This window comes from Elaeis guineensis, chromosome 2 (assembly GCF_000442705.2).
Source record: "Elaeis guineensis isolate ETL-2024a chromosome 2, EG11, whole genome shotgun sequence".
In the NCBI taxonomy this organism is placed as follows: domain Eukaryota; kingdom Viridiplantae; phylum Streptophyta; class Magnoliopsida; order Arecales; family Arecaceae; genus Elaeis; species Elaeis guineensis.
In genome coordinates this window covers 80,883,257-80,955,345 of record NC_025994.2, presented here as the reverse complement: position 1 = coordinate 80,955,345, position 72,089 = coordinate 80,883,257, and the positions used below count along the sequence as shown (strand labels likewise).

Here is a 72,089-nt window from a genome sequence, read left to right as displayed (position 1 = left end):
AGATCAAATTGAATGATCAAAGTACATGAGAGCTTAAATTGAGAAAATCACAAAGTAATTGATTTAAAAATTTAAGATCAAAATTCAATTTCTTTTCACACAAATTATTTTGAATTAACAAACATCTCTCCCCTTTTTAAATCCAACTTGAATTTAACTTTTCAAATTTAGATTTTGAGGTCTTAAGAATATTTAAGATAAGATAAGAGCCTTCATTAAGAAGGACTCTTCACCTTTCCACATTAATTAAGAGTGGGCAGCATTATTATTTGGCGTGAAACCTGATGAGCGCAAAGGACTCCTTCCACACTTGAAACTGTTTCAAGTTGGATAGGAAGCCAATTAAATTGGATCCAATCCTATTGGTCAAAGATAACTGGTCTAGTTTAGCTCAAACATTTTGAACTGAACCAATTTAAGAACTTGGGTTAATACAATATACTAGCATATCAAATTAACCCTTAAAATGTATAATAATTTTAATTAAATCAGATCAAGATCAAATTCTAAAGTGTGTGACCTATTGAGTTCCAAATCTAGCCAACAGTGGATCTATACTCTCGATGTAACTCTAATTCGATCAGATTAGGTCAGCTCAAGAGTCCCAATCAACTAAGACTCTTCTTAATTAATTCTTGAATTAAATTCTTTTAATTCTGATGAGTCTACAAGTCAAGATTGATGCCTAGCAACGTGTCATGACTATCTGAAAGATTTAAAATTTGATAAAAAAATTAAAATATCTTTTAATGATAAGTTATCGTGTAATTCAATCATTCAGTCAAACAACATCCCAGATGAGCTGTGGGTATGAAAACATGTCAAACTCAATTACTTATTTATATGTATCTCGATCAGAAGTGATAATTCAGTTGATGATACATTAAAAAAATTTTCTAATTATCATTCTCTTTGACCAAAGACTTTCAGAATCATCGACCTATGAGATCACATAGGATATTCGCTCTTCTTATTAGGAGTGACTAATCCCTTATTGATCACTCACAACCTCCATGCACACTTCACCACATCCAGAACACCCCATACAAGGATCAGAGAATCAAATTACAAAGTGAACCAAAATATAAATTTCTGTACACAAGATACCATGGTGATCTTAGGTCAAAGGATCACTTACACAACTCCCACTAGAGAATCATCAGCTGATATGTAAATAAGACTCTATCAGATATTCTCTCACAGGTTTATTCGGTGAACTCATTCTCTAATGAGCATCCATATACTTGTATTAGTGACACCACACAAGTAGTTGTGAGATCAACCATCCTCATCTCTGAGCATACATAGGACATGTCAGTTTTATCAGTATCATTGATCTCTGACTTAATGAACCAATGACTGAAAATATTTTAGATCATGACTATCAAGATTTTAGGTCTCACTGATGTGATCTCATCACAGCCCTAAAACTATTGTCTAGACCTATAGAGTTTATTATAATCTTAAATAATAAAAAATAATATATAATAAATTAAAAATATATATTTTATTAAATAATATTAATATCAATTACATGAGTCTGAAAGATAAAATACAGAAAACACTCCATCGCATCCCGTATGCGATTGGCTTGTAGGGCATTATTCTTTCATACACGCTATAAGAGCACCTCATTAAATGGGAGGAAAGGGTCATGTAACCCTACTTTTCCTATGACCGGACGGTCCGATGATTATCCAATCCAAGTATTTTGCTACTCAGATCATCTAATCTAACATGTCTAAGACTAATCAAATATTAGATCTAAAATTAAAACTTATTTAAATCTAATCTAAATAACATATAATCAGATCTAAAGACATAAAAAATCATATCATAAAGAACAAGGCTCTGATACCAATTGAAAAAAAAGTAGGATAGTACTATGCATATAATTTTAAAATTTTCACAGTGGATCATCTGAGATTAAACACTTTAATCTAATTTACAAGCATAAGATCTAATATAGACTACCATACCAAGATCTATGATATGATTTAATATGATATAAAGATCTGAAAATAAAATTCAGCATCGATCATATCAATGCTCTACATCAAATCTAACCCTTAGATCTAATGAAAACTGATCTAACAAGTTCAGAAACCATTATCGAATTGTAATCAGCTGATCTCTACTGTTCAACACATGGATAGGTGCTCCTTCAAGCTGCTCGTAGCCACACAAATGTTGCCCAGCTATGCAACCCAAGAGGGGGGGTGAATTGGGTTTTAAAAATTTCAAGCTTAACTAATTACTTATGAAAAGTATTTGTCAAAAGCTTGATGAATGAGGAGAAAGACTTTAGTTCAAGATTAATTACCTAAAGCAAGAATGCAAGGATATAATGAAGAATTAAAGAGAAACAATAAAGCACACCCACAAACACAAGATTTATAGTGGTTCGGTGCCAACCTTGCACCTACATCCACTCCCCAAGCTTCTACTTGGGAATTCCAATCCACTATACTTTGTATTCAATCCGAATACAAACGTCGGAAACTCCGACACTAGCTATCCCAAGCTAGTCCACTTGTTTCCCGGATACAGCCAACCCAATACACTCCGATTTCAGGTTCGGATCAACCTTACCTTTTTTGAAACCCTCCAAAACAAAAACAATTACTCCAAAAGAGTAAAACAGTTTAGAGCAAAATAAGTACAAGAATAGCTCCTTAAATGAGCGATATAACATTAAATACACTTTACTCAATGAAGAAGCCCCCTTTTGAATTTCCTCAAAGTGGATGAAGAGTTGAATGAATGCTTGAGGAGTTGGTGAGCTTTGATGAAGGCTTCTTGAAGGCTTTAAATGAGCTCTTGATTAAGGTTGAAAAGTTGGCTTGAGAAATCCCTCTCTTTTGAATTGCTCTTGAATGCCCTCTTGAATGCTCTTCTTTCTTTTCTTTAATATCTTGCTTTTCTCTTTCAAATCTCTTGTATATGTCTTCCTTGTTTTCCACCTTTTGAAACCTTTTATAGCTTTAAGAAACAAAGAAAAACATTCTAGGCAGAAAAAGAGCCGTTAGAGCACTTTGAATGAGCATTAAAAGCAACTAAAATGGGTTAAAAACTAGCCGTTGCGGATAATTTCCGTCGCAGGGGTCGACTCATGAGTCGACTCATGCTTCAGGGGTCGACTCATGAGTCGACCTCTGTTGCAACAGCCAGAAAATGAGGTTTTGAAAATTTTGGCCCACACTAGCAGAGGTCGACTCATGAGTCGACTCATGCCTTGTGGGTCGACTCATGAGTCGACTCACAAGTCGTGCCAAGCCAAAAAAGTAGCGTGCCAACAGAAATTTTAGCGTGCCAAGCAGCTCATTGTGCCATGAGTTGACTCATGAGTCGACTCATGCACTTCAAACATTCATAACTTCAAAAATATAAGTCCAAAAATAATAAAATTTTCACCAATAGATCACAAATCATTTGTTCTATCAAATGATACTATCAAATCAGGGTTTTGGGTAAATTATATTTTTGCCCCTGAAGAGCATAAAGACTTTTTCAAATAAAAATATTTGTATCCCTTCAATCTGCTTTGTTAATCATCAAAATCAATCTAGGAGCAACATTCTCTCTCTTTTTGATGATGACAAAATACTTGAACAAAAGCATTTATGCAAATCATGAATTTCAAAAGAATGCATTATAGGTGCATATGCTTGAAAAGAGTATGATTCTTTTGGCATGTGATACAAATGGTCATATGCATAAATAGTTTGTCCATTTGCTTAAAGATTTGAAGATATGCTCATTGGATTATGTGATTTTGATGTTAGAGCAGAAAATTTATTTTTGTTATCAGAGCAAGCTGTATTTTGAAAATTTGCTCATTCTCATTTGATTTTAGTTTTAGTATCAGAGCAAAAATGATTATGTGTGCCAAAGCATGTTTAAGAGTTGATTTGGAAAGTGTATTAGAGCATTTAAGTTTAAGATGTATCAGAGCAAGAGAAAAAAAAATTTTACAATGTATCAGAGCAAGAAAAATAATTTTACAATGTATCAGAAAAAAATTTTACAATGTATCAAGCAAGTTAAGAATTTAAGAATGTATCAGAGCAAGTTAAATTTCTTAAGATGTATCAAGGCAAATTAAAATTTCAAAAGATGTATCAGAGCAAGTTGGAATTTTAAAGTATATCAGAGCATATTTAAATTTTTAAAGCAAATTAGAGCATATGTAAAGAAGTAATTTAAAAGTTACTTATTTGCATTGTACTTAGTATTTACTTTTGATATTGTTCTTTAAATTCTCCAATTCATTCATTAATTTCTCATAATTTGAAGTTTTGCTTTTGATGGGTTGCTTTTTCTTTAATTGCTCATAATTTATGGTTTTGCTTTTGATGGATTTCTTTTTGTTAAATTTCTCTCCCTTTTTGACATCATCAAACATGGTTAACTCCCCTTCTTTTTCTGAAATATTCTTTAATTTCTCCCCCTTTAGAATTTATCATTGATGTTTGCTCCCCCTTAATACAGCAATCAATATTACCAACATCAACAAAGAGAAGACAATATTTCAACAAGGAGAATATATATAACCAAAATATGATTGACATCATTACAAAAGGTAGAAAATAAGTAAAAGATGATACCATAAAACCATAATTGTTTCAATACATAGTTCATAATATAAAAGTCAACCAGCTAATGTCAATACATGGCCCCAAAATACAGATCCTAGAACAAGACACTAACACCTAGGATCTAGTAATGATCATGACAAGTCATGGATCGGAGTCATCAGATATGGGATGAGGAGCTGATGGATCTCGATCAGAAGTGCGCCCTCTACCCCGTCTGCCTCTGGCACGAGCAGGAGAGCGAGATGAACTGGGAGGGTGAGAACGCTGAGAGGCTAAGGACTGAACAGACAGGGTGAGTCTGATGGAATCAAGTACGTTCAGTGCTCTGGAAACAGACTGAAGTAGAGCAGTGAACTGAGTGGATGCATGCTCACTCGATCCTCGGATCTCTCTCCTCAGTAACTCATATCCACCCTCCAGTGCACCTCTGAGCCTGCCAGCCTCTGCAGTGAGGTCTGTGACCTCAATAATGGACTCCTGTGGCTGAGGATGGGCCAAAGCTAAGACTTGCCCCTGCAAGTCAAGAACTCTGCCAGTCAGTCTCCAGACGGTGTCCTCAAGCTGCTGAATCCGGATGGACTGATCTGATAACATCTGAAACACAGTGGAGATGTGGGGAGTCAAAGTCTGATCAGAAGAAGTGGCCCCTGGTGCAAATGTAGTACTGCTCCACTGACTAGATAGCAAAGAAGCCACACGCTGTGATATCTGCTCGATCTGATCGTCAGCCAGTCTGAACTCTGATGGAGGTGCTCTGGTCTCTGGCTGATACACTGGTGTGGGCATCCTAGTGAACTCTGAAGGGCCAACCTCTGTATCAGGAATGAACTAGATATCTGGTGATGCTGCCCTGAAGTCATGGATAGGAGATGATGGACCTTCTTCTTCTGCTCTGTCTTCAGCTCTGTCTTTCTTCAGAGCCCTTGATCCAACCACCATCAGTCTTTGTAAATCCCATTCGGTGCAGGGTGTGTTGGTTGAAAGTGTCCACATGAGAGAGCTTAGTAGATGCCTCCCCCTCACAGCAAACTCCAAACCTCCTAAAAACTCAAGTAAGGGCCATACCAAAAGGCAAGTGTGCCTTGGATCTGTTCAAAGTCTCTCTCATGGCCTCTATCATCAGTGCAGGGAGGTTCAGGGGGGTCTGAGTGATGACATGAAACATGATACAAACATCTCTGCTGGAAAGTAAATCATGCCTACCACTCCTAGGAAAGAAGAGCTTCGTTACCATCTGATGTAGGATCCTCATCTCAATAGACAAAATCTTTACTTCCAATTTATTTAAACTCCCTGAGTAAGTTCCCTCAAGAATAACACTGATCCCCTCTTCTTTTACTGGGAGTTCCATATAAGAGTAACCCTCACTAGACAAATGTAGTATTTCTCCCAATATACTAGGATCCAAACAAATATCAATACCCTTGACTGTTGAAGTCACTGACCCACTCCCATAATGCAAATTCTGATAAAATTCTCTGACTAGGTCAACATAGGTGACTTCCTTAAGGGAGCAGTAGAAACCCCATCCTTGATTTTTAATCTTAGTTGCAAATGTAAAACCCTCTTTTTCAAAGAATCGAAAATCTATATTCTTCCCAGTTTCAACTTTTCTATCAGATAGAGGATTCTTACTGGGGCTAAGGGAGGATTGAGAAGGACCTTGAGCAGACACTGAAGCTGGAGTGGGAGCAGTAGAGGACTGAGCAGCTTGCCTTTTCTTTCGGATATTTTCTTCTAGCTCACGGACTGACTTTCTTCTTTGGGGAAACTTCATCTTCGGAGCCATATTCACTACAGTAGCAGGCAAGGAGACTTGGAGGAACAAGTGGATGAGTGGAAAATGGACTACAAGAGAGTGGAGAGGGATTTTGATGAAGAGAGGAGGTGGATTTAAGAAGAATGGTGGAGTGCTAGGGCACGCTCCAACCGTGTCAAACAATGGAAGAAAGCACGAAAATCCTTTCCCAAGGTGGCGATTTATGGAGGAGAGGAGGAGGAAGAAGTGCCTCGAGCTAGATCCTTGGATTTGGAGCAAATGGAAATGGGGAAGTCGGTTTTTGGAAGGAGGAAGATGAAGGGATGGGTCGGCTCACGAATAGGATCCCAAATAAAAACAAGGAGCCCGTGGGAAGTTGGAAGAATTTACAAGTTTGCCATTGAGTCGACTCATGGGGGTCGACTCATGAAGTTCTGAAATTCAGAAAAAATATGAATAAATTCCAGAAAAATTTAAAATTTTGGGAGAAGGAGTTTTGCTCAAAGATAAGTTTTTAGAATGATAAACTTGAGCTTTTGGGACCAAGATAGATGTTGGAAATTGAGCTCTAAGAATTTTTGACATCAATTCTTTGGAAATTGAGAAATATTTAGGCATATGGATCAAGAATTCTTAGATTTCTCCTAATCTCACAGAATCTATCCTCACTAAGGGCCTTTGTAAAGATATCAGCTAATTGATTTTCAGTGCAAACATATTCAAGAATTATATTTTTGTTTTGAACATGTTCTCTTATAAAATGATGTCTTATTTCAATATGTTTGGATCTTGAGTGTTGAATTGGATTTTTAGATAGATTTATGGCACTTGTGTTGTCACATCTTATTTGTGTTTCATTAAGTTTAATTCCAAAGTCTTCGAGTTGTTGCTTAATCCATAAGATTTGAGCACAACAACTTTCGGCTGCAATGTATTCGGCCTCAGCCGTAGACAGTGCCACCGAATTTTGTTTCTTGCTAAACCATGAGATTAGGTTAACTCCAAGAAATTGGCAAGTTCCACTTGTGCTTTTTCTATCTACTTTACATCCAGCAAAATCAGCATCTGAATATCCTAACAAATCAATTTGTGAGTCCTTAGAGTATCATAACCCTAGAGTTTGAGTACCATTTAAGTATCTAAGGATTCTTTTAACAGCATTCAAATGAGATTCTTTAGGATTAGATTGATATCTAGCACATAAACAAACACTGAACATGATATCAGGCCTACTTGTAGTTAAATATAATAATGAGCCAATCATACCTCTATAGTATTTTAAGTCTATACATTTACCTTCATCATCCTTATCAAGCTTACATGAGGGACTCATTGGTGTGCCAATTGGTTTGGAGTTCTCCATTCTAAATCTTTTGAGTAGTTTCTTGGTGTACTTGCTTTGGATGATGGAGATTCCCTCTTTTGTTTGTTTGATTTGGAGTCCGAGGAAGAAGGTAAGTTCTCCCATCATGCTCATCTCGAACTCCCCCTGCATAAGCTTAGCAAAGTCTTGACAGAGAGATTCATTAGTAGACCCAAAAATTATGTCATCAACATAAATTTGTATAACTAGCATATCATTTTGATTTCTTTTAATAAAGAGGGTTGTATCTACATTACCTCTTGAAAAATCATTATTTAGTAAAAATTTGCTTAGCCTATCATACCATGCTCTAGGTGCTTGTTTTAATCCATATAAAGCTTTATTTAATTTAAAGACATGATTAGGAAAAGCATGATTTTCAAAACCAGGGGTTGTTCCACATATACTTCTTCAGCAATATATCCATTTAAAAATATACTTTTAACATTCATTTGAAATAATTTGAATTTTATAAAGCAAGCATATGCAAGTAGAAGTCTAATAGCTTCTAATCTAGCAACAGGTGCAAAGGTTTCATCAAAATCAATTCCTTCTTCTTGATTATATCCCTTAGCAACCAGTCTTGCTTTATTTCTAATTACATTACCATGCTCATCTAATTTGTTTCTAAAGACCCATTTTGTGCCAATTATTGAGTAATTTTTAGGTCTTGATACTAAGGTCCAAACATTATTTCTTTCAAATTGATTAAGTTCCTCTTGCATTGCATTAATCCAATTATGATCATTTTCAGCTTCTTCAAAAGTTTTAGGTTCAAGATGAGATACAAAAGCACAATGATTAAATACATCTCTAAGTGAAGAACGAGTTTTTATCCCATGCATAGGATCACCAATAATTAACTCCTTAGGGTGGTTGTGAACATACCTCCATTCCTTGGGTAGGTCATTTGTACCTTGAGGTTGTTCTTGAATTTCTTCACCTCTCTCATCTTGTTTGTCTTCTTGATCCTCGTTCTCTGGAGTTGCTGAATCTTTCAGAGTGATCTCCTTCATACCTTCTATTAGAGGATCTGCATCATCAACACCCTCATTCTTCCTTGAAGGAAGATCGTTAGATTCATCAAAAATAACATGTATGGACTCCTCAACTACTAAAATTCTTTTGTTAAAAACTCTAAATGCTTTACTAGTGGAGGAGTAACCTAGAAAGATTGCTTCATCTGATTTTGTATCAAATTTACCAAGTCTTTCTTTGCCATTATTTAATACAAAATATCGGCAACCAAAAATATGAAAATATGCAATATTTGATTTTCTTCCTTTCCAAAGTTCATAAGGGGTTTTCTTTAAAAATTATCTAATCAAAGCACGATTTAAAATGTAACATGCTGTGTTAATTGCTTCCGTCCAAAAATATCTTGGAAGGTTGCTTTCACAAAGTATGGTACGGGCCATTTCTTCTAAGGTTCTATTTTTCCTTTCAACTACCCCATTTTGTTGGGGTGTCCTAGGAGCAGAGAAGTTATGGCCAATTTCATTTTCATCACAAAAATTTTCAAAGTCTTGATTTTCAAATTCAGTTCCATGATCACTTCTAATATTTTGAATTGAAAATCTTTTTTCATTAGTGACTTTTCGATGAAATTTAGTGAAAATATGAAAAGTTTCATCTTTGTGTGCCAAAAAGAAAACCCAAGTAAAACGAGAGTAATCATCTATAATTACAAAATCATATCATTTTTCTCCTAGACTTGTGGTTCTAGTTGGTCCAAATAAGTCCATATGCAAAAGCTCTAAAGGTCTAGAAGTTGAAACAATACTTTTAGATTTAAATGAAACTCTAGTTTGTTTACCTAATTGGCATGCATCACAAATTCTATCTTTTTCAAAATTTAGTTTTGGCAAACCAAGAACTAATTCTTTCTTAATTAATTTTGAAAGAGAATGCATGCTAATGTGTGCAAGTCTACGATGCCAAAGCCAACTAGTCTCATTAACTTTAGCATTCAAGGATACTAGGCATTGCATGTCTAATTTGGCTAAATCATTCAAATCTACCATATAAATATTGCCATGCCTATATCCTATAAATTTAATGCCATCGTTAATAGGACTAGTCACAATGCAAACAGATGATTCAAAAATAACTTTATACCCTTTATCACAAAATTGACTAATGCTAAGTAAGTTATGCTTTAAACCTTTAACTAACAAAACATTTTCAATGTATTTGGAGGGAGTGATACCAATGTTACCTATCCCGATGATCTTTCCTTTGCCATTATCTCCAAAGGTGACCATCCCTCCATCCTTAGCATCAAGCGTGATGAATTGTGATTCATCACCAGTCATGTGTCTCGAGCATCCACTGTCAAGATACCATTTCCTGTTTCCTTCTTGGGATGCTAGACACACCTGCAAGCAAAAGTCAAGTTTTTGTTTTAGGTACCCAAGCTTTCTTGGGTCCTTTTTGGTTAGTCAAAATGGTTCCTTTTGGAACCCATATTTTCTTTATAGTTGTGTTTGCAGATTTGTTAAAAAGGCATGTGTATGATTTATGTCCTATTCTACCACATTTGAAACAAGTAATATTTGTAGACTTGTTACTTGAATAATTTACATAAATATTTTTCAGAAATTTTTGTTTCTTCAAGGGGTTATAGCCAAGTCCAGCCTTATCATATACGGCTTTTTGATTATCAAGAATCATGTTTAGTTTGTTTGAACTTAAGGTGAACTTATCTACTATAGGTTTCAGCTTATTAATTTCATTCTTTAAGCTTTGATTTTCTTGAAGCAAGGTGGATTTTTCAATTGAAAGGCTTTCAGCTTGTTTCACTAAGGACTGATTTTTCAATTTCAGTTCTTTGTTTTTCATCTCTAGTTTCTTTAATTCATCAATTAAATCATAGAATGCTTCATGCAATTCTTCAAAAGTAAATTCACTAGGAGATTCATAAATTACCTCATTTTCGTGTGCCATAAGGCACAGGTTGGCTTGTTCGGTTGAGGTTTCCTCATCGGAGCTTGAGTCATCACTCGCACTCCAAGTCGCCATCATTGCTTTCTTTTTGAACTTTTTGGGACCTTTCTTCAGTTGTGGACATTCGGATTTGAAATGTCCTGGCTTCTTGCACTCGTAGCATATAAGGGGTTGATCTTTCTCTTTCTCTTTGCTTTGTTTCCCTTTTGTGAATGGCCTCTTTCTCATCTCCTGTTTCTTTTTTCTTAGAAATTTCTTAAATCTCCGGGTGATGAGTGCCATCTCTTCATCCTGTTCTTCATCTTCAGTGTCATCCGTTTCATCATCAGGAGGAGCTGTAGATTTGAGAGCAATGGTTCTTTTCTTTTTGACTTCATCCTCTTGATGTTGCTTCATGCTAAGCTCATGAGTCATCAAGGATCCAAGAAGCTCTTCTAGAGGTAGAGTGTTCAAGTCCTTTGCTTCTTGGATGGCAGTCACCTTGGCTTCCCAAGTTCTTGGCAATGACCTGAGAATCTTCCTTACAAGCTCACTGTTAGTATAAGATTTGCCAAGACTCTTCAAACCATTAATTATATCAGTAAAACGAGTAAACATAGCAGTTATGGACTCATCATGCTCCATTTTAAACAATTCATATTTATGCACAAGCATGTTTATTTTAGACTCTTTTACTTGATTTGTTCCCTCATGGGTTACTTCTAACCTATCCCATATTTCTTTAGCAGATGCACAAGTAGAAATGCGATTAAATTCATTTGCATCAAGTGCACAATAAAGAACATTCATAGCTTTAGCATTTAATTATGCCAATTTCTTATCAACCTCATCCCATTCTTTCTCGGGTTTGGTTGACTCCTCACCATCTATAATCTTGGTGGGTGTGTGAGGACCGTTCACTATGATACTCCACATATCATAGTCGAGTGCTTGTATAAAAATCTTCATCCGAGCTTTCCAATAGGTGTAATTAGACCCATTGAAAAGTGGAGGTCGGTTGGTGGATTGCCCCTCGGCTAGAGAAGTACCGACATGGGTTGCCATAGATCTTTGGCTCTTTGATTATTTAGATCAAAGAAGGGCTAGAGCACCGGGCTCTGATACCACTTGTTGCCCAGCGATGCAACCCAAGAGGGGGGGGTGAATTGGGTTTTTAAAAATTTTAAGCTTAACTAATTACTTATGAAAAGTATTTGTCAAAAGCTTGATGAATGAGGAGAAAGACTTTAGTTCAAGATTAATTACCTAAAGCAAGAATGCAAGGATATAATGAAGAATTAAAGAGAAACAATAAAGCACACCACAAACACAAGGATTTATAGTGGTTCGGTGCCAACCTTGCACCTACATCCACTCCCCAAGCTCCTACTTGGAAATTCCAATCCACTATACTTGTATTCAACCCGAATACAAACGTCGGAAACTCTGGCACTAGCTATCCCAAGCTAGTCCACTTGTTTTTCAGGTACAAGCCAACCCAATACACTCCGATTTCAGGTTCGGATCAACCTTTCCTTGTTTTGGAAACCCTCCAAAATAAAAACAATTACTCATAAAGAGTAACACAGTTTAGAGCACAAATAAGTACAAGAATAGCTCCTTAAATGAGCGAATATAACATTAAATACACTTTACTCAAATGAAGAAGCCCCTTTTGAATTTTCTCAAAGTGGATGAAGAGTTGAATGAACGCTTGAGGAGTTGGTGAGCTTTGATTGAAGGCTTCTTGAAGGCTTTAAATGAGCTCTTGATTAAGGTTGAAAAGTTGGCTTGAGAAACCCTCTCTTTTGAATGCTCTTGAATGCCCTCTTGAATGCTCTTCTTTCTTTTCTTAATATCTTGCTTTTCTCTTTCAAATCTCTTGTATATGTCTTGTTTTCCACCTTTTGAAACCTTTTATAGCTTTAAGAAACAAAGAAAAATATTCTAGGCAGAAAAAGAGCCGTTAGAGCACTTTGAATGAGCATTAAAAGCAACTAAAATGGGTTAAAAACTAGCCGTTGCGGACAATTTCCGTCGCAGGGGTCGACTCATGAGTCGACTCATGCTTCAGGGGTCGACTCATGAGTCGACCTCTGTTGCAACAGCCAGAAAATAAAGTTTCTAGAAATTTTGGCCCACACTAGCAGAGGTCGACTCATGAGTCGACTCATGCCTTGTGGGTCGACTCATGAGTCGACTCACAAGTCATGCCAAGCCAAAAAAGTAGCGTGCCAACAGAAATTTTAGCGTGCCAAGCAGCTCATTGTGCCATGAGTTGACTCATGAGTCGACTCGTGCACTTCAAACATTCATAACTTCAAAAATATAAGTCCAAAAATAATGAAATTTTCACCAATAGATCACAAATCATTTGTTCTACCAAATAATACTATCAAATCAGGGTTTTGGTAAAATTATATTTTTGCCCCTGAAGAGCATAAAGACTTTTTCAAATAAAAAATATTTGTATCCCTTCAATCTGCTTTGTAATCATCAAAATCAATCTAGGAGCAACATTCTCCCCCTTTTTGATGATGACAAAACACTTGAACAAAAGCATTTATGCAAATCATGAATTTCAAAAGAATGCATTATAGGTGCATATGCTTGAAAAGAGTATGATTCTTTTGGCATGTGATACAAATGGTCATATGCATAAATAGTTTGTCCATTTGCTTAAAGATTTGAAGATATGCTCATTGGATTATGTGATTTTGGTGTTAGAGCAGAAAATTTATTTTTGTTATCAGAGCAAGCTGTATTTTGAAAATTTGCTCATTCTCATTTGATTTTAGTTTTAGTATCAGAGCAAAAATGATTATGTGTGCCAAAGCATGTTTAAGAGTTGATTTGGAAAGTGTATTAGAGCATTTTAAGTTTAAGATGTATCAGAGCAAGAGAAAAAAAAAATTTTACAATGTATCAGAAAAAAAATTTTACAATGTATCAGAGCAAGTTAAGAATTTTAAGATGTATCAGAGCATGTTAAATTTCTTAAGATGTATCACACTTGATGCAAAAGATGGAGGGATGGTCACCTTTGGAGATAATAGTAAAGAAAAGATCATCGATATTGGTAACATTGATATCACTCCTTCTAAGTATATTAAAAATATTTTATTAGTAGATAGTTTGAAACATAATCTATTAAGCATTAGTCAATTCTATGACAAAGGGTACAAAATTATTTTTGAATCTTTATTATGCATAGTAACTAGTCCCAATGATGAAGGTATTAAATTTATTAGGCATAGACATGGTAATATTTATATGATAGATTTGAATGATCTTTTCAAGATAAACATACAATGCCTAGTAGCCTTGAATGCCAAAATTAATGAAACTAATTGACTTTGGCATCGTAAGCTTGCACATATTAGCATGCATTCATTTTCAAAATTTATTAAAAAAGAATTGGTTACCGATTTACCTAAATTAAATTTTAAAAAGGATAGAATTTGTGATACATGCCAACTAGATAAACAAACAAAAGTCTCATTCAAATTTAAAAATATTATTTCAATTTTTAGGCCATAGAATTATTGTACATAGATTTATTTGGACCCACTAGAACTACTAGTTTAGGTAAAAAATGATATGACTTTGTAATTATTGATGATTTTTCTCATTTTACATGGGTTTTCTTTTTGGCACATAAGGATGAAATTTTTCATGTGTTCTCAAAATTTTATCATAAAGTTACTAATGAAAAAAAAAATTTAATTTAAAATATTCGAAGTGATCATGGAACCAAATTTGAAAATCAAGATTTCGAAGTGACCACAATTTTTCAACACCTAGGACACCCAGCAAAATGAGATAGTAGAAAGAAAAAATAGAATCTTTGAAGAAATGACCCGTACCATACTATGTGAAAGCAACCTCCAAAGATACTTTTAGGCGGAAGCAATTAACACGGCATGTTGTATTTTAAATCATGCTTTAATTAGACCAATTCTAAAGAAAACACCCTATGAGCTTTGGAAAGGAAGAAAAATCAAACATTGTATTTTTTTATATTTTTGGTTATCGATATTTTGTTTTGAACAATGGTAAAGAGAAATTAGGAAAATTTGATGGAAAATCTGATGAAGCTATTTTTTTTGGTTACTCCTCTTCTAGCAAAACTTTTAGAGTTTTTAACAAAAGAACTTTAGTAGTAGAGGAGTCAATACATATTATTTTTGATGAGGCTAATGATCTTCCTTTAAAGAAGAGTGAATGTATTGATGATGCAGATCCTCTTATAGAAGGGATGAAGGAGCTCACCCTAAAAGACTCAACATTTCAAAATAAAGAAGAATATGAAAATAAATAAGAGGATGAAGGTGAAGAACAACAAGAACGACCTCAAGGTATAAATGTTCTACCTAAAGAATGAAGGTATGATCACAATTATCTCAAAGAATTAATTATTGGTGATCTTACACATGGAGTAAGAACTCGTTCTTCACTTAGAGATGCATACAATCATTTTGTATTTATTTCTCATTTTGAACCTAAAACCATAGATGAAGCTGAAAAAGATTATAATTGGATAAATGCAATGCAAGAGGAACTTAATCAATTCGAAAGAAATAATGTATGGACTTTAGTATCAAGACCTAAAAATTATCCAGTAATTAGCACAAAATAGGTATATAGGAATAAATTGGATAAACATAGAAATATAATTAGGAATAAAGCAAGACTGGTTGCAAAGGGTTATAATTAAGAAGAAAAAATTAATTTTGATGAGACCTTTGCACCTGTTGGTAGATTAGAAGTAATTAGGCTTTTACTTGTATATGCATGCTTTATGAATTTTAAGTTATTCCAAATGGATGTCAAAAGTGCTTTTCTAAATGGTTATATTGCTGAAGAAGTATATGTAGAACAACCCTCCGATTTTGAAAATCATGCTTTTCCTAATCATGTTTTCAAATTAAACAAAATATTATATGATTTAAAACAAGTACTTAGGGCTTGGTATGAAAGGTTAAGTAAATTCTTGCTTAATAGTAATTTTTCAAGAGGAAATATAGATACAATCCTTTTTATTAAAAGAAAATATAATGATATCTTAGTTATACAAATATAAGTTGATGACATTATATTTGGATCTACTAATGAAACTCTTTGTCAGGATTTTGCTAAGCTCATATAGGGAGAGTTCGAGATGAGCATGATGGGAGAACTTTTATTCTTCCTCGGACTCCAAATCAAACAAACAAAGGAAGTGATCTCTATCATCCAAAGCAAGTACACAAGAGAACTACTCAAAAATTTAGAATGGAGGGCCCCAAAGCAATTGGTACCCTCATAAGCCCATTATGTAAGCTTGACAAGGATGAAGAAGGTAAAAATATAGACTCAAAACTTTATAGAGGCATGATTGGTTTCTTATTGTATTTAACTGCTAGTAGATCAGATATTATGTTTAGTGTTTGTCTATGTGTTCGCTTTCAATTAAATCCAAAAGAATCACATTTAAATATAGTTAATTTTTTTTTTTAAATATTTAAAAGGTACACAAACTCTATAATTATGATATTCTAAGGACTCATCAATTGACTTAATAGGATATTCAGATGCTAATTTTGTTGGATGTAGATTAGATAAAAAAAAGTACTAGTAAAACTTATCAATTTTTAGGAGTTAACTTAATCTCTTGATTTAGCAAGAAGCAAAATTTGGTAGTACTGTCTACAGTCGAGGTCGAATATATTGCAGCCGGAAGTTGCTGTGCTCAAATCTTGTGGATTAAACAACAACTTGAGGATTTTGACATCAAACTTAATAAAACTTCCATAAGATGTGATAACACTAGTGCTATTAATCTAACTAAAAATTTAATTCAGCACTCTAGATCAAAGCATATTGAAATTAGACATTATTTCATAAGAGAACATGTCCAAAATAATGATATAATTCTTGATTATATATGTACTGAAAAATAATTGGCTGACATCTTTATCAAGGCTTTAAGTGAAGATAAATTTTATAAAATTTTGTGAGAACTAGGAATCCTTGATCCATTAGCTTAAGTATCTTTTTAATTCCAAGTTTTTTTTATCAAAAATTCATTGAACCAAATTTTTGAGCTCAATTCTCATCTCTCCTTTCTTAAAAGCTCAAAACTATCCTTCATATGATCAATCTCTTAAATAGACACCCTTCTCTCAAGTTTCATATTTTTTCAAAATTTTTTCATCTTTTTTTTTTTTTTCTAGCCATGAGTTGACTCTAGGGTAAACTTGTAATTTTTATTAAAATCCATCAGACGCTCTGTTTTATTGAAAAATCTCCATTAGCTAAGAGGCCGACCCTTTGCCTTTCATCTTCCTCATCCCACCGAACAAAAATCTCCTCCCTCTCCACTCTCTCAACCGCAAAAATTCTCGTAAAATCCCTCTTCCCATTGGGTTTTTCCCTTCAAATCGTCCTTTTAGGAACTAAAACCCTCTTCTCCAAACCGATGATCTATCTCCCCAAAATATTTATTTTTCCTCTAAAATCCTTTCCACTCTACCTCTCATTAGGTCTTCTAAGCTGTTTGCAAGTCTCTTTTATCCAATAGCTCCCAAAATGAAGCCTCCGCAAAGAAGAAAGTCTACTCATGGGTTAGAAGAGGAAGTGCACAGAAAAAGAATAGCAGTCGAATCCTCTCCTACTCCAACTCCAGTTTCAGATCCTACTCCAGCTTCTTCATAGTCCCCACTTAGTCCAAGCAAGGTACCACTCTTCAATCGAAAAGTAGAATCCGGGAAGAACATAGATTTTAAGTTTTTTGAAAAAGAGGAGTTCTCAATTAGATCAAAAATTAAAAGTCAAGGATGAAAGTTTTACTGTCTATTGAAGAAAAATACTTATGTTGATTTGGTCAAAGAGTTCTATTTGAATTTAAGTTACTACAATGGAACAGTAAAGTCTTCAATGAAAGGTGTTAACATTGTTCTTGATCCATTGCATTTGGGACAAATCTTGCACTAGCCTTATGAAGGTTATACTCATATGGAGCTCCCAATCAAAGAAGAGGGACTAAGTGTTATTTTAGGAAGAGTATTTACTAAAAATTTAAATAAATTAGAAGCAAAGATACTTTCAGTAGAGATGAGACTTTTGCATCACATGGTGACCAAACTTTTTGTCACTAGAAGTGGCAGGCATGGCCTCTTATCTGGTAGGGATATATGCATCATGTACCATGTGATCATCGAGATCCTCTTGAACTTTCCTGTTCTGATGTTTGAGGCCATAAGAGAGATCCTAAATAGGTCTAAGGCTCATCTGCCTTATGGTATGACACTCACCCTAGTCTTTAGGAGGTTCGAAGTCTGTTTTGAGGGAGAGGCAGTTACCAGATTATCACATTCTGACACCATCAACCATCACACACTGCACCGCATGGATTTTTCAAAGACTGATGGTAGTTGGTTGAAGGGTGTTGAGAAGAGAGCAGAGGAGGAGGGACCATCTTCACCTTCTCGTAATCACAGAGCATCTCTTGATATTCAGTTCGAGTCTGATCACGAGGCTGGTCCCTCAGAGTCAGTGGGGAGAAATGCTTCTGTACCACAGTCAGGGAGCAGAGTAGATCCTTTAATGATCAGATTTGCAGACGATCAGATTCAGTTGATTTTTCAGCAGGTTGCCTCTATCTTATCCCAGCAGTTTGCTACCTCAGATTTTACTGAAAGGATGATATCTCAGGCTGATCCAGACCAGACTATGATTCCTCATGTCTCTACTATCTTTCAAATACTTACAGCTCAGTCCGTATGACTTAAGGAGCTTGAGGGATGTATTTTGAGACTGATGGACAGAGTTTTTGATGTGCAGAGGCAGATATTAGCCTTAGCCCATCCCCAGACGCAAGAGAACATCACGGAGGTCTCCAACCTATCTGCAGAGGTGGCTAGGCTTCGAGGCATTTTGGAGAGTGGCTTTGATTTTTTGAGGAGAGAGATCAGAGACTCCAGTGAGGCTGTCTCTACTCAGATTGGTACCCTGATGCATTTCATGTCGAGAGCTTTGGAATAATTGGACACCATCAGACTTACTCTTCTAGCACAGTCTATATCTTTTCAAGCTCCAGGACCTTCTCGCCCTTCTGCTCGTGTCGGTACTTCTATCCGTGGCTGAGACAGATGTGGTCGAGGACGTGCCCGTGGCTTTGATCCTGTGACTCCTCATCATATCTCTGACTCTTCTGATTCTGATGCCTCTAGCCATGATATTTATTAGATCTAGCATAGTTAGTCTTTTATGTCTAGGATCTAACTTATGACCTTAGTATTTGTTGACTGATTGACTCATAGATAGTTGTATTTTTTGTTATCCATGACTTTTATATGGCCTATGTATTTTGACTTGACTCTTATGTATTGTGACACTTATGTATCTGATAACTCTTCAGTCATATTTTGAATATATATATATATATACTTTTAACTTTTATAAATATCATTTTAATTGATTTTTATGAATGGCATCAATTGAAATATCCTTTATGATTGCTATAGTGAGAGGGAGTCTTTTTCATTTTTTTTTAAAATTTCTTAAGATCTTAATTGATGTTGTCAAAAAAGGAGAGTAGATAAATAAAATCGGATAATAAGCAAATGTATCAAAGAAAATAATCTTATAAGCAATTTTCAAATAAATCTTCAAACTACTCATGATGCATTTTATTCAAATAAACTAATCTTCAAACTACTCATAATGCATTTTATTCAAATAATTGGCTATAATGTTACATGATGCATCTTCATAAATTTAAAATTCTTAATCAATACTTTATATATGTTATATTTTATCTCAAGAGCAAGAATAGAAGATTTGTGATCTATTAGAGATAATTTCATATTTTTTGAATGTATATTTTGAGAGAAAATCAAATTTAAAGAAAAGGGCCGACTCCTATCAAAAGGGGCTGAATGGCACGCTATTTTTGACTGGCACACCCAAAGGAGATGACCCCAGGGTCGATCTCTGTTGTCTGTGCAAGCCAAAGATACAGAATAATTACTTTCTATTCTGCGCCATAGAGGTTGACCCTAGGAATCGACCCCTGTGCAGGGGACGACCCCTGTGACGAAAAATCTCCATAACAATTAGTTTTCAGTCCATTTTGGCCATATTTAATGCTCATTTAAAACTCTCCAATGGCTCTAATCCTATCCAAATTTTTTTCTAGCATCTATTGAAGATATAAAGGCACTTAAAGGAGAAAAAAACACAAGAGATTCAAGCATTCATTTCAGCCCTAAGCAAAAAGTCTTCTTTAAGCAAAAGAAGCTTTCATTTCAAGTTCACCAACCCCTCAAGAGCTCATTCAAGTCTTCAACAACCTTGAAAAAAATCAGAAAAGCTTCTTTCTTGTTGTGTAAAGTATACTTAAAGTTTTATTTGCTCATTAAAGGAGCTAAACTTATATTTCTTGATCATTAACTCTTATATTCTGTTTCTGTCTTGATCTTTAGTTTTGGAAGGGTTCTAAAATTTGATAGGTTGATTCGAACTTTGAATCGAATTGCATTGGATTGGCTTGTATCCAAAAAATAAGTATTCTAGCTTGGGATAGCTAGAGTCAGAGGTACCGACATTATATTCTTGTTGAATATATTTTAGTGAATTTAAATTCTCAAGTAAGAGCTTGGAGAGTGGATGTAGGTGCAAGGTTGGCACCGAACCACTATAAATCTTGATTATTTATGGTGTGCTTACTTGTTCTCTTTCTAAATCTCTTTATTTTTTTACATTCTTGCATCTCATTTCTACATTTTGCTTAAATCACTTACTACATATAACTTGCTTATTATTACTTAATCCTTGTGGTTCTAAATTAACTTTAAAATTTTAAAAACCCAATTCACCCCCTCCTCTTGGGTTGCATAGCTGAGCAACAAAAGCTCTCGAGATCAAAGCGTTCGATGACTTCAAATGGAAGATGGGTATAAAATACTGCCCCGATTGGCTTTAGTCCAAGTGGGAGTTGTTGAGAATTGTGTTTCAAAATCAATCGTATGACGATTGAGTTCATCCTTATATATAAATTATTGATTATTGAATAATAGTTATTCTGATATTTTTTATCACAAAGTGACATCTTTCTTGAATTCTTGTACTGTGATGAAGTCCTTAGAATTATGCTAGTGTACGATAAAGAGAGAATTTATCGTATAGTTCTTAAACAAGTTTGCGACCAAATGATACGTCATTACAGGATGATGACATTTATCAAGTGAAGGTCATTGTGTGCCATATAGGTTGGTTGTCCTCTTAACCAAGAAGAATGATGATACTGGTATGGCATACAGGTGAGATGTAAGAGAACATCATCACTGAACAAGTGACTTACTTGTTCAGTATTCTGCTGTCAAGAGCTGCTCGTGAAATACATGGGTATAAATATCCTTCAGACCTGAGATCACCATAGTGACTTGCAAGCAACTCACTATGCTTTGGTGCTGAACTACTTGAATTTTTAATACAGTGATGGAAGGTTACTGGGTACAGTTAAGTATTTACGAAGTCTATGTATGGATCAAGATTGGATTGATCCCTCTAGATTATTGGAGTTGATGTATCGCTGTATTTCAATTTAGTAAATCCTTGATCTGGATAATCCATGAGATAGATTTGAAAGATTGAAATACAATGTGGATGAAGCAATCTCGGTTGACAGTTAACCTGAGACTATCCTAGAGCATCCAGGGTCAAAAGGATGAATTATGCGGTAACCATGAGTATGGATTCTAGAATATTTTTTTGCGATAATTTGACCTATCTGGACGTCGGAAACCATTGCTAGATGGTATCTCGATTAGTGCAAAAATTGATCTTGTGCTATCGGCTTAGTGTTTGAATCTATGGAGTCACGCACACAAGTCAGACAAAGTAGGAAGGAATTGACCTATGTTTATATGTCTAATCTGGAAGTACTTGACTTGATTGAACGTATAAGCTAACTTGATTGAGAGTTGAGTTATAGGTCAAACGGAATTGAAGAGTTGACTATGTCTAGCTAGCACTACATACGAGGTTTAGGTTCAATCCTAGAGATGAACAATTTCTATCTATGATCCATGGAACATATGAAAGATTAAATTTAAGTACTAATTAATTTTAGATTAGATCTGAATTAATTAGACTTAAATAGGTTCAAAATTCAAGTTAGACTTGGTACAAAAGTTCTAAAAAGTTTAAGATTGACAGCCTTTCGAAATTATTTCGAACCGGCTTCGAATCAGATTCAATCGGACCTATTTTGGATTAGATATGAGTATTCCTACTTGCACTAGGAATACCCACTCATGAAGCATGATCAAAAATTAGTTTGGTGCTTATTTGGGGCATCCCAAGTGGGTGTGGGAGTAGGTACAAAGTGGATATCATAAGTGATGGCAATTATATCTCATATAGGAGTCCTTCTTTCATAAGTATTGGACCAATTCAAATCAGATTTGAATAAAGAGTCATCCTCTCATTGGGTCATGAGAATCATCTATAAATAGAGAGGGTCTCTACCTATGGATGAAAGAAGAGAATAGAAAAGAATAGAGTAGCAAACAAATCAAATTGAGAGAAGAGAAAAAGGGAGAGAGACAGGCGTGTGAAGAGAGAGGTCCTTCATCTTCTACATCTCTCTCTTTGTTGCCACCTCCTCTCCTTGGACGTGGATCCTTTTTAGGTATCCTATCTGCTGGTGTGAGATGTCACATCATCATATCTTATCCCTCGATTGATTGAGTTACGAAGCCAATTGGATTGGAGTTCATCCTGCTTTCCTGCGATGTCTGACGTGCATGCGAAGTAGAGGGTCTGCATATCCAAGCCTTCGCTAAGGTTTATATCAGATAATTTAGAATTTGATATCTGATTCCACTGTGATTTAGGTAAGAATTTGATCCTTAAATAAGTAGAATATTAAAAAAAAAATTTAGATGCAACCTGGACATTTTGGAGGAAAACTATTTTCTTTCCTTCAAGAGGAACATCAACTACTGGCTCATGGACTACGGGTTCCTTAGGATCTATAGTTTGGACTCTTTAGAGACCTCTTCGAGTTCCACTAACCTCTCACTACTGCCATCCTGGATAAACTATTTTTTCAAGAATACGATATTTCAACTCACAATCATATTATGGTCTTATGGAAAGTAGTAGTATCCCATGGATTTTTTTGGATACCCTATAAAGTGAGCTATAATAGATCTATCCTCTAACTTTTTTGTCATCTATCTCTTGACATAGGTCGGACATTCCCAAGTCTTAAAATAATTCAAACTCAACTTCTTGCCGAACCATATCTCATACGGTGTGATAGAAACGGACTTTGAAAAAATTCTATTCAACAAGTGAATGGAAGTTAACAAAGCATGTCTCCAAAGAAATAAGGGTAGATCAGTGAAGCTCATCATGGACCTAACCACATCCAATAGGGTCCTGTTCCTCCATTTGGATACCTCGTTGAGCTGAGATATTTTAGGAGGGATCCATTGAGAGACTATGCCATTGTCTTTAAGATATCTTCGAAATTTTTGACTAAAGTATTCATCTCTTTCATCAGATCGAAGAACCTTAACGGGTTTGTCTGTCTGCTTTTTTACTTCATGCTTGAATTCTTTGAACTTTTCAAAGATCTCAGACTTGTGTTTTATGAGATACACATATTCATACCTAGACAGATCATCGATAAAGGTAATGAAGTAGCTGTAACCACTCCTGACCTGCATATCAAATGACCCACACACATCGGTGTGTACCAGGGCAAGTAACTCCGTGGCCCTTTCCCCATGTCCTACAAAGGATAATTTGATTATTTTTTCTCAAAGGTAGGATTCACAAGCTGGATACAACTCTGGATTAAGAGAGCTAAGGATCTCATCTTTTTTTAGTCTGTTTATCCTGTCCTCTCCAATATGGCCTAGTTTATGGTGCCACAAGTACTTCTGGTTAATCTCATCTCTGGGTCTTTTTTGATCTACGACACTCACTATTTGCTCGTTTAGGTTCACATATGCATCAACATGCAAGTGATAAAGACTGTCAATTAAATGACCTCATGCAACCAATTTATTTCATAAATAAATGAAACAAAAATCTTTATTGAAACTAATTTCAAAATCTTTCTGTGCTAGCACAGACACAAAAATTAAATTCCAACTAGCTACAGAAACATAATAACAGTCTTTTAAATTTAATCTAACATCAGACAATAATCAGAGAGGGTAAATACCAACAACCTCTGCAGCAATCTTTGCTCCATTACTGATCGAAGGATCATGTCACCTTCTCTTAACCTTCTACTTTCTATCAGACCCTGCATAGAGGTGCATATATGAGCACTTGAGCCAGAGTCTAATATCCAACTAGAAGTAGAAGAAACCATAAGGTTAGATTCAATTACGAGCATACCCTCAAAAGATTTGTCATCCTTTTTGGTCTTTAGGCTTTTCAAGTATTTAGGACAGTTCCTCTTCTAGTGGCCTTCAGCATGACAATGGAAACACTTTTCCTTTGCTTTAACTGCCTTAGGACCATCCTTCTTTGGCTTGCTCTCTCTCTTCTGCTTCTTTGCAAATTTAGTCTTGTTCCTTCCAACAGACTTTCTTTTGGAAGAAGAAGTCTGCTCCACAGCAAGAACAATATCCCTTGAACTTTTCAAGGTACCCTCTGTTGTGACCAACATGTTGACAAGTTCAAAAATAGTGCAGTCAAATTTGTTCATATAAAAATTTATGATGAATTGACTATATGAGTTGGTAAGAGATTGAAGGATCAGATCCATCTGTAATTCTTTTTGCATATCAAGCTCGAGCTTCCGAAGCTCCTCAGTATCCTTGATCACTATCATGCAGTGCTCATGGACAGATTGCCCCTTGCATATCTTTAGATTGAAGAGTCTCTTGGATACTTTAAAGCACGCAGTACGGCTCTGCTCACCATACAACTCTTGTAGATGAGTGATCATGATCCGAGTAGTGGGCATATGCTCGTGTTGGCTTTGTAACTCGTTTGATATGGATGCCAGCACATCACACTTGACCCGACTATCTTCATCCGTCCACTTCTCAAAAATAGCTCTCTGCTCAGTAGTAGGACAGTTTGGTAACACAACGAGATCCTGGTCAAGAACATGGTTTAACTTTTCTGAGGTCAGAACAATCCTGAGGCTTTTGAGCCAGTCTTTATAATTATTATCAATCAAACGATTGGTTTTAAGGATGCGAGCTAGAGGATTTGAGGCTGACATGATGGTTTAACTGCGATAGTAGAGATTTAAGTTAGACTTTTGTACTTAATATTTTAATTTACTTCTAGGGACCTTAAGATGTAAATAATGACTCCCACTAATTTTTCATATCCCTCCACTCTCTTGAAAAGAAACAGAAATCCTAACGCGATAAAGGATTCCTAGTGGGTGTTGTGGTCCCACTGATGACATGCACCTTACCTAACAGTTATGGGTAACATGCACACCGATGCATAGGTGACTCTTTGCCCAGATGCTTCACTAAGCATGTTGCAGCTACTTGATCTCTAAGTCATGTGGGCTCACCTAACAGTTATTGCCCACACTTCTTAATTAAGCCCGACCCACCATTCACAAGCAGGTGCAAGGCCATCATTGGATCCCTCATCTAGCAGTTATTGGGTCCAACTCCATCCTTATCCTGGAGCAACTCTTTGCTAATAGAGTGGTTGCATGTTCCTGATGCAACTAAACCACTGTGACCAATCGAGAACAATCAATGCCAGTAACATACCCGCACATCTATAACAGTGGAAGACCTATGGACTTAATATTTATGGAGAGATTTGAGTTTAGATCTCATCTAATCTGTCATTATATGATCGATCTAATTGGCATGGGCTAAACTAAACCGCTAAGCAACCTAATTCAAGACCCAATCTTTCAAATTGGTCAGATAAGTGGAGAACGATGGGGGTCCCCCCATTGCCTTCCTTAGACACCAATGAATTGGCCAGGTCGGCTAACGAAACCAATTAAATAATCATATCTCATTAACTTGTCTTAGACACCAATAGATCAATTGATAAAAATTGGTTAGCTCAAGCGAATCGGGCTCAAACCAATGAGCCAAATTAGGTCTTTAGGTTAATTGATTCTATATATGGGACTCGATCGATTTGATCAACAATAATTGTATGATCATTAACTTAATTGATCTAACTCAATTCAATACTTGACTTAATTTGATCAATTATTTAATTGAATTAAATCCATATGTCTCAAATCAAAAACCTTAGATATAATCCTATTACATGATCTAATTTTTTATTTTTTCATGACCAAAACTCTCATGCACAAACACAAATTTTAGATTTTAAAATCATATTTTGGATCTAAATTCTTTGTATGAAAGTAAATTTTAAAATATAAAAATAATTTTTAGATTTTAACATACAAACATATATCATATATATGCATGTATAATAGATCTAAACAAAATTTTAGATCTAAGCATGATATCATATATCTCATATACTAATCATAAATGAGATTCAAAATAAATTTATGATCTAAATATATAATCATATATCACATATATGACTCAAAATTTAAATTATAAAAAAAATTTCAGATTTCATGTATGCATTTATATTTCACATGAACATTAACTAGAACTCTTTCTAGATCAAAATTCAGATCTATGCATGCAACAACATATCAACTATATATTTTAAAATTAAATTCAAAATTAAATTTTAGATTTAAAGATTCATCCATACATCTTATGTATAAAAAAAATTAATTTTAATTTTTTTTCAAAAATATGTATATCAAAATTCAGCATATAAAAACTCGTGGCTTTAATACCACTGTTGGAATTCAGAGTTTGGTGCATGTATGTGTATTTTAAAATTTTATTTTTTAAATATCATAGTAGAGAATAAGATTAAAATAATTTTAATCTAAATTATGTATGCATAAAAATATAAAATCACATGGATCTATTTCATATGCTGAAATTGATATATGCTGAAATTCAGATTGTGATCAAATCACATACCTGTTTGACAATCTCTTTCTTCAAAACTGGATCTGAAAGAGATGAGACTTTTTGTTAGCCACACAAGTATTCAGTCTCTATGAGTATCCACTTGAGATCAGTCTGGAATAGCCCTCTATAATCTGAATTTTGATTCTCTAAAATTCAGCCTGCTGAATCGGAATGAAGCCTGGATCGCGATTATTACTTGATCTTTCTCTTTGATCTTCTTCTTCTCCTCTTCTCTAGAGTTTCTTTTTGCTATGTGCTACTATCAAATGCTAGAAACCAGCAAGAAAGAGGCACCCAAACTCCTTTGGATATGGAACTCCTTGGGACGCACGTCCCAAGGGGTGTATAGAACACCCAAGAGAAGAAAAAGGGAGAGGAAGAGAGGGCATGGGGAGAGCCTTTGGGAGTGAGGGGCTGCTGGTTTTGATGCTCTAGGGACCTTAGGGGAGATTCCTTTAAATAGACATAAGGATTGAATCCTATTCAATCTCATAATCAAGTTCTACTGGTATTAAGATTCCTATTAACTTAAGTTATCCAACTTATATTAGGAAGTCCGTTAGGCGCCAACTATTGGAGCCCTTGCACCCATAATTAGACACCCTCTTTTGTACTCAAGAGACACCCCATATGAAAATCAAAGGCCCTCTAATTAATGGACACATCTAAATTGATCAAATCAAAGTGGTGCCCCATAATAACTATCAAGAAGATTCATATGAAACTTGCACCCTTAATTTATATGATCCATAACCTTAGACACCCAATAATTAGAGTCTCATGAATCTTATTCATATAGTTTATTAGTAGATAATTAAGTTAAAATTAATTTATCAAATAAGTAATCCCAATAGAAAGAGGAATTGGGTCCAACCATGTACTAATAAGGTTACCATGAATCTAATGGATTTCTCTAAACCCAATTGACACTTCATAAGCTCAATTACTTATTTCAGATCTAATCTTTTTGTTGTGTGATCTTATAGGTTCAATTCTATCTGGTAGTAAAATATACAATGATCTCTATCATCGTATCATTGAAACTCTTTTCAATAGATCGAAATAATTTCACTCTAACTCAACAAAGATTGTCGATCCAGAACAACCTTAGTGAGCTTTCAAAATCCACCAGTGACATCTAGCAGTATGTAGTGGTAACCCAGTAGAACTGAAATGAACCTCTAGATGTAGTTAACGCGTAATTTAGTCCCTCTATCATGAGTTCCGACTAGATAGTAGGTCATGGATAAATCGTCAAACCTCAACATCAGTCATATGATAGATTAATTAGCTCAAATCCAGTTGTGACTTCTATAAAAACTCTTTTCCATCAATCATACTGCTATGGCCACAGACTCTTGGACTTAACCTCTCAAATGTCATAGGACTACTTCTTTCTATCAAGGTTGATAGATCCTATCTTAATACGCACTCCACTCTTACAGTGGACCAACTGTCGCCAACATCCACTACAAGGGCTCATTGAGACTCATATTTATGTATCGATCAAACTCCAGCAGCCTCACTGCGAGTAGCAGTACCATGTCAAGTCAAAGAATCAGTCACACAACTATAGCATCGAGACAATCACTAATGATTGAATAGAAATTTAAGTGATTTTTTGTATGGTCATGCTTAGTGCTAGTTATTTTTTAACAACCATCCGCACTTGTCACCTTGTCTCTTTGCACAGTAGACTAGAGACCCATCTTTTTTGAAGGAAGTGATTCGTACGTCAGTCAATCTGGATCCATCATCGTCCTCATGATGATCCTATGATTGGGAGTATTTAGAAATTAAATACATATCTTTAATTCTCAATACTTTGAGAATATGTATCGAAGCTAGTTTCATGGACGATTCAAGGACACATCACACTTGAATGAAAAAAAAATTATCCTTTTATTGATCATATCAATATATTAAGTATAAAATTATGTCCTAGATTTATTATAATGTGTCAGTCATATTGGCTTCTAGGACATACATCTAACACTACATAAGTCTTGAACAAGTTTCTATCATTGCACACATGGATTGTTGCACCAGAATTCAGCCACCAATCTTCACTCTTGTTTGAACCATCAGCCATATTCATTTCTGTTATCATTCCAATATGCATTGCAGAAACCATGGGAACCAATTCCTGGACAGATTTTTCTATCATGTTTGCTTTTCCAGAATTTTCAGAACCAATTCCTGCCTTTCTCAACCTGCATTGACAAATTACATGGCCTTTCTTTCCACAATGGAAACAATTTACAGGTTTCTTGTTCTTTTTCTTAAAGGTCTTTTTAGAAACTTCCAGACTAGACAACTAAAATTTTTCAAACTTGTTAGAATTTTGACTCACATAATTAACTTTAGAATCAGATGGTAGAAATAGTGCCTCACGTGCACGTATCTCACACTCAAGTTGAAGATGAGTCATAAATTATTCTAAGGATAAAGTATCAAAAGAGTGCAAAACTTTCTTTCTATAATTACTCCAAGATTGAGATAATTTAGAAAGGATTGCACCTATTTGTAATGCATCAGGAACTTTAACCTCAAGATCTCTTAATTTCGAACCTAATACTTGTAGTTCATGCACTTGATCCATAATAGGCACATCTTAAATTCGAAATAATGTAATATAGGAATTTATCAGTACCTCATTTTTCATTCTTGTAAGTAGTCTTCAAGGCTATCCAGATTCTTTTTGGGGACTTTAGATTAGACTAGAGATCATACAGATGATCTGTCAGAGTGTTCAAAATATATCCACAGCACATCAATTCATCTTCTTCATATTTCTTCCTTTCTGTCTTCACTACATCAGATTCTTATTTTGTAGGTTCTGGAAGTGTAATAAGGTTCGGATCTAGGATATAATAAATCTTTAGAGCAGTCAAAAGAAATATGATCTTGTTCTTCCAGCGGGTGAAATTAGTTTCATCAAACTGGTCAAGTTTGATGAAGTCTTGTTTCATGATTGAAAAACTAGAATTTGCAGCAGTAGCCTCTATGGCAATAAACTCTTAAAAATTGTTAGAAATACAAAGAAGAAAGATGAAGGCTTGAGGCATGTTGTTACATACTTTCTTTTAAGAGTTTATTGCCTACACTCAAGGGGTTGCAGACAATCTCTCTCTAGGATACAACAAGCTTGTTACAGAATTTTCAGAAGATGGTCGTTAGAAAGTCCTGTTCTATTTTTATAAACAGTGAACTGTTCTGAGTCAACAGTTGTGTCGGTTCATAAATTTAAAACTGCAATTTCAAATCAACACAACTATGAAATACCATCTTATCCTTCACTACAAGAAAAGAGTATTTTTGTTTAAAAATATTTTTACGATGCAAATATTTTTATCACCAGTAAATATATTTACAACTAAAAAATATTTATTATAAATAATTAAATATTTATGATGAAATTAATTTTTTATCGCAAATAGTTGACTATCAGTGGTAAAAAAATTATTCCGTCATAAATATATATTGTTTGTGATGAATATTTTTATTATAAATCATACATTATTTATTATACTTTTATATTTTCAAATATTAGCAATAAAAATATTTTTATCATAAATCATTTAAGTATTTATGATGAAAAATATTTTTTAATCAAAAATAAGATTATTCCCAATGTAAATATTATCATCATCAATATTTGAAAAAAAATAAAAAATTTAAAAATTATAGATTATTTATGATGAAAATATTTCATCATAAATTATTGAATATTTGAGATGAAAAAAATATTCATCATAAATACTTTATTATTTACGATGAAAATATTTTCATCACCAATATTTAAAAAAATCAAAAATTTAAAAAAATAAAAAATTATTGATTATTTATGATAAAAATTTTTCATTGTAAATAATTTATTTTTATGATGAAAAAAATATTCATCATAAATACTTGATTATTTATAATGAAAATATTTTTATCACCAATATTTAAAGAAATTAAAAGTTACTTTTTATTTATGATAAAAATTTTTCATCATAAATAATCTAGTGTTTACGATAAAAAAAATTTTTCATCATAAATAAATTTTTTTATGATGAAAATATTTTCTTCATCAATATGTAAAAAAAATTAAAAATTTAAAAAAATTATAAAATTTAAATTTTTAATTTTGTGTAAGATAACTACATCTATTTTTTATAGCAGCTGTATGCATCTTTTGTCCTTTTATATGGTAAAGAAGCAAATATGAGTTATGATCCAGATCGAACTTTTTATATAGAAAAATTATATGAAAGTAGGTGATATTCGTGGATTAGAATGAATAGATCTTTTTGAATGAAATGAGCTATACATTTATTTGCAACGTAAAATTTATCTGTTCATTGCTGTCACTATTACTAGTGATATCAATGAATCTTTTTGATGGAGTATCTACCTTAAGCTGCATGAAAGGAGCCTCTTTTTATATAGAAACTATATAGTTAAGCAGTGCATTCTAGCATGGCTTCTACAATCTTGAAAGGTACCATACTTTCCATATCGATCAATACTCAAATGTATCTCTGTAGCAGTTCTAATCATGAGAAGACAAACAACATGAACACTCATCTTCCTAGCAATGCAAAGCGTAAATATGAGCTTGCGCTTTATAACACAACTTGCACTACCCGTAGATCTGCTTTGATTCTGGTTAATTGCTAGATCTTTGATGCTCACATAATTCTTCTGAAATTTTTCAAGCTCGATCCTCACATACATGCAATATATGAGCTTCTGGACTTTTAACTTTCTGTCCCTACTCTATCCTCTAAATCTCAATCCTGATAGATTTCTCTCGCGATCTGATCAGAATTATCATGATATTCTCGTACTTCGACTTTGAGAATGAGAACCTCAAGAAGAAGATGAGATCCTTGAAGATCGAAAACCTCAAAACTATCGATCTTCCATAGTGTCCATTCTATTGCGAAAGCCAAAGAGCTATTCTTATAATAATTATTAGTGACATAAATTGAACTTTTCATTGCAATTATATTTTTTATGTTCATAATTTTTTTGAAATTTTTTTTAAAAAAAAATCATAAATTAAGTATTTATATAAAATTTTTTTGATTAATAAAAAATTAATTTTTTTGATGAAATTATTTTAAAATTTTTTTTAAACCAAAAATTTTTTAGATTAAAAAAATTAATTTTATTTTTCATCATAAATATTTTTTAATGTCATTTTTTTATTAATTTTTTTGAATGAAAAATTTTTTGATGAAAAAAATTTAAAATTAATTTTTTATAAAATTATTATTGAAAAGATATTTTTTTTAATTATTAGTGATGTAAAATAAATTTTCATTGCAAATAGTTTTTAAATTTTTTATAAAAATTTATTTATGATGTAAATTTATTTTTCATCAGCAACCATATTTTAAAATATTATTTTAATCAATTTTGTGAACAAAAGATTTGTTAATAGAAAAAAATTTTTTATTAGTGATGAAAAGGTGTTTTCATAGAAAAAACTATTTTAAAAATATTTTTTTTAATTTTTTTTGAAGAAAAATTATTAGAGGGAAAATTTTTTTTAGGCGATTTTTATTAGCGATGAAAACTAAATTTTCATCGCTAATAGCCTTATTAACGATGAAATTTTTTTTTAATCATCAATAATTTATTTCACAAATTTTTTGGATAAATTTTTTTAGAAGAAAAATTTTTTAGTGAGAAATTTTTTAACGAAACTTATTAGCGATGAAAATAATTTTTCATCACTAATAATCATATTAGTGATAAAAATTTATGTCGCTAATAGTTCTGCATTTATTAGGCATCCAGTCGACGTCTCTTCTTGCGAAACCCACTTCCCCACCCCTCCCTCTCCCCTCTCCCCTCTCTGAGCTCTCCCCTCTCCAATTGAGCTCTCTCTATCCCCTCTTTCTCTCTGAGCTCTCCCCCCTCTCTTCTCGCTGGTGAGTGCATCTCCACCATCGTCACCGCTGTTGCCGTCTGCGCCATTGCTGTGGGCTTCTTTGCCGCTACCATTGCCATCCGCCAAAGGTAAGGGTTCTTCCACCCATTTTTTTGGTTGATCGGGCCACTGGGGGGTAGAGGGAGTTGCGGGGGTGGGGGTGGGCGGTCGGAGGCGACACGGGGGTGGGGGGTTCAGGGGGTTGCAGGGGTGGGCGACACGGGGGCGTGGAGGGGGTCATGGGGGTGGGGGTGGGGGTGGGCGGCCAAGGGCGACACGTGGGTGGGGATGGGGTCGGGGGTGGTCGGGGGCGATATGGGGGTGCGGAGGGGGTCAGCCGGCAATGGGGGTTGCAGGGGTGGGGGTGGTCGGCCAGGGGCGACATGGGGGCGGGGAGGGGGCCGTGGGCGGCCGGGGGCGATGTGGAGCCAGGGAGGGGGTCGGCCGGGGAGGGAGGAAGGAAAGAGAGAAACATGGAGAAAAAAAGTAAAAAATAAAAAAAATAAAATATTAATCAAATATTTTATTATTTGATTAATAAAAATAAAATTCAGATCACGATCCAAATTGGATTGAGGTCGGGATTCGGATTGAGAGCCCGATTCGAGTTGGGAACCAGATCGGGATCTGATTAGGATCCGAGTTGGGATTCGGGTCGTGGGGGGTTGGAGAGGGTAGTGGTGCCATGGTGGGTGGGTTGCAAGGTATGGGTGATGATGGTGGCGCTGCGGGAGTGGAGGCCATGGGCAGCCGAGTCTGGAGCCCATTTAGGAAAAAAATATTTAGAAAAAAAATATTTTTAGATAATAAATATTTAAAAAAAATAAAAAAATAGCTATTATATAAATAAAAGTTAAAATACAGATTGGATCGGGGTCGGGGTTAGGGGAGAAGGGGGGTTAATCGACACGAACCCAATCGGATCGGCTCTGGGTCGGGCCAAATGTCTGTCCGAGCCCAGCCCAATGGCCAAACAGGCCTTATTTTTTTGGCAAGAGCCAGCCTGAATGGTTTGGGGCCGAGTCTGAAGCCCGACCCAATGGGCCTCCTAGCGGTCCAACCCACTTCCAGCCTTATTCACAGGACTGCCTCCGTGGTGCTACTTTTGGTGAATTTGGAAGATAAGGGAGAGGGAGCAGAGGATATTCAGCATGGGATTGAATTTCGTATTATTATTTTATATTAATATTATTTTACATACTGAACTATTTGTAGTTTGTTTTATTTTATTACATAAATTTTTTAGTGTTACTGTTGAAATTTATAAATTTTTTATTGTTTCACTAGCACAATGCACATTGCTTTTGCTTATTACAATTTAATTATTTTGTATGTTATTTTGTATGCTTTATTTATTATAATTAAATATAAAAAATATTCTTATTTTAGAGAAAACTCTACTAAAATTTTTGATGAAAAAATTTCGATGTAGAGTTACTCTTTTTTGATAAATTAGAAATCCATCTTTGAATGTATGTTTAGAGATGGTAATTAAATTGCATTGAGCCATAGATTTCCATTCAAGAGTCGATCTTGATGAGGTCGACTCTTGGATGTTTCGTATTTGAGCTTTTAAAAAAAATAATAATCTTATTATTGTTAATAGTTGATATTTCATTTCATTATGTGGTACTCAGTAATGAATACTTAATTTAAGTCGCTAGAGGCACTAAATATTATAATAATCGATGTTATTTTATTGAAATTTGATGTTCTCTAATCTATTTTATAGGTAATTGGGAGTTTGGATTTATATAACTCAAATTAGACTCAAATTGGATCAGACTTAAGTGAACCAAGCAACCAGCTCCTATTCCAGTGTGAACACGACTTAAAGATCAACAGAGGAGAATCAATATGAAGATTCAAGGGTCCTTATTCACGCTCCCACCACTCTTTTCATGAAACCCTAGTCTCCTCACTCTATAAATAGAACCTTAAGGCCTCCATTTTCTTCAATCAAGCCAACCCTAAGTTCTCTTCAAGCTTCTCTCTTTCTCTCTCCCTCTTCTTCTTCTCCATAAGTCTAGGGGATCTATTAACCCTAGCACAACATCATATTCCTTCACAGATCCCTTTTTCACATCCCATCAAATCTAGAAGAGGTCCTAATCTTAGTACCACTATCTTTTTTCTTCTACATACCCGCTTCCATCAACCTTTCTTCCTTGGAGTTCCTAGACCAAGTCTTTCAGCCATCTTGTCGCTATCTACATGGAGGAAGATGAAGGATTCAAGGAGACACATCCACCATCGGACGTAGCAAGAAGATCAATTATTTGCTTAATGAAAAATAATTTCATTTCTTTTCTTTATGTACGCTTCTTTATTTACTTAATGAAAAATAATTTTATTATAATTTTCATGCTTCTTTCTTAGTTTCTTACAATCTATTATTCTTTTCTTTTATATTTTCGAAACAATCAACTAAGATCCCTGTAGATACGATCCCGACTCACCCTATCTACATAGTAGTGAGTAGGATTAATTTTGGTGTGCTACGACATGCATCAAATTTTGGCATCGTTGTCGAGGATCTTGACACAATTGTTTAAAAAAAAGAATCTACAAAATAATAAAAAAAATATTTGACTGCTTTCTAGATTTTTATTTCTTACTTTAGATTGCTTGACTGCCTTATATGCTTTACTTTATATTTTGAGTTGATTATTTCTTTCTCTTGTAGTCTTACTTTCCATACTTTACTTTGCTGATTAGTAATTTATCTTTTTATTGCTTGTTAATTTATTTAATTATTTAATTATTTTTTATTTTTTCTAAATTTTTGCCTCATATTGCTTTTCGTATATTGTAGATTTACTATTTTATATCTAGATTTTTTTATTTGCATGCATAAATTTTTTTTTACTTTCTATAGCCTAGTGATTTACTACTTTCTATAGGTTAGAATAATTTACTGCTTTATATAATTAGTGATTTTCTACTTTCTAAGTAGATTAGATTTCTTACCTTTTATTTATATTCTTAATTATCTTTTATTCTTAACTATGAGATTACCTTATTTACGTAGTTTAGTTACCTTATTTATTACTGCTTAATATTTTTAGTGATTTACTACTTTTCATAGCTTAGAATAATTTATTATCCTAAAAGTAGATTTGATTTGTTACTGTATTTGTAGGCTACCTACTTGCCTTTTAATCTTAGCATTATTTACTTTCTATTTAATTAGATTTACTAGATCTTCTCTTACCTAATTAACCTAATTTAAAACTTACCTCTTATTCCTTCTTGCTTAAAGATAACATAATATAAAAAGAATACAAAGACTCCACATAATACTTGACTACTATAAATAAACTAATTAAATCTTAAAAGCTACTTAACATGTTTAGACACTTTCTTTTTGCATTGCATATTTTTATAAAAAATCTTAAGGGCAAAATCCTAATCAACATAAGATGGAGATTTCATCACTCTTTCTTGACCCACAAACCACCATCTTGCAATTGCATTGATCTAAACCTCTAATTTAAAATCAATTAGACGTTGATCTCTAAAGATCTTCGAGCTCAGTAGGACAAGAAACTCTAAAAGTTGGACTGAGTTTAGGTTAGTCAGTATAACTGGTGTCTAAAAAAATGATTCAAAGATTACGTCCTGAAGGAAGGTGATTCATTAATTGGTTCCGTTTGCTTACCTGACCAACGCAGTTAGTGTTTAAGGAAAGCAATGGGGGGATCTCCACCAATTTTATACTTACCTGGCCAGTTGAGCAGCTAATCTGCTACTTGAAGTGCTTGAAGGTGACCTTGGCAGTTAGGAGCTGTCTAGATCTAGGGTAACCTATAGATAGGATTGATTAAACCACTTGAATATTAACTAAAAATATCAAATCTAATTAATTCTTCTCTATCTTCTTAGCATTAGAACTCCTTAGGTTCTCTTCTTTAGAACTCCTTTTCCTCCTTATTTTCTTCTCTTCTCTTTCAAAAAAAAAAACTTGTTGAAATTAAAACTCGATGAGATCTTTTGGGTGCATGCTAGGACACCGATCATTACAACCTAATTTACACCCATTAGACCTAGAGCTAGAAAGAACGATTCGAATAAATCAAATCAAAATCATAGATCCAAAATAAGAGACTGACCCACCACGATAATTGAGGGAGTATTTTACTCTCTCATCTTACACCTACTCGTCATGTATCCAGCCTCCTCCTGTAGAGGCGGCACAATATGAAATCAAGTCTAGTATTATTCAAATGCTACCATCATTCTATGGAGTGACGAATGAGAATCCGTATAAATATTTGGATGAATTTTTTGAGAAATGCTCCATAGTAAAAATCCAAAACTTCTCCGATGATGCCCTCAAGTTGAAACTGTTTCCTTTTTTACTTAAGGACAAAGCCAAGCATTAGTTAAACTCCCTAGATTTCATAACCATTTTAACTTGGGACCATCTTCAGAGAGAATTTCTTAAGAAATACTTTTCAATTGAAAAAATAAATCAAATTAGAAAAGCCATCATTAGTTTTTTCCAATTGGATGGTGAACTTTTTCATGAGACATGGAAAAGGTTAAGAGACCTTATTCGTAAATGCCCCCACCACACTATCCCCAAATAGCAACTTGTTCAGTATTTCTACGATGGTCTATCAGAGTAACACCGACAAATGATCGATGCATCGTGTGATGGGACATTCATACTAAAGAGTGAGGATGAGGCTTGGTAGCTTTTTGAAATACTTAATGAGAACTCCCTGCATCACATGTCGCCATCTCTAGAGAACAACCCATGTCTCAACAGAAAAGAGGTGGAATCTATCAGATTGAAAATATTATGGATATCCACAGTAAGGTAGATGAGTTGTCTCAAAAATTAGACCATCTTCTGAATACTGGATACTCTTCGACTCTACCTAACCTAGTCCAAGATGTTTGTGCATTGTGTGTAAGTCTGACTCATTTTATTAGTGAATGCCCAATCACACCTCAATTTTTTGAGTTTGTGCATGAGCAGATCCAGCAAGCTCAAACCCAACAAGCTCGTAGATTAGAAAATGATCCATATTCGAACACTTATAAGTCTGGCTAGAAAAACCATCCAAATTTTTTCTAAAGACCACATCCAGTGGTTGGCCCTGCTGTACCTAGACCTAACTATCAGGACCCGACATATAGGCATGGACCATACCATCAGTTTCAAAATGCTTCTCAACCATCTATCACTAGTCACAGCTCAACTTTTGAGGAGAAGGTTCTAAAAGTGCTAGAACGATTAGAAGTTAACACCCAAACTCTAGCCTCTCCACTCTATAAATAAAACCCCAAGGCCACCATCTTCTTCAATCAAACCAACCCTAAGTCTCTTCAAGCTTCTCTCTTTCTCTCTCCCTCTTCTTCTTCTCCATAAGTCTAGGGGAGGTGCATGACATCATATTCCTTCATAGATCTCTTTTCCACATCCCATCAAATCTAGAAGAAGTCCTAATCCTAGTGCCGCTACCCTTTCTCTTCTACATTTCTGCTTTCATCAACCTTTCTTCTTTGGAGTTCCTAGACCAAACCTTCCAGCCATTCTACCGCTGTCTGTATGGAGGAAGATGAAGGATTCAAAGAGACACATCCACCAACAGACACAGCAAGAATATCAACTTGGTTTAGTTATTTTGTATCATAATTTTATTTCTTTTCTTTATGTACGCTTCTTTATTTGATTAATGAAAAGTAATTTTATTATAATTTTTATGCTTCTTTCTTAATTTCTTACAATCTATTATTCTTTTCTTTTGTATTTTTAAAACAATCAACTAAGATCTCTGCAGATACGATCTCGACCCATCCTATAAATATAGTAGTGAGTAGGGTTAATTTTGGTGTGATACGATCCCGACTCACCCTTAACTCTCACATGCAATCTATTGCTAAGCTAGAGACCCAAATAGGTCAACTAGCAACTGCAGTCAGTAGGAGGAAAGGAGAAAAATTATCTAGCCAATCTAAGAGCAATCCGAGAGGATAATTCATGGTTGAGAGCTTCAATACTTCAGATACCTTTTCTGAACATGCCAAATCAATCATGACTCTCAAAAGTGGAAAGGTCATTAAACACACGAGTAAAACCAATGAGACTAACCCTAGACCTCTGACCAAGCCCAAATCATCCAAGAACAAGGAGGACCCAAAAGTAGAGAATGGACCAACTGCATCGAAATCACCTTACTTGCCTAAAGTTTCATTTTTGAGTGCCCTAAAAGCCCCTACTCCTGCAAATAAGAAAGGAGGAAGACTCGATGAGATATTAGAATTATTTAAGTAAGTCCAAATTAATCTCCCCCTTCTAGACGCAATCAAATAAGTCTCAGTTTATGCAAAATTTTTTAAAAAATTATGCACTCAGAAATGTAAATCTCGATCACAACTTTCGAAGAAAGTATGCCTCACCAAACAAGCAAGCTCTATATTCCAGCATGCTACCCCTCCAAAACTTAAAGATCCAAGTATCCTTACTATTTCTTACATTATAGGAGACTTTCATATCGAATAAGCTCTCCTGGACCTAGGGGCTAGTGTGAACCTTTTATCTAGCTCGATTTATGAACTTTTTGAGTTCGAAGAACTGAAACCCACGTCGGTCACTTTATAGTTAGCTGATAGATCAATTAAGACACTACGTGGGATGATCGAAGATGTTTTGGTCAAGGTAGATGAGTTCTATTTTTCAGTTAATTTTTTAGTCCTTGATATGGAACTGAGTGGCAATCCAAGGCAAATTTTCATTATCTTAGGCAGACCCTTTCGAGCGACGACAAACACGTATATCAATTGTAGGGTAGGAGTCATGGACGTATCATTTGAGAATAAGAAATTGAGACTGAATATGTTCAGTGCATCTCAGGGACCATCAACTGATAGTTGCTTCGAGATAGATACATCTAAGGACATCATAGAGGAAGCAACATCAATAATTTTTGTATATGATTTTTGAGACACCCACTTGACGCACTTTGGAGTGGATGACTGTGATATAGAGAAAGGTAGTGAAGAAGTAAATATTCTAGTTGATACATCAAATGCTGAAACTACTCCCCCTTGGACAATCAAGTACGAGCCATTGTCTGCATTTGCCAATACACCCATAGTCCCGTCATTAGAATCACCACCTGCACTAGAATTAAAGTCACTTTCAGCCATACTCAAGTATGCATTCCTAGGACCTAATGACACCCTCCCAGTGATCATTGCATTAGACTTGACCCCGGATCAGGAAGTACAATTGGTTGGTGTTCTGAAAGAAAATAAAGTGGCTATCGACTGGTCTATTACTGATCTAAAAGGAATTGATCCCTCCATCTGTATGCACCACATTCATTGCAAGACAGATGCCAAACTCCATCGAGACATGTAGAGGAGACTGAACCCAAATATGCGGGAAGTAGTAAAGAAAGAGGTGGTAAAATGGTTAGATGCTGGAATCTTCCACCCCATATCCGACAGTAAATGGGTCAGCCTTACCCAAGTAGTACCTAAGAAATCAGATATTATTGTGGTAGAGAATGAAGAAGGTGAATTATTTGTCACTCACACACCATCTAGCTGGCGAGTATGTATTGACTATAGAAAACTAAATGCTGTTACTAGGAAGGACCATTTTTCATTACCCTTCATCGACCAAATCCTAGAATGGCTAGCGGGTCAATATTTTTTCTATTTTTTAGATGGTTATTTAGGGTACAATCAGATACCTATACTTTTGGATGACCAAGAGAAAACTACCTTCACTTGCCCCTATGGCACTTTCATTTTTTGGCATATACCGTTCGGGCTCTGCAATGCACCCGCTACATTTCAACGGTGCATATTGATCATTTTTTTTGAATATGATGGATAAATATCTTGAAATTTTCATAGATAATTTTTTTTATTTGAAACCATCTTTGAGGATTGTCTTCATAACCTCTCCAAAGTTCTTAAGCACTGCATGAAAATAAATCTGATTTTAAGTTGAAAAAAGAGTCATTTCATGGTTCGAAAAGAAATCATATTGGGATATATTATTTATGAAAGGAGGATTGAGGTAGACAAAGTCAAAATCGAAATCATTTCAAAAGAACCACCCTCCACTTTGATTCGACAAATACGATCCTTCCTAGGTCACGCTGGATTTTACGGATGCTTCATTAAAGATTTTAGCAAAATATCGAGATCTTTATGCAATCTGCTAGCCAAAGACACGCCATTTATCTTTAATAAAGAATGTCTACAAACCTGCCACACATTACGAAGTCCTAACAACAGTACCCATAATAAAATCCTCTGATTGATCCTTTCTATTTTAAATCATGTGTGACGCTTTCAATATTGCAATAGTGACCATCTTAGATCAAAGAATCAATAAGGAGCCACATGTGATCTATTACTTTAGCAAAACTCTATCCGATGCCCAATTGAACTACACTATGATAGAAAAAGAGCTACTAGCGGTGGTATTCGCCCTTGATAAATTTTATTCATATCTGTTAGGATCTAAGGTTCTAGTATATTCTAATCACATGGCTCTTAAAATCTGCTCTCAAAGAAAGATAGTAAACCATGATTGATCAGATGGATCTTTCTGCTTCAAGAATTTGATCTAAAAATTTGAAACAAAAAAGATTCCAAAAATATGGTCGCTGATCAAATTTTTAGAATCTTAGTTGATCATACGATGAGTACAGATGAAGTTAAGGAAAAATTTTCTAACGAATAATTTTTTTCAACTTCTTCTGATCAAATTCCATGGTTTGCCCACATCGTTAACTATTTAGCAACAGGACAAGTTCCTCTCCATTGGATAAAATAGAAGAAGGATCGATCCTTCTCACAGGTCAAACATTATTATTAAGAAAAATTTGAATTGTTCAAACATTGCCCTGACCAAGTGATTCGACACTGTATCCTTGAGAGTGAGTATCAAAGTATACTTACCTTTTGTCACTCTCATGCATGCGGAGGATATTTTAGTGGGAAGAGAACGATCGTGAAAATATTATAAAGTAGATTTTACTGGCCAATATTGTTTAAGGATGCACATAAATTTTACCTTGAGTGCTTGCACTGTCAGCAGACGGAGAATATTTCTAGAAAAAATATGATGCCGCTATCTCCCATTTTAGTCATAGAAATTTTTGATGTTTGGAGAATCAATTTTATGGGCCTCTTTCCTCCATCCTATGGATATGAATACATTTTGATTGCGGTAGATTACGTATCTAAATAGGTTGAGGCTATGACAACCAGGACGAATGATCACAAGGTGATAATCAAATTTATCCAATAGAACATCTTAAATCGATTTGGTTGCCCAAGGGTTATTATTAGTGACGGAGGTGCACACTTCATGAATAGGTACTTTGAAAGTTTAATGAAGAAATACGGAATCACTCACAAAGTTGCCACACCATATCACTCCCAAACTAGTGGCCAAGTGGAAGTCTCCAATAGGGAGATCAAACGAATTCTTGAGAAGATGGTTAGGCCTGATTGAAAAGACTGATCTAGATGATTAGACGATGCATTATGGGCCTACCGTACTGCATATAGGACCCCGATAAGAATGTCTACTTACCAGCTCATTTTTAGGAAAGCTTGCCATCTATCGGTAGAGCTAGAACACCATGCATTTTGGGCTATAAAGTAATTTAATTTTGATATAAAAAATATGAGTAGTAATAAGAGACTGCAATTGAACGAATTAAAAGAGCTACGCAATGAAGCATACGAGAGTTAATGAATTTATAAGGCTCGAACTAAGACTTATCATGATAAATATATTTCATGAAAATGTTCGAACCTAATCAAAAAGTATGGCTTTATAATTTGAGGTTATGACTATTCTCTGAAAAACTTTGTTGACATTGGGATGGACTATATATCGTAACTCAGGTATTCCCTCATGGAGTAATTGAAATCAAAGATCCTAAACAGAGAAACACCTTCAAAGTAAATGGCCAATGATTGAAATATTATGTGGATGAAATCAGAGATGGCGAGCAAGTTGACTCAATTGAATTGCAGGATCTAGTCTACAATTGAACTTTGGCTTGGTCTGACTGAAGACTTTAAACTTAGCGCTTGTTGGGAGGCAACCCAATATTTTATTTTTTAGTTATCCAATTTTTTATTTTATTTTATAAGAATTTTTGAGAAAGATAATTAACCAAGTTGGGGGGAGTACCACAATCAATGAAGTCAAGAACACACCATGCCCAGCAATGAAGGACCTCTCAATCAAGATTACACACATCGAACTCAGGTGGTGTCCTTCCTTGTTACATTCTATTTTAGCTTTATTATGATTTTCTTCTTCCATTGGAGATAATAAAAATTAAATTAGAGGAAAGAATAACTAATTTAATTAAGTCCTAGAGTATGGTCAGAAATAATTAGTTTTGTGTATTTAAATTTTATCTCGATTTGAAGTTAATCAGGCACCCTAATCAATGAGTAATTAACGGTCTAGATAATTTTAGAGATATTGAGAAAAAAATTATTAAGGATACCTAATTAATAAGAGAATTAGATCAGACTAAATTTTGGAGTGATTCTAGAATCCTCTTCCCACTATCTCAATGAAGAATTTGCTTTATGGGGGTATGGGTGGAAAAGTTGAGGTGTGTAAAAGTTTTTTTTTATTACAAAAAAAAGATAAAATAAAAAAAGAGGTTTTTAGCATTTCTCACTAAGTAACCAGATCCCTTCACCTAAGTAAGTGTTGTTGTTCGCATCAAAATGTGAGAATGTGAAGAAACCTCTTGTATAGTCAGTTTTTAACTTGTAGTCTTTTGGACTTGAGTTAGTAAGCCTGAGGGGTGTTTTATACCTAATGCCCTAAAGCCAACTGGTTTGGAAGTCATTGGCTTAAAGCTCGCTACAAGAGTCAATTAGAAAGCTTAAGGGGTTAGGATATTGCACTGACTGTATATGTAAATATTTCTACAAAAAAAAAGAAAAGAAAAGAGAAAGAATAAGGGGACTAAATTATAAGAAGACAATAAACCCTGCTCACATCAAGTTAGAGGACTTAAAGAGTAAAGTGGAAAGTTGGTGAAAGAAGATCTTTAAAAATTTTTATGACTAATACTCAACCATTAATTGGGTCGAATTGATAGTCCAATAAAGTACCTCATTAATGGTCTAGCCAGATACCCATTATATTTAGAAATGTCTAGGATAACTTTTGATTTAAGGATAATTTGGTGCACAATGCTAATGTATCTATTTTACTCGAGGACGAGTAAAAGTTCAAGTTCGGAGATGTGATGAATACTTAATTTAAGTCGCTAGAGGTACTAAATATTATAATAATCGATGTTATTTTATTAAAATTTGATGCTTTCTAGTCTATTTTGCAGGTAATTGAGAGTTTGGGTTCATATGACTCAAATTAGACTCAAATTGGATCAGACTTGAGTAAACCAGGCAACCAGCTCCTATTTTAGTGTGAACACGACTTAAAGATCAACTGAGGAGAATCAATATGAAAATTCAAGGATCTTTATTCATGCTCCCATCTCTCTTTTCATGAAATCCTAACCTCCCCACTCTATAAATAGAATCCCAAGGCCTCCATCTTCTTCAATCAAGACAACCCTAAGTTCTCTTCAAGCTTCTCTCTTTCACTCTCCCTTTTTTTTTCTCCATAAGTTTAAGGGAGGTACTAACCCTAGCACGACACAATATTCCTCCACAGATCCCTTTTTTACATCCCATCTAATCTATGAGAGGTCCTAATCTTAGTGCCGCTATCCTTTCTCTTCTACATACCTGCTTCCATCAATCTTTCTTGGAGTTCTTAGATCAAGCCTTCCAACCATCCTGCCGCTGTCTGTACGGAGGAAGATGAAGGATTCAAGGAGACACATCCATCATTGGATGTAGCAAGAAGATCAATTTGGTTTAGTTGTCTTGTATCATAATTTTATTTCTTTTTTTTATGTATGCTTCTTTATTTGATTAATAAAAAATAATTTTATTATAATTTTCATACTTCTTTCTTAGTTTCTTACAATCTATTATTCTTTTCTTTTATATTTTTAAAACAATCAATTAAGATCCCTGCGGATACGATTCCGACACACCTTATCTACATTGTAGTGAGTAGGGTTAATTTTGGTGTGCTACGACATGCATCACTTAGCAGTTATTTGTGCACTGTTCTTTGGATATATGGTGGATAGGGTGCGTAGGCACCATATTCATATCGTATACTTGGAGAACCATGAGGACATGCTGTTGAAATTTTCACAATAATGAAATAAAATATCGACTAATAACAATAATAAGATTATTATTTTTTAAAAAAAGATAGGGTCATACCTGTTCGTAATATTTGAAATGGATAGAATCATGCATTTTTGCTTAATTAAATTAGTAGAAAGAGATTTTCTATGTTACTGTTCAGTTTGTGTTCTTTAATGTGTACTGTTTTGTATAAAATAATTCGTGTCTAGATCTGGATCAAAATTTGGTCTGAAATTTAGATCGGGATTCGATCCAAAATTCAAATCGGGATCCGGTTCGGATAAATACCACTAAAAATTTTTTTGTTCTTAATGGTTTTTATATTTATTGTTAGATAGATATCAATAAAAGTTGGATGAATACCAGAGATATTTTTTTATCTAAATATCAAAAAGGTATTCGAGATTTTATTGAGTTTGTACGGCATAAGGCTGACAGTGCTAGTTGGATAAAGTGTTCATGTAAGAGATGAGTCAATATGATATACCATCACCTAACACTTGTTGAGGAGCGTCTGCTATATTATGGTATGGATAAGAAGTATACTTGCTGGATGTGGCATGAGAAAGGTGATCCGAATGAAGTTGTGTGTGATGATGATAATACTGAAGATGATAGTGATGCTGCTGAACCTATCGAACATAGTGGTATAGGAGAACTATTGGATGATTTACATCAGGGTGTTCAAATATACGTATGAGTACTAGTGCATCTGAAGGCAATTCTGATCATGAACACAATATCCAGTTTGAGGTAGAAGGGATTTCTAAACAGTTTGCAAAGCTTGTAAGGGATGCACGAGAGTCACTCTATCCAAATTATGCAAAGTTCTTTAAGTTAGAGTTTTTTGATAAAATTGCTTCATATTAAAATCGTGAATCAATGGAGTCAGAAGTCATTTGACCAAAATTTGACATTGATTAAAGCAGCTCTTTTCGATGGAGGGATACTTCTGAAATCGTATTCTGAAGTAAAAATATATATGTAGAAATTGAGACTTAGCTATATTCCTATACATACCCGCAAAAATGACTGTATATTATTTTATAAAAATAACAAATAGACAACTGAATGTCCAAAATACAGTGAGCCTAGGTACAAAATCGATAACAAAAAAGAAAAGAAGATATCTCAAAAGATTTTGAAGTATTTTTCAATGATTCCAAGACTTCAAAGGTTGTATATGTCCATAAAAATAATTGAAGAAATGAGATGACATCATGAGTAGTGGGTTCTAGAGGAGAACATACTTAGCTACTCGACCGACTTTGTAGTGTGGAAAGACTTCGATGCAAAGCATCCGTACTTTGCGAGTGACCCGCACAATATCCAGCTTGGTCTAGCGACAGATGGATTTAATCTCTTTGACAATTTAAGTACTTCCTATAGCATATAGCCTGGATGCTAGTTGTATATAATATGTCACTTTGGAAGTGCATGAAAGAACCATTTATTTTTATATCACTATTAATTTCGGGTCCGAGAGCATCAGGTAATGAAATTGATGTCTATCTACGATCTTTAATCGATGATCTGAAGGAGCTATGAGAAAATAGAGTACAGACATATGATTCTATGAGTTGAAAAAATTTTAAGTTGCATGCTTCGATTTTATGAACCATACATAATTTTTCTACATATGAAAACTTATCTAAGTGGAGCACTAAAGGATATCTGGCATGTCGAATATACAACAAGGATGCATCCTCTTTACATTTAAAGCATGGACAGAAAATATGCTTCGTGGATCATCCACAGTTTCTACCTGGTAATCACTCTTGGAGGACCCATTACAACCAATACTTTGATAGTAAGTCCGATCGGCATTCGCCACCTAAAAAGTTAAGTAGAGCAGAAATTTTAGAATAACTTGAAGTTATTGAAAATGTTCAATTTAGAAAAATATCGGGTACTCGCAAATAGAAGCATACTAAAGCTGAGCTGAATTGGACAAAGCGAAGTATTTTTTTCGAACTATCATATTAGAAGCAGCTACTACTTCGTCATAATCTGGATGTAATGCACATTGAGAAAAATATTTGTGATAATATCATTGGTATAGTATTGAACATCCCAGTAAAAATAAAAGATAGTATAAAAGCTTGTCTTGATTTGTAGAAAATGAAAATCCGATCAGAGTTGCATTTAGTTCATCGAGGTGATAGATTTTTTATGCCATCTGCATGTTATTCACTGTTTGGCAAGAAAAAGAAGAGTTTCTGTGAATGGTTCAAAATCGTAAAATTTTTTAATACATATGTTTTAAACGTATCATGGTGTGTTGGCAACAACGACGATAATATCTCTAGCATGAAAAGTCATGACTCCCATATAATGATGCAATACTTACTTCCTGTGGTCATGCATAGCTATTTGGGTGGTGATATTCAAACTGCATTGATTGAGTTGGGAGTGTTCTTTCGAGAACTGTGTTGTTGAAAATTGAAGATTAACTTACTTGAAAAGTTTGAGAAGGATATCATGCTCATTTTTTGTAAGTTAAAAAAAAAAATTTTCACCATCATTTTTTGATGTTATGGTACACCTGGCTATTCATCTTTCAAAGAAAGCTTTTTTGATCGGATCGATACATTATCGATGGATGTATCCTATTGAAATGTAAAAAAATTGTATGCACTTTATCATATCAATTATAAGATATAAATATATTTTTAAAATTTAAATTTATTTTTATTTATAGATTTTTGTGTATCCTAAGAAAGTATGTGTGCAATAAAGCACAGCCTGAAGGGTCTATAGCGGAAGCATACATAGCTACAGAGTGTGTCATGTTCTGCTCGATGTATCTTGACGATGTCGAAACAAGAATTAATCATATAGATCATAATGCAGACCGTGAATGGGGTGACAATAAACTGACACTGTCTATATTTAAACAAACAGTTTGATCCATTGGTAGAAAGAGATCTGAATTTATGGACGTGAATGAGCTATCCAAGTCACACTTCTACATTCTAAATAATTGTGAAGAAATTAAAGATTTCATTGAGTAAGTACCATCTTAGCACTGTTTAATATTCTAAGCAATTTTTTTATGTCGATATAAAGTTAAAAATCTTGACTTGTTGCAGTGAGCACAAGAGTATACTATGCAGAGAAAATAATACGGATGCTGATGATCGACATAGGAAGAAATTTACAAAATAATTTGGTGACCATGTAAGTTGCACTAGTAATACGTTATTTTTAATAATTATAAAAATAATTATTTGAATCAATATAATTTTTTTTGTTATGGTGTAGATAAAATATAAATATTTTAATAAAGAAGGGAGTGCGATCAATGAGTTGTACGATTTAGCATGTAGCTCCGATTGAAGGGTTAACCACTACGCATCATATATGTATCATTGGAAGAATGAAATTTCATACAAGAAAGCTTGAGATGCAACGATGGACCCAGAATAATGAGATTGCTACGATAGGATATGAAGGAGAAGAAGAGATTGAATATTTTGATGTACTGATAGATATCATATTATGGTGTACTGATAATTTATCATAAATTATTTTTTTTTATGACTAAAATTTTTCATCGTAAATAGATTTCAAAAAAAATATTTTTAATGATGAAAAGTTTTGATTGGTAATATCGATTATTGAAGACGAAAATTTTTTTCATCATAAAAAATTATCAATGACGCCATCATTTGTGACTAAATATTAGCGATGATAATTTCATTATTAATAACTATTATCAATAAAAATCAATTATTAGTAATAAATTTTCTACGTTGCTAATATCTTGTTCTATTGTAGTCCTTCCAGTGGGTGAAATTAGTTCCATCAAACCGATCAAGTTTGATGAAATCTTATTTCATGATTGGAAAACTAGAATTTGCAACATTAGCCTCCATGTCAATAAACTCTTAAAAATTGTTAGAAATACAGAGAAGAAAGATGAAGATGAAGGCTTGAGGCATGCTATTACATACTTTATTTTAAGAGTTTATTGCCTGCACTCATAAACAGTGAACCGTTCTGAGTCAACAGTTGTGTCAGTTCATAAGTTTAAAACAGCAATTTCAAATCAACACAACTGTTCTGTAAATATATGATTTAATTAATTTTAAAATTAATTAAAATTAATTTTGAAAATAGCAAAAGACTCCTTTGAATTTTCAAGTCCAAGACCTTAAAGTATAAATTATTATTATTATATATTATATATATCACATGTGCCACACATGTGACCACTAGTAGACAAGTAACTTGTCATGGTAAGGTTGGATCACCTTATAAGCCTTTGCCAAAATCTTCCAACTTTCAATGTGGGACTTTAAAGAATCCTAATATTACAAACTACTTAATAAATTCACTATTAATATCAGACATCAATACATTCAGCCTGGCAACACGAGGTGTTTATGATACAGTTACTGCATCTACATGAGGATACAGGTGCTTCTTCCTTCACTCATGGGCTACTGCTATCATATTCCTTCAAACAGAGCTCTTTATTGTTGCAATTTGGATTTTTATTGATCATCCAAAATTGGACTGCCTTTCGTCTTGGGTGCTTTTCTCAGCAATCTGGATTGTGCCATCGACTTAGTATTCATTGGTATAGTATTGAGATTTGGCAAATACACGTCGAAAAGCAAGCATAACTTGAAGAAATTATCAGATTATTGGAGGATAATTTATTGAAATGGTAAAATTAGTAAAGGAAGACATCTCAACCAAATCGGATGTTTTTTTATCCAAATCAGGGTTCCGATTGGAGCAATTTCTCTTCGTAGTTGGTTGAAGCAAAGTTTGCAGCAAATTACATCCAAAGTAGTGGATATTTTTCTACTTAAAGTCCATCTACATCAGCTCCTCTGTGGCTCTTAACTTGTCAAGTCGGATTAATATCCTCTTTGACTTACCATATAGGCACCGGCGGCGATCTCGGATCGGTGAGATATATTGCAACAATTTAACAAATATAGGATTGACATTGCTGAAATTGAAAATATACGGGGATATTTGCAAATCAAAATAAAATATAAGATTTTTTTTTTTATCCTTAAATATATGATTCTGGAAAAAATATTTTTGCATATCTTTTTGACCATAGGAAAGTAGTATAGAAGTCACACTATCCATAGTAATTTATGTTTGGTTGAGTATCTACTTTTCTAAAAAAATTATATAAAATATATATTATGCCCTCAATATTAGATACAATATTCTCATTTATGATGTATAGAATAGCAACATCAGCACTATCAATAGAAGGAGAATATTAAGATATAGATGTCTTTATTGGAGCTTCACTTTCTAACCTTGTTTGTAAACTAGGAATGCTTGAATCGGAGATAGATCATTGTTAATGCCTTCATAACGATTCCTTCTTGCAACATTATGATAATTATTTTTAGAATAATCATTGGCAATAGAGCATCCTAGGTTTGAACCAAAGTTAGTCATATGTGGTGGTTGCACACATTCCAAATTATTTAAAGGGACCAAATTTGATTTGTTTTAATATGATGGCTTATGACATTTTTGTTTAAAAAAAACTACAATTTCCATCCCATGGGAAAGTGGCTTTTTCATGCCATGCATGGATTTTTTTTTTTTTCTGATGAAATATAGAAAGTTATTCATATAGAAAAACTAGTTTCTAATATCTTTTTTTTGAAAATCTCTAGCTAAATATGAGCTATGTTTTTATTTTTTTTCATTGATCATACTTCCTCTGTCCTTATCCCCCAAACCAAATGAGTCATTGAAATGTAAAAAGGATACCTATAGCTCAGTTGGAGTAGTTTGGCCCTAATCTTGAATACACTTAGACTGCATTTGGTTTGCAACTAGAATTAGAATCAAAATTAAAATTTGAATCGATGGAGATAAAAATTAGAATGGCTATATTCTCAAATGCATTTGGTTCATTATCAAAATCAGAATTATATTTGAATACTAAGAGAGAGTATGGATTGGATTTTGTAGGATTGGAGTATTCCCATTCTTCTTGGAATCGAAATAGTAATGAAACTCTCTCTAACTAAAAAGCTGGAATAAAAGTCACTCGATCTTATTCTCATTCTCATTGTCATTCCAATTCCAGAACCTAACTCTCCTAAACCAAATTAACTTTTATATGATTAAACTGCATGTCCTGAGCTTGGCCCGAAGCTACAAGGCAAGAGTCCGTAAATTGGGTGGGAGTACATACTAGACCGGGGTGAGCCAAAATTGAGTCCCAATTTTTTCATTACGAGACCGAGGTTTTTTGATGCCCGGCTCCACAAGGAAACCACTGGCTTTGCTTCCGATCTGATTTCAGGGTAAAGTAAACAACAACAACAATAACAAAGAGGCTTATGGGACTCATCTCGTGATTGTCCGTAGGCCGTTACGCTGTCGCTTCGCCAATGGTACCAAACAAAGAACCAAGTGTAAATGTTAAACGTGAAGTCCATTTCCATATATCCGGGTTGTAAAGTTTTATGAGGCCATCAATAATGTTCCTGCGGAAACAAAAGCATGATTTGATGCATTTGGACGTTCTGCCGACAACCGAACCGTTATCCGCTCCATAGTTCGGCTAAATCTTCTAAAACAAATCTCATTCCAAACCAAAGCCGGCTCAAATATACGCATGCCCGACAATCAATTTTTTTCAAATAAGCCTAATTTTACAAACTGTATTCCTAGAAGAATTTTTCATAACTAGCAGGTGAGGTGCTCGCATCAACATATCTCCCACACTATGATACTAGGTTGCAGGTGATTCCCAACCCCTTGCAGATCAGATCTGATCAATAATGAGGATACCCAGACTCGGTATTTGATTAGTATTTTTGTTCATAACATGAGAGTGATCATGAGGATGTCCGATAGCTTTAGGTTGGAACACGTTGCCCGCGCGGTCTGAATATAATCTGTTCTCTTATAAAGCAAATTCTTCCAATTGAGATGATTGCAAGATTGCATGAATCATCCATATAATTCTATAGTAATGTATCGCTGCAAATGGAAAGAGAACCAATTTGACCATTCAACTAAACATTCACTTACAGGAGGGGGGAGAGAGAGAGATTTCAGTCTCAATTACTACTCAATATAAAAGCAGAGAAAGAAGATGAAAGCAGATGAACCCGTTGGTACCAAACTCACAGAGAAGGCTTTCAGGCTTCCATCATTAGTGCCTGCAGTAGTATTTGGCTGGGCATCCGCGAGTGTAGGAATTTCCACGCTCCATGGCTCCAAGCGCCGCTCTATCCGGAATCAAAGCTTTATAACCTATGAAGCCGGAGGTGGTGGTCTGGAGAAGCCTCCTCCCAATCTCCGAATTCATAGCCCACTCCTCGTCCACTGCTCCACGGCACCTCCCCGTGGGAACATTGCAAGCCTGGTGACCGATCACCATAGCTCTGGATCCAGCACAAGAGATGAGAATTAGGAGTGCAACACACCAAATGAAACCAGCTTTCCCCATTTCCACTCCCATTCTTTTTCCTGGTCTTCCTAACAATACAGGTAGCCAGCTTTTATCATCTCTACAGTATATCTTTTATACAAGAGCAATGAAAGCAGCGTATTACCAAACACATTATTGACACTAAAATCCGAAAAAAGGAGCTAAGAAGATGGTACACCAAGAAGATTTTAGCCACCCGTGACGAGATATACCCTACTACTCTTGGACACCAATTGAACCATCCACCATGCGTCACAAGTTCGACCCACAACAACTGGAATGATTAGGACTCGAACAATCATTGCCTCTCTGTGGGCTAAGAAGAATTATAATTGAGACATGTTTGAGTACTTGATATCATAATTATCGGCAGTAAATCGTGCTCAAAGATGATAAAACCAGAAAATAATTTTTGAAGACTTGTAACTGCTTGCTACATCGTGAATCTTTTTTTTTTTTTAATGAAGATATCATCAGATTTCAAGGCAACAAGAGGCAAAGCGTCTCACAGGACTCAAAGTGGACACCGTAGGCATCATGTTTCAAAAGGCCATCCTTCTCCCACCAGTTTTCTTTTACTTCTTTGCTGCTATAATTCCACTCATGACAAGCAAATCAGAATCCAACTATAAATTTTTGCTGCAACAATCAAATATGGAACTCCATTCGGCATCTTTAGATGGAGTTTCTTCTGCAGGGAATCTTGCTTGTAACCTTTGGCAATACCTTTAGAGCATGGGCTTCCTGCGTTTGTATTAAAACGTGAAAGCATCTCTTTTTCTTTCTTTTTTTTTTTTTTTTGTTAATGGAGGGCTTGAGTGGTCATAAAAGCATCACTTTGATTCAAGGGAAGTGTGATGCACGTTGCACTTAGTGGAAAGTATGTAAGCATTAATTTCACGTTAGAGGACTATAAGTGACTCCATGTAAAGATACTAGGTAAGTTTCAATGAATAGTGGGTTTGCAATCTAAAACAATGACAAAACTATCAATAAGAGATGCGAAAAGATTGGTTCTATCTGTGTAATTAAACTAAATTTTTGCTTCAACCATGATAGTAATAACCATAAGATAATTTAAAGAAATGAAAAATGCAAACTTGTTGGTATTTTAACAGAAATTGTGAGGGACTGCATTGACAAAAATGGACTTGCATGGACAAAGCTATATAACAAGAAACATAATATTTACAAATTTCAAGAAGCCACCAAGATTTTTGTTATGAGAGAAAAAGAGTAATTTAACTTTTGAGTCCAATCTAAACAGTGAAAAAGTTAAAGCTCGATGAACGCTTTCATAACGTTTATGAATTATTGTTACAAAGTCTGGTGCTTGAGCACAGATAAATCACGGACATGAGTTATAAAAAATAAATTCTTAGTTACAATTACATGCACCTAAGTATCTTCCAAATCTTGCAAATAAGATTTCGACTGTTGAGTCCAAAAAAAATCCTTTCATTTTGTCTTAGATTCAAGGGTTTAAAGTTGAGACCAATTCAAGGCTGCCCAACTGAAATAGGAATGGTCATTTCTTTAAGATGCTCCTCTTCCAAATTATTTCTGTTTCTTTCGGCTAAATCCTGAGAAACAAATCTAATTCCGAACCAAACACGGCCTAAATATACACATATTCGACAATCAAATTTGTCCAGTAAAATTTTCCTGCCTCTGAATCAAATTAGTCCATGCACATTGTTTTCCTTCAAAGAATTTTTCAGAACTAGCAGGTGATGTGGTGGCGTCAACATATCTCCCACACTATGATCCTAGAGTGCAGGTGATTCCCAGTCCCTTGCAGATCAGATCTGCTCACTAACGAGGTTCCTCAGCCTCAGTTTTTCATTAATGTTTGTTCATAACACGAGGATGTCCAATAGCTTTAGGTTGGAACACACAGCCTGCACGGTCTTAATATTAATCTGTTCCTCGTCTAAAGCAGATTCTTCCAATTGAAATGATTGCAAGGCGGCATGGCTCATCCATATAATTATTGTACAGTAATGTTGCTGCAAATGAAAAAGAAAAGCCATTTGACCATTCAACTTCACTTACAGGGGGGAGAGAGATTTCAGTCTCAATATCAAACTCAATATCGAAGCAAAGAAAGAAGAAGAAAGCAGGGGAACCCGTTGGTACCAAACACACACAGAGAAGGCTTCCAGGCTTCCATCATTTCACTACTACCTGCAGTAGTATTGGGCTTGGCATCCGCGAGTGTAGGCTTCTCCACGCTCCATTGCTTCAAGCGCCGCTCTGTCTGGAATCAAAGCTTTATAACTTATGAAGCCGGACGTGGTGGTCTGGAGAAGCCTCCTCCCAATCTCGGAATTCATAGACCACTCCTCGTCCACTGCTCCATGGCACCTCCCCGTGGGACCATTGCAAGCCTGGTGACCGATCACCATAGCTCTGGATCCAGCACAAGAGATGAGAATTAGTAGTGCAACACACCAAACGAAACCAGCTTTCCCCATTTCCACTCCCATTCTTTACTGGCCTTCCTACAATACAACTAGCTGGCTTTTATCATCTATATTGTATCTCTTTTATGCAAGAGCAATGAAAGCAGCGTACAACCAAACACATTATTGATGCTAAAATCCGTGGGATCTTCTATTAAGAAAAATATAGAAGACCATTTGAAAAGAAGGGTCTCCAAGGAGATTCTGTTTCATCCGTGACGAGGTAGCTTTGACTTACATGGACGAAATCAAAACCCTCCGTCACAAGTTAGACCCACAACTCTTGGGATGATTAGGGCTCCAACAATAATTGCGTCTTTGTGGACAAAAAAGATACTATTTGGAAAATCCAGTAGGATTGGATGGGATTCTCTATAGGGTTATGGATTACGTAGTCTATTTAAATAAGACCCATGTCAACTCAATTCCTCTCCAGCAAAAATTCTTAGGAAAGGAAAAAAAAAAAATCTTCATAGATTTTTCTTTTTCCAATAATCCTATAGTTCAACTGAGCGAGCCGTAGACGGGATTTAGGCCTAAACTAGGACAAGCCATTCAAACAAATAGACAAGTAGGTTAAGAGCTTGTTTGGATATTCCTATATGATTGGGCTGAAAATCTTATGGGAATCAGGTCCGTTGACCAATTTAGCTTTTACTTAAGAACCTATCCAAACCAAGCCCAAATCTTGAGTCCTTTACCATACTAATATGGTTTAAATTTTTTTTATCAATTTAATACATATATGAACTTATTTACACAAATGATGCAAACTTTATAAAATGTCATTTCAAATAGCATTTTTTTGAAAAAATGCTATTTGAAATAGTATTTTTTCGGTCTGACTCAGTGCCCACCTAGAAACCTGCCATCAAAAAAAAAATTTGAAAAACGCCATTTTCAATGGCATTTTATAAAAACACCTCATTTTTTTTCTTTCCACGTGTTATCTTTTATTTAAATTTTTTTAATCAATTTTTTTAGATGCAATATATTTTTTTATTATTATTTATACTTATTTGTGTGTGGTATTATGTTTTAAACTAATTTACATAATTTTTTTAACATGATATTTTTTTTTCAACTTTTTTTCGAGATACATTTAAAAATCATAACAAACTATATTGCATCCTAACACTTGAAATTAAATAAGTAAAATATCTAAAATTCTGATAGAAACAATAATTAATAATATAAAATATAATAAAAATATATAATTTATAAAAAAATTTCACAGTACTACAAATAAAAAAAATTACTAAGCCCTACAAGGATGTCATGGTGCCCGTGGCCGTTAAGAAGATCCTCAACGGTCGCTCTTGCTCCTGTATCACCTGCGATGGCCCCTCTCATATATCAGTGGATGTCTTCTAAGAATGCATATTAGGAATAATAGGTCCTGTTGGAGTATCTATGAGCTGAGTGACCCCCTCAACCCTCTCATCTGTATTCAATGATGAATCTATAATAAAAAGATCAGACTACTCAAATGAAGAGTCATGATGCCAACTTGGACTCGATGCTTCATTTGAGACACGTAGGAAGATGAAGTCCTTGGCATCTGTGGACCAAAAAGTAGTGGCATATGTCCAAATGATATTTCTAAGATATTTTTTTTCCTCATCTTAACCTTCGATTCATGATATATTTTATTTATATTTTTTAAGCCAATTTTTTTGGATACATGATATATTTTCTCATTATTATTTATATTTTTTTGATGCATGATATTATTTTTTAAATTTATTTAGATAGCTCTTTTAATATGACATTTTCTTCCTCAACTCTTTTTTGAGACACATGTGAAAATCATGACAAACCATATAGCATCCTAATACTTGAATTAAAGAAGCAAAATATCTAAAACTTCGATAGAAACAATAATGAATAATATAAAATAGAACAAAAGTATACAGTTTATAAAAAAATCTCACAGTACTATAAATCCAAAAAATACTAAATCCCACAAGGGCGTCGTGGTGCCCGTGGCTGCTTGAACCTTCTCACGAAGATCCTCAACGGTCGCTCCTGCTCCTCTATCACCTGTGAGGGCCCCTCTTCTATAACAGTGGATGTCTCCTGAACATGCATATCAGGAGTAACAGGTGCTACTAGAGCATCTACGAGCTGAGTAACCCCCTCAACCCCCTCATATGGATCCAATGATAGGTCTGTAATAAAAAAATCAAACCACTCAGATGAAAACTCATGATGCCAACTCAGACACGATGCTGTCATCTGGGGCATGTAGGAAGATGAAGGCCTTGGCATCCGTGGATCAAAAAATAGTGGTATATGTGCAGCTTGTGGTAATGACATCTACGGAATACATGGTGTTGGCATATCTGGAGCATGTGGTGATGGTGTATATCTCATATCTGACGCATAGGATGCTCCAATCACCGTCAATGTCCCTAAACATGATCTCTCCATCTCTCGCAATATCCAAATCCGCTCGTCCTCATCAATCGTAGATAAAGTACGACGAGTATCCAATATAAGACCCGATAAATGATCAGTCTACATAACAAAAAAAAATTAGCAATACATTGTAGATCATAAAATAAAGATATAATGTAACTATATAAAATATTTTGCATTAACGATAAGAAGTAAAATGAATATTTAATGAATTGAAATTAAATATAAGATTGACATAGGACATAATTTTTGAGGCCTTACCAATATGCGCACAGTAGAACTCTCATCCTCGTATCCTGAAACTGCATACTGAGGCTGTCCGATGATCGATACTATAATGCTAAGAAATCAAGTCATGTAGTCTTCGGTATATGGATGACCTCCTAATATATGATCACTATGAACTACTGATCTCATCGTACATTCCAAATGATGATATATTGTGCATGTCTGATACGCCAGTCAATATAAGCTTTTCCTCGTCGATCAATATGGTGAAGTCGCTGGCTGGTATCAAACTGCTGTAGGATGCTCTGAATCCGGTCAAACTGCTGTAGTGCACGATCTAAAAGGTGCCACTCCACCACATCATAAAACTGCGCATTAGGCTGAAATCTTAATAATCGATAGCACATATCCTGCCACTCTGAAATGCTAAGAGTGGGATCAGCTCCTGTAACTACCTCACTATCAACTGATAATCTAGTGAGGATACTAACATCCTGTAACGTGATGGTGGCCTCATCGAATGGAAGATGAAATGTGTGTCTCTAGATGCCATCTCTCAAGTAAGACAGTAATAAGACCAACATCCATCTGTATCCATCCAATCCGATAGACTCCATAAAATCTCAAATATTGTAAGTAATCTATAACTCTATCTGGGATGTCCTCTATATATCAGCATCGGCCCATCGTAATCGAAGGTGTTTGGGCTCCTGTAATAAGATAGAATAATTAGATAATGTGTATCTCTCAAACAAAATTTTTTTTACAAAAATATAAATAGTAAGAATATAATACTTACATTGCCATCTATGATGGCCTGTGAGCGATGGGTCTCCTGCAATATAAGAATACTGTAGTCTCGAAGGCCCGGATGCCATCCCTCATAAGCCATAGCACACTAATAACTTTAAAACAATAACATACATCCTAAGTGTATTAGAGCATTAGAAATATGATACTAATACATTTCATGATAAATATAACTCTGCAATCATATATAGAACAATGGAGAGACTAATACACAATTTTGAACATAGATTACACAACAGTTCAACTATCCAAAATATATAAAATAATACATAACTCTTTAATGTCTTCTAGTATTTGAAGCTGATGTGTGTGAAAGTAACCTAGGACAGCGACGACGATCATGGCCCCGTTCTCTACAAATGTCATAATGATTCTTGCTTCTTTTTTACCTATCATCTATCTCATTTCGCAGCCTTGTTGACTTTGGCCTGCCTTCTGCTTAGGTCTCAAATGATGATGATTAGGAATACATGCATACAAGTGTGTGGACATCTAATAGTCTTCATATGGTAATGGATAAAATTCATCACTCCAAGCATTCATGTATGCCGCAACTGTGTATACATCATCTACAAATCCACTATAATGTACAGTAATTTCTTGGCACATAGCTAAAACATGTGAACAAGGATATCTATAAATGCTCCACTTTCTATAAGAACATTTTCTGTCACTTAAAGTTACTGTTGGTACAAAAATCCGCCTGCGTCGGAAAAGCTGGAGTCGTGGGAGTCGCGGACACCGTCGAGACCTGCAAAGGAAGTCTAAACCGGAGTTGGGGGTGCTCCGGCAAGACCCTCCGATGCTCAAGTCAGTTCTCTGCCTCAACAAGAATGGAGTGCTCGAACGAAAATTTTAGCAGAGTATTGAGATAGAAAATGAAAGCTTAGAGGATAACGTATCTGGGATCCCCTTTTTATAGACGGAGGGTGCAATAGGTTGATAGCGACGTTTGTAACCGTCTGTCAGTGGACCGTTCAGAGCCAAGAGGAGTCCGTTATGAAGAGTAGTGAAGCAGAATCGTGGCCATCACCGTGACCCGCCATGTGGAGCCTGCTGTGGGGAGTGATGCGGCATCCATTATCGTGACTCGCCAGAGGGTGGAGAGGCCGCACGGTATCCATCGCAGGAAGTGGAGCAGAGTCGTGACCATTACTGTGGCCTGCCAGGGAGTGATGGAGCCGTGCGAAATCCATCGCAGGAAGTGGAGCAGAGCCGTGGCCGTTACTCAGGCCTGCTAGGGAGTGATGGGGCTGTGTGGTATCTGTCGCAAAAAATGGAGCAGAGCCGTGGTCGTTACTCAGGCCTACCAGGGAGTGATGGAGCTGCACGGAATCCATCGCAGGAAGTGGAGTAGAGCCATGGCCGTTACTCAGGCCTGTCAGGGAGTGATGGAGCCACGCAAAATCTGTCGCAGGAAGTGGAGCAGAGTCGTGGCCATTACTGTGGCCTGCCAGGGAGTGATGGAGCCGCACGAAATCCATCGCAGGAAGTGGAGCAGAGCTGTGGCCGTTACTCAGGCCTGTCGGCCGAAGTTCGGTTGAGGTGCCGCAGGAGCTCGGAGTCTGGCCCTTGCAGGAGTTCGGGGCGGGAGTCTGACTCCTGTAGGTGTCCGAATGAAGTCTTCCTGCAGTTGAAGTCGGGGATGAAGTCTGGCTCTCGTAGGAGTCCGGACGAAGTCTTCCTTCAATTGAAGTCGGAGATGAAGTCCGGCTCCCGTAGGAGTCCGGACGAAGTCTTCCTACAGTTGAAGTCAGGGATGAAGTCCGGCTCCCGAAGGAGTCCGGACGAAGTCTTCCTTCGGTTAGAGTCGGGGATGAAGTCCGGACGAAGTCTTCCTTCAGTTGAAGTCGGGGATGAAGTCCGGCTCCCGTAGGAGTCTGGACGAAGTCTTCCTGCAGTTGAAGTAGGGTATGAAGTCCAGCTCCAGTAGGAGTCCGGATGAAGTCTTTCTTCGGTTGGAGTCGGGGATGAAGTCTGGCTCCCGTAGGAGTTCGGATGAAGTCTTCCTTCAGTTGAAGTCGGGGATGAAGTCCGGCTCCCGTAGAAGTCCGGACGAAGTCTTCCTCCCATCGAGGTTGGGGACGAAGTCCAGCTCCCGTAGGAGTCTGGACGGAGTCTTTCGGTAATTGAAGTCGGGGATGAAGTCCGGCTCCCGTAGGAGTCCGGACGAAATCTTCCTTCAGTTGAAGTCGGGGATGAAGTCCGGCTCTCGTAGGAGTCCGGATGAAGTCTTCCTGCAGTCGAGGTCGGGGACGAAGTCCGGCTCCCGTAGGAGTCCGGACGGAGTCTTTCGATAGTTGAAGTCGGGGACGAAGTCTGGCTCCCGTAGGAGTCCGGACGAAGTCTTCCTTCAGTTGAAGTCGGGGATGAAGTCCGGCTCTCATAGGAGTTCGGACAAAGTTATTCTTCAGTTGAAGTCGAGGATGAAGTCCGGCTCCCGTAGGAGTCCGGACGAAGTCTTCCTGCAGTTGAAGTCGGGGATGAAGTCCGGCTCCCGTAGGAGTCCGGATGAAGTCTTCCTTCAGTTGAAATCGGGGATGAAGTCCGGCTCCCGCAGGAGTCCGGACGAAGTCTTCCTGCAGTCGAAGTCGGGGACGAAGTCCGGCTCCCGTAGGAGTCCGGACAAAGTCTTCTTGCAGTCGAGGTCGGGGATGAAGTCTGGCTCCCGTAGGAGTCCGGACGGAGTCTTCCGGCAGTTGAAGTCGGGGATGAAGTCTGGCTCCCGTAGGAGTCTGGATGAAGTCTTCCTTCAGTTGAGGTCAGGGACGAAGTCCGGCTCCCGTAGGAGTCCGGACGGAGTCTTCCTGCAGTCGAGGTTGGGAACGAAGTCCGGCTCCCGTAGGAGTCCGGACGAAGTCTTCCTACAGTCGAGGTCGGGGATGAAGTCCGACTCCTGTAGGAGTCCGGATGAAGTCTTCCAGTAGTTGAAGTCGGAGACGAAGTCTGACTCCCGTAGGAGTCCGGACGAAGTCTTCCTTCAGTTGAAGTCGGGGACGAAGTCCGACTCTCATAGGAGTCCGGACGAAGTCTTTCTTCAGTTGAAGTCAGGGACGAAGTCCGGCTCCCGTAGGAGTCCGGACGAAGTCTTCCTACAGTTGAAGTCGGGGACGAAGTCCGGCTCCCGTAGGAGTCCGGACGAAGTATTCCTTCAGTTCAAGTCAGGGATGAAGTCCGGCTCCCGTAGGAGTCCGGACGAAGTCTTCCTGCAGTTGAAGTCGGGGACGAAGTCCGGCTCCCGTAGGAGTCCAGACGAAGTCTTCCTACAGTTGAAGTCGGGGATGAAGTCTGGCTCCTGTAGGAGTCCGGACGAAGTATTCCTTCAGTTGAAGTCGGAGATGAAGTCCGGCTCCCGTAGGAGTCCGGACGAAGTCTTCCTGTAGTTGAAGTCGGGGACGAAGTCCGGCTCCCGTAGGAGTCCAGACGAAGTCTTCCTGCAGTCGAAGTCGGGGATGAAATCCGGCTCCCGTAGGAGTCCGGACGAAGTCTTCCTGCAGTCGAGGTCGGGGACGAAGTCCGGCTCCCGTAGGAGTCCGGACGGAGTCTTCCGACAGTTGAAGTCGGGGACGAAGTCCGGCTCCCGTAGGAGTCCGAACGAAGTCTTCCTTCAGTTGAGGTCGGGGATGAAGTCCGTCTCCTGTAGGAGTCCGGACGGAGTCTTTCTGCAGTCGAGGTCGGGGACGAAGTCTGGTTCCCGTAGGAGTCCGGACGAAGTCTTCCTACAGTTGAAGTCGGGGACGAAGTCCGGCTCCCGTAGGAGTCCGGATGAAGTATTCCTTCAGTTGAGATCGGGGACGAAGTCTGGCTCCCGTAGGAGTCCGGACGAAGTCTTCCTGTAGTTTAAGTCGGAGACGAAGTCCGGCTCCCGTAGGAGTCCGGACGAAATCTTCCTGCAGTTGAAGTCGGGGACGAAGTCCGGCTCCCGTAGGAGTCCGGACAAAGTCTTCCTACAGTTGTAGTCAGAGACGAAGTCCGGCTCCCGTAGAAGTCCGGACGAAGTATTCCTTCAGTTGAAGTCGGGGACGAAGTCTGGCTCCTATAGGAGTCCGGACGAAGTCTTCCTGTAGTTGAAGTCGGAGACGAAGTCCGACTCCCGTAGGAGTCCGGATGAAGTCTTCCTGCAGTCAAAGTCGGGGACGAAGTCCGGCTCCCATAGGAGTCCGGACGAACTCTTCCTGCAGTCGAGGTCGGGGATGAAGTCTGGCTCCTGTAGGAGTCCGGACGGAGTCTTCCGACAGTTGAAGTCGGGGACGAAGTCCGGCTCCCGTAGGAGTCCGGACGAAGTCTTCCTTCAGTTGAGGTCGGGGATGAAGTCCGTCTCCCATAGGAGTCCGGACAGAGTCTTCCTGCAGTCGAGGTCGGGGACGAAGTCCGGCTCCCGTAGGAGTCCGGACGAAGTCTTCCTGCAGTCGAGGTCAGGGACGAAGTCCGGCTCCCGTAGGAGTCCGGACGAAGTCTTCCTTCGGTTAGAGTTGGGGATGAAGTCCTGCTCCCATAGGAGTCCGAATGAAGTCTTCCTTCGGTTGGAGTCGGGGACGAAGTCTGTTCGTCGTGCAGAACCCGACCGACGCTGGTGGGGGTTTATCCATCGGCATAACTTGGGAATGTTGCGGAGGCTCGACCATCGGAGGGGTTCGAAAAGATGTCGTCGAAGGTCAGACGTCGGTAGAACCCCTGGAGGGTTACTCTTGACACGAACTTCAGCTGGGGGGAGATTTTATACCCAACACCAGTCCCCCTACTTCCGAGTTTGAATTTCAAATGAAGGAAGTATAGAAAAATTTTCTCAGCCGAAGTTGTCCCCTTGAATCCTGTGCACGATCGCCCTCAGATATTCTGGCATTTAATGCGCGTATGCCGGAGTCTTTTCAAATCAGGACGATCCGAAGGGACCTTTCGGGATTCCCGCTGGAGCACTGGCCCAGGTACGGTGCAGTAATGGCTCTGTCAGCTGTGGGCCACTTTTAGCCGCCTGTTGTGGCGAGTGGGATACGTGGCGAGCGTGGGTCAGTCTGGGGAGATTCGCGATTATTATAGCGCCGAATCCTAGGGTCTATTTAAACCCGCCTTTCCGCCTTCAGGAGCCTCATTCCGCCTGAGAGTTCTGTCGGTGTCCGCCTTCTCTCCGAGAGCTCTGACCCTCTTTGGCGTCTACCTTCGCCCTACACGTTCTTCGAGTCATTCCTGTCCTCGCACCTCGGCATCCTTCGGAGCGATTTAGGTTAGTTCCCGAAACTTTCGTTTCTCTTCTTGCCATCTAGGTGCCCTTTCTCCTTCATTTTTCTTTCTGTGCATTCCCCTGGTTTGGCCCCCCGCTAACCTTTCGCCCCTTATTTCGTCTGATTTCTCCGAAATTTTTAGGGTCCTAGCCTAAAATGTCTTCCGGCACCTCCGTCTCTAGTGGTTCCAGGAGTTCGTCCGCCTCAGCCCCCCAGAACCCTCATACTGTAGACGAACCCTCAACTAGGGCTGGGCCTCGCCCGATTTTTACGCCGGGCGCCATTCCTTGTTCCCTGACTCCGGATGAGCTTTTACTGAAAAGGGTTCAATACGGAGTTCCCCCGGAGTACGATCTGAAACTTTCTGGTCCCGCCGATCGGGCTAGCACCTCTCCTCCTGTTTGTTTCTGCCTGTACCAGGAGGCCTTCCGTGTCGGTTGGTGCAAGCAGGTGGACAACTACAGGGGGAAGCTCAGGATGGCGACCGACGAGGTTGCCCGCCTTCAAAGGCAGCTAGCTGAAGGAGCTCAGTCTGCTCCTGTTCGGGATCCCGACGAACTTCAAACCCTGAGAAGAACCGTAGAGGAGTTATCTGTCGCCCTTGGAGAGGGGAAGGCTGAACTGCAGCAGTTGAAGATCCAGCTGGTATACGAGCAGCAGGCAGTCAAGGATGCGGAGGCGGAATTCGAGGTCCTGAGAAAAAAGCATCGAGAGGCAGAGAACGAAAGCCAGCGACTTCATCGGAGATACATGGAGATACTAATGAGAGAGAAGGAATTAAAAGAAGAAGTTGAGAGCTTAAGGCACTCCCTGATGAGGGTCGAAGCCGAAAGTTCGAAGTCGGAGGAAGCCGGGCCCCCTTAGGGCCCTTTTTGTCTTTCGTCCTTCTATGTGTCTTCTTTTGATGCCGATGTCATCTATGTTGTTTCGTTTCTTGTTTGTTTTTTTTTTTTTTTTTTGCCGATGTCGTCTGGAAGTTCTTGGTCGTTGCCGCACCGGCTTGCTTTTTTCGTCATCTTTCTTTTTCAACCTCAAGGGCTCTGTAATGTGTACTTAATTAATGATATGGAAAGGGAATTTCTCGTTATCTCTTTTACTCACATGTTGAGTTGTTGTTTGCCGAGCTCCTTTCGGCTTCTGCCTTGCTCGATATCAATGCCGTTCGGAAGTACTCGATTGCCGTCATGTCGACCCATCCTTTTGTTCATGGTCGCATATTTGTCCGGGGCCGCTCGGGTTTGACGCCGCCTTTCAGAGTCCGAGCTCGGAGGTCCGGGCTTTTCGTCGCCCTGCGAAAGTCGTCTTATCCTTGGCCTGTGTTGAGAGCTTTCTCAAAGACCGAAAATTTCGATAAGAACCCCAACCCTCACTGAGACGAGGTTCTCCGCATTTTTGATGTGATTTGTTTTCCATTCGTCGCTGACGCAGTTCGTCACTTTCCTTTTTAACTCCCCTCCCCTTTTTTCTTTTTGTAGGGGTTTTCCCTCCGCTCTTATTGGGGTCACGGGAGCACGAAGGGGCCGCTGAGAAGATTTTCTTCTTTCTTGTCAGGTCTCGAACGGCAGGACCTTAATTAGTGTCAGGGCAAGGTTCTTCTAATGTGATTGGTTTCAGCTTGGGTTAGGATGAGGTTCTCCTTCTGTTCCCAACAGGGCTATGGGGGTACATATGGGTACTGTATGGCCTCTCTCCTCATTCGGTCTACGAATAACCGGGCCTTCGACCTTGCTCATGTTAGGACGAGGTTCTCCTCCTGTCCCTAACATAGCTGTGGGGGCGCATATGGGTGCTGTATGGCCTCTCCCCCCATCCGATCTATAAATAATCGGACCTTCGACCTTGCTCATGTTAGGGCAAGGTTCTCCTCCTGTCCCTAACATGACTGTGGGGGTGCATATAGGCGCTGTATGGCCTCTTCCCCCATCCGGTCTACAAATAATCGGACCTTCGACCTTGCTCATGTTAGGGCGAGGTTCTCCTCCTGTCCCTAACATAGCTGTGGGGGCACATATGGGCGCTGTATGGCCTCTCCCTCCATCCGATCTACAAATAACCGGGCCTTCCACCTTGCTCATGTTAGGGCGAGGTTCTCCTCCTGTCCCTAACATGGCTGTGGGGGCGATATGGGTGCTGTATGGCCTCTCCCCCCATCTGGTCTACAAATAACCGGGCCTTCGACCTTGCTCATGTTAGGACGAGGTTCTCCTCCTGTCCTTAACATGGCTGTGGGGGCGCATATGGGCGCTGTATGACCTCTCCCCCCATCCGGTCAACAAATAATCAGGCCTTCGATCTTGTGGTTAACAGCCACATTGGGGTTTGTTTTCGTTATCCGAAGGGGTCATCCCCTGTCGTTACAAGTCCATGCCAAAAAGGAAAAGATGTGCAGATCTGAAAGGAATCTTGATTCAAAGCGGGGTCGTTCGTAATACATTTATAAGTTTTCAAATCCCAGGGCTATAGAAGGTCTGCTTCTTATCACGGTCCCCCAGAGATGGAGTTGATGATCCCAATCGGAGGTCGATCTCCGGGCTGCTCTTCTCTCCTCGGCGGCTCAGGCTGCGGCAGGACCCTTGGTCGGTCCGCTCTACCCTCAGACCGGCATCGAATGAACCTGTCGAACCGACCTCGTCGGATGAGCTCCTCGATCTCGTCTCGGAGCTGAATGCATTCCTCCATGTCATGGCTGTGGTTACGATGGTAGAGGCAGAACTTATTAGGATTGCACTTCTCGGGATGCGTGCGCATCCTTTCTGGCCTCGGGAGCTGCTCTCTGACTTCCATCAGCACCTGGATCTTCGAGGCGTTGAGGGGGGCATAGCTACGGAATCTTCCTGGGGGAGAGCTCCGTCGAACCCGATGCTCTGGGCTTCTCTGTCTGTGTGCCCAGGGAGGAGTCTGGGCGATTTTGTGCCCGGGAGGAGTTCGGAAATGTGGTCGAACTTCTCTCGACCCTTTTTCGACTGCGGGCTTACTCGAGTCTCCCGTCTGTCGCTCTCTCGCGGTCTCCTCATCCTTCATTTTGAAGGTTTCTTCTGCTCGGGCGTACCCTTCAGTCCGAGCCAACAGATCAGCAAAATCCCTGGGGTACTTCTTTTTCAGGGAGAATAAAAGGTTGTTCTTCTAAAAGCCACCTTTCAGAGTGACCATCGCGACCGATTGGTCCAAGTTCCGGACCTCCAACGCGGTGATATTGAAATGGTTGACGTAAGCCCGAATGGACTTCCCCTCCCTCTACTTGATGTTGATGAGGGACTCCGAACCCTTTCGGGGATGTCGGCTGCTAACAAAATGAGCCACAAACTGGTGGCTCATCTGATCAAAGAAAAAGATGGTACCCGACTTCAGCACTGAGTATCAGTTTCTCGCCGCTCCCTTCAAGGTGGACGGAAAAGCTCGGCACAGGATGGCGTCGGGCGCACCATGAAGCAGCATCATTGTCCGAAAGGCCTCCAGGTGGTCAACCGGATCCGAAGTCCCGTCGTAGCTTTCAAATTGAGGGAGCTTGAAGTTTGGTGGGATTGGTTCCTGCATGATCATTCGAGAAAAGGAAGGGTCAGTACAAATATCCTCACCATAAGCGGGGGGTGTGTGGCGGAGTTCCTCGATCCGTCGGTTCATCTCCCAGAGCCTTTGATCCAGAAAATCCTCTCGACTGTGGGTCTCGAGGGTCTTCTGGCAGAATAGAGGTAGAGATCTTCCAGGGGTAGAATCATGATCTGATTGAGGGTTCTCCACCCTCGGATTCATCTTTTCGGGAAAGACAGGGCAGCTGGCCCAAGTGGCCTGCCCTACAGCCGAATTTTGGAGTTCCGACGACATTCTCCCCGGTCGCACTGACGTCTGCGGCTGTTGCTGCTGCTGCATGGCCTGCACAGCTTCAGTGAGGCCTCTGACCTGCTGAGCTAGTAGGTTGAATTGTTCCGCACCAACCGCCGTTGCTAGAGGAGGAAGAGGAGGCTGGAAAACCGGAGGTGAGGTCGGAGCCTGAGATCTGACCGCGGAGGCCGTGGATCGCCGTGTGGATACTTTGCGGGGAGGCATCGGACGAAGATCTAGCGGAGGAAGGAGAAGAGGATGCCAGAGAAGATGACCGGAGGCGGTCCCGTTGAGCGCTCCTTTAAGAACAAGGATACTGCGAAGACACAATCTCCTTCCTCTAGCACCAATCCTGTTGGTGCAAAAATCTATCTGCGTCGGAGAAGCTGGAGTCGTGGGAGTCACGGTCGTCACCGGAACCTGCAAAGAAAGTCTAAACCGGAGTTGGGGGTGCTCCAGCAAGACCCTCCGACGCTCAAGTCAGTTCTCTGTCTCAACAAGAATGGAGTGCTCGAACAAAAATTTTAGCAGAGTATTGAGATAGAAAATGAAAGCTTAGAGGATAACGTATCTGGGATCCCTCTTTTTATAGGCGGAGGGTGCAATAGGTTGATAGCGACGTTTGTAACCATCTGTCAGTGGACCGTTCGGAGCCAGGAGGAGTTCGTTATGAAGAGTAGTAGAGCGGAATCGTGGCCATCACCGTGACCCGCCACGTGGAGCCTACTGTGGAGAGTGATGCGGCGTCCGTTGTCGCGACTTGCCAGAGGGTGGAGAGGCCGTACGGTATCCGTCGCAGGAAGTGGAGCAGAGTCGTGGCCATTACTGTGGCCTGCCAGGGAGTGATGGAGCCGCACGAAATCCATCGCAGGAAGTGGAGCAGAGCCGTGGCCGTTACTCAGGCCTGCCAGGGAGTGATGGGGCCGCGTGGTATCCATCGCAGGAAGTGGAGCAGAGCCGTGGCCGTTACTCAGGCTTGCCAGGGAGTGATGGAGCCACGCAGAATCCGTCGCAGAAAGTGGAGCAGAGCCATGGCCGTTAGTCAGGCCTGCCAGGGAGTGATGGAGCCGCACGAAATCCATCGCAGGAAGTGGAGCAAAGTCATGGCCATTACTGTGGCCTGTCAGGGAGTGATGGAGCTGCACGAAATCCATCGCAGGAAGTGGAGCAGAGCCGTGGCCGTTACTCAGGCCTGTCGGTCGAAGTTCGGTTGAGGTGCTGTAGGAGCTTGGAGTCCGACCCTTGTAGGAGTTTGGGGCGGGAGTCCGGCTCCTGTAGGTGTCTGGATGAGTCTTCCTGCAGTTGAAGTCGGAGACGAAGTCCGGCTCCCGTAGGAGTCCGGATGAAGTCTTCCTTCAGTTGAAGTCGGGAACGAAGTCTGACTCCCGTAGGAGTCCGGATGAAGTCTTCCTGCAGTTGAAGTCGGGGACGAAGTCCGGCTCTCGTAGGAGTCCGGACGAAGTCTTCCTTCGGTTGGAGTCAGAGAAGAAGTCTGGCTCCCGTAGGAGTTCGGACGAAGTCTTCCTTCAATTGAATTCGGAGATGAAGTCCGGCTCCCGTAGGAGTCCAGACGAAGTCTTCCTGCAGTTGAAGTCGGGGACGAAGTCCGACTCCCATAGGAGTCCGGACGAAGTCTTCCTTCGGTTGGAGTCGGGGATGAAGTCTGGCTCCCGTAGGAGTCCGAACGAAGTCTTCCTTCAGTTGAAGTCGGGGATGAAGTCCGGCTCCTGTAGGAGTCCGGACGTAGTCTTCCTGCAGTCAAGGTCGGGGATGAATTCTGGCTCTCGTAGGAGTCTGGACGGAGTCTTCCGGCAGTTGAAGTCGGAGATGAAGTCCGGCTCCCATAGGAGTCCGGACGAAGTCTTCCTTCAGTTGAAGTCGGAGACGAAGTCCAGCTCTCGTAGGAGGCCGGACGAAGTCTTCCTGCAGTCGAGGTCGGGGATGAAGTCCGGCTCCCGTAGGAGTCCGGACGGATTCTTCCAGTAGTTGAAGTCGGGGATGAAGACCGGCTCCCGTAGGAGTCCGGATGAAGTCTTCCTTCAGTTGAAGTCAGGGACGAAGTTCGGCTCTCGTAGGAGTCCGGACGAAGTCTTTCTTCAGTTGAAGTCGGGGATGAAGTCCGGCTCCCGTAGGAGTCCGGACGAAGTCTTCCTGCAGTTGAAGTCGGAGACGAAGTCTGGCTCCCGTAGGAGTCCAGATGAAGTCTTCCTTCAGTTGAAGTCGGAGACGAAATCTGGCTCCCGTAGGAGTCGGGATGAAGTCTTCCTGTAGTTGAAGTCGGGGATGAAGTCTGGCTCCCGTAGGAGTTCGGACAAAGTCTTCCTGCAGTCAAAGTCGGAGATGAAGTCCGGCTCCCGTAGGAGTCCGGACGAAGTCTTCCTGCAGTCGAGGTCGGAGATGAAGTCCGGCTCCCATAGGAGTCCGGGCGGAGTCTTCCGACAGTTGAAGTCAGGGACGAAGTCTGGCTCCCGTAGGAGTCCGGACGAAGTCTTCCTTCAATTGAGGTCGGGGATGAAGTCTGGCTCCCGTAGGAGTCCGGACGGAGTCTTTCTGCAATCGAGGTTGGGGACGAAGTCTGGCTCCCGTAGGAGTCCGGACGAAGTCTTCCTGCAGTTGAGGTCGGGGATGAAGTCTGGCTCCCGTAGGAGTCCGGATGAAGTCTTCCGGTAGTTGAAGTCGGGGATGAAGTCCAGCTCCCGTAGGAGTCCGGACAAAGTCTTCCTTCAGTTGAAGTTGGGGATGAAGTCTGGCTCTCGTAGGAGTCCGGACGAAGTCTTTCTTCAGTTGAAGTCGGGGACGAAGACCGGCTCCCGTAGGAGTCCGGACGAAGTCTTCCTGCAGTTGAAGTCGGGGATGAAGTCTGGCTCCCGTAGGAGTCCGGACGAAGTCTTCCTTCAGTTGAAGTCGGGGACGAAGTCCGGCTCCCGTAGGAGTCCGGACGAAGTCTTCCTGTAGTTGAAGTCGGGGATGAAGTCCGGCTCCCGTAGGAGTCCGAACGAAGTCTTCCTGCAGTCGAAGTCGGAGATGAAGTCCGGCTCCCGTAGGAGTCCGGACGAAGTCTTCCTGAAGTCGAGGTCGGGGACGAAGTCCGATTCCCGTAGGAGTCCGGACGGAGTCTTCCGGCAGTTGAAGTCGAGGACGAAGTCTGGCTCCCGTAGGAGTCCGGATGAAGTCTTCCTTCAGTTTAGGTCGGGGACGAAGTCCGGCTCCCGTAGGAGTCCAGACGGAGTCTTCCTGCAGTCGAGGTCGGGGACGAAGTCTGGCTCTCGGAGGAGTCCGGACGAAGTCTTCCTGCATTCGAGGTCGGGGATGAAGTCTGGCTCCCGTAGGAGTCCGGATGAAGTCTTTTTTTGGTTGGAGTCAGGGACGAAGTCCGGCTCCCGTAGGAGTCCGGACGAAGTCTTCCTTCGGTTGGATTCGGGGACGAAGTCCGTCCGTCGCGCAGAACCCGGCTGACACTGGTGGGGGTTTATCCATCGGCAGAACTTGGGAATGTTGCGAAGGCTCGACTGCCGGAGGGGTTCGGAAAGATGTCGCCGAAGGTCGGACATCGGTAGAACCCCTAGAGGGTCACTCCAGACACGAACTTCGGCTGGGGGGAGATTTTATACCCAACAGTTACAGTTTGAGAATTTTCTCCACTTCTTAACCCTGTACTTGTTCTCCTCGTAAGTACTTCGTATATGTCTCGTTGGATATTGAATGCTGTTACAGTATACTGTCTAGATTTAACTTTATCTTCTGCAATCTTAATCACAATATAAGGAGTAAAAAAACTATTTAGATTCTCTTGCACATATCTTGAAGCTTGGGCATATCTCATATTAAAATATTTCACAAGACGGTATAATGTCATTGGAACACAAACTGTAATTGACATATTTCTAGCTCCTCGCAAGATACTGTTAAAAACCTCCGATAAATTTATAGTTGAAACACCATAGTGCATGCCGGCATCATGTGCCAATGTCCACTTCTCTGATTCCAACTCAGACAACCAACTCTAAGCCTCTACATTCACTGTCTTGATCATATCCATGATAAAGTCAAGCTTGCGAACTTGATGAGTGCTCTCTGCTTGCCATACTGCTCTTTTGAGCTGTATATTTTTAAAATGAGTATTGAAATTACTGCAGATATACCTAAAGTAGTATCGGTGATAGGCACATGGCGGACTCCATCTAATAGACTCATCTGCAACGGCATTCAATATACCTGGATGTCTGTCAGAAATTAAACACATTCTATTTCTATTTGGTGCGATATGTATCCTGAGCCAAAAAAAAAACCAACTCCAACTAGCAGTCGTCTCCTCATCCACAATTGCATATGCTAAGCGATAAATCTCATTTTCTATATCAACTCCTGTTGCTATTAGCATCTTACCTTTAAACCCCCCATACAAGTGCGTGTCATCGATGTTGATCACAGGATGGCAGTGCCTCCAACCTTGGATGGATGATTGGAAAGTCCAGAAAACATAATTTAAAACCCGCACATCCAAATTCTCAGTTGGAAAGAAATCCCATGAAACAACAGTGCCAAAGTTTGCATTTTGGAGTGCAGCCATATAATAGAATAATTTTACATAAGCGGCTCCCATTCTCTATAAATATCAATCAATACCTTCTGTTTTCCATACTATACTTTTCTGTATGACACTATATATTAAAATTTTTCATTAATGGCTGCTACAATAGCTTCAACTTTAATATCTGTATCTTTCTCAACCAAATGTCGGACTAGTGTGCCAATCATTCTTCTACTGACATATTTGTGGTCTCGACTCAATCCCGTAAACAAATAAGTGTGACAACTCTCATATCTTGTGATCTGAAGATATCCATGCTTTTTCA

At 38.2% G+C, this 72,089-nt stretch overlaps 1 non-coding gene across 1 annotated transcript; it reads right to left on the bottom strand.

Moving 5' to 3' along the window:
• Window positions 1–37,063: 37,063 nt before the first annotated feature.
• On the bottom strand, window positions 37,064–37,169 carry LOC114913766 (small nucleolar RNA R71). The gene has a single exon (XR_003799654.1). It is a non-coding gene; the product is annotated as a small nucleolar RNA R71 (small nucleolar RNA).
• Between the last annotated feature and the right edge of the window lie 34,920 nt (window positions 37,170–72,089).